This window comes from Glycine soja, chromosome 18 (assembly GCF_004193775.1).
Source record: "Glycine soja cultivar W05 chromosome 18, ASM419377v2, whole genome shotgun sequence".
In the NCBI taxonomy this organism is placed as follows: domain Eukaryota; kingdom Viridiplantae; phylum Streptophyta; class Magnoliopsida; order Fabales; family Fabaceae; genus Glycine; species Glycine soja.
In genome coordinates this window covers 20,253,654-20,325,742 of record NC_041019.1, presented here as the reverse complement: position 1 = coordinate 20,325,742, position 72,089 = coordinate 20,253,654, and the positions used below count along the sequence as shown (strand labels likewise).

General features: G+C 34.1%; 4 protein-coding genes across 7 annotated transcripts; 3 read left to right on the top strand and 1 right to left on the bottom strand.

Annotated features, from left to right (window-relative positions):
• Positions 1-12,746: 12,746 nt before the first annotated feature.
• LOC114397070 lies at positions 12,747-13,154 on the top strand. Its single transcript, XM_028359196.1, has one exon. It carries the CDS (start codon positions 12,747-12,749, stop codon positions 13,152-13,154), a length of 408 nt encoding a protein of 135 aa, XP_028214997.1.
• A 40,877-nt stretch (positions 13,155-54,031) lies between these two features.
• LOC114394732 (polygalacturonase 1 beta-like protein 3) lies at positions 54,032-56,425 on the top strand. The gene is made up of 2 exons (XM_028356410.1): positions 54,032-54,245; positions 54,369-56,425. The coding sequence occupies exons 1-2, from the start codon at positions 54,192-54,194 to the stop codon at positions 56,181-56,183; spliced, it is 1,869 nt and encodes a 622-aa protein (XP_028212211.1). The 5' UTR covers positions 54,032-54,191; the 3' UTR covers positions 56,184-56,425.
• Positions 56,426-57,029: 604 nt separating this feature from the next.
• On the bottom strand, positions 57,030-63,982 carry LOC114395907 (dual-specificity RNA methyltransferase RlmN-like). 4 transcript variants are annotated; one of them, XR_003663145.1, is made up of 5 exons: positions 63,865-63,981; positions 63,553-63,683; positions 63,351-63,459; positions 61,985-62,168; positions 57,030-57,583 (listed from the first exon to the last, which is right to left on the bottom strand). XR_003663145.1 is itself a non-coding variant. In XM_028357777.1 (4 exons), the coding sequence occupies exons 1-4, from the start codon at positions 63,937-63,939 to the stop codon at positions 62,091-62,093; spliced, it is 393 nt and encodes a 130-aa protein (XP_028213578.1). In that variant the 5' UTR covers positions 63,940-63,982; the 3' UTR covers positions 61,682-62,090. The 4 variants fall into 4 exon arrangements, 1 of the variants encoding a protein (XP_028213578.1); XR_003663146.1 differs by lacking the exon at positions 57,030-57,583 and adding an exon at positions 61,682-61,930 and having other exon boundaries at positions 63,865-63,982; XR_003663147.1 differs by lacking the exon at positions 57,030-57,583 and adding an exon at positions 61,682-61,915 and having other exon boundaries at positions 63,865-63,982.
• On the top strand, positions 59,366-61,136 carry LOC114397069. Its single transcript, XM_028359194.1, has 4 exons — positions 59,366-59,494; positions 59,601-59,733; positions 59,812-60,543; positions 61,093-61,136. The coding sequence occupies exons 1-4, from the start codon at positions 59,366-59,368 to the stop codon at positions 61,134-61,136; spliced, it is 1,038 nt and encodes a 345-aa protein (XP_028214995.1).
• Positions 63,983-72,089: the final 8,107 nt, after the last annotated feature.

Here is a 72,089-nt window from a genome sequence, read left to right as displayed (position 1 = left end):
CACAAACAAAATTTGCAAGTGAAGATGTGTAAGATCCTTCTCCTGCATTGGTTTTCTTGGCCCTCGTAGTTGCAAGTTTCTTTGTAGCCATCTGCAACAAACTCACATCCAAACTTAAATTAGCATAAAAATCATTTTTCACTAAACACAAATGCATTCACTTTCAGTTTTCCCAATTATAGCAACCAATAAGTCAATTTTTGCGTGTTTTTCATTAATAATTATAGCTCAAAACACAACACATAAATCAGAAACTCAGTTTCCATTATTCTGAAATAAAAAAATCAACATTCAAAGAGCAATTCATGTGCAATGTACCCACCCTAGTACAACAGTTTAGTCCAAATAAGCTACCCTAATTCAGTCCAAATAAGCTACCCCAATTCAGTCCAAACATATTAAGCTTTCAAAGAACAACTCATGTGCTTGCATCCAAGGAAATTTGACAATTCAAAATTAGCTCACACTCTTGGCATTCAAGTTAAGAAAAACTAAGTTGGCCTAACACCTAGAATAATGTCTGAACATGTTTAGAGATTAGCATTCGTTCATAATTCAAAATAAAACATAAACTAGACATTGTGACATTTTATCAAACAGTTGGTGTGCACATGTAAAAGTATGTATAAATGAAGGATAATGTGCAAGCATAATATGCAAACATGTAGAGAGCAAACATTAGGACTAGAACATTATGCAAACATGTAGAGAGCAAACATTAGGACTAGAACTATTCAAAACAACCACAAATTTGAGCATTTGATCAATTTGTGCATAAAAAACACCTATCTTAGAATTCATTTAAAAACAACAAAAAAACACAAACAAAACAAAGAACATTGCAAGAAAAAATGATGGAAATGTGAAACTTACTTGAATGAGATAGAGTGATGTGTGTGAGAAGAATATTTTTGTGAATAGAAGATGCCCTGGCGCGAGTTTTGGGAGAAGTAGGGTGAGGGTTTTCAAATTTTTAGAGAATAAGTGTGAATTGAAGTGGGGTGAATTCAGATTTCACCCCTCTATTCTATTTTTAAAACTGACGTCCCCTCACCAAGCGAGTTTAAAGCAAATTGTTTTTTTAGTAGAAAATTAGTTGACCACTTCTTCCCAAAATCTCACCCTTAATGCTTCCATTCATGTTAAAATCCAATTACAATTGTTTCAACAACACACAACTTACTCAAGATTACAACTCTACATTTTTTTATATAAAAACACTTAAGTTTCACCAAAACCAATTTATACATCAACATACAAAATTACAAACATATTTAAAGAAATAGACAACATGTACAAACATGACACAAACACTAGAATATTTAAAACACAGTTTCACACTAAACATAGACATATTTAAAACTATAACTCAACCTACAAATTGAAACATGTACACTCAAAAACATAATTTTCCAATAAAAACTTAAAAGTCATGTTCAGAAAATACAAGACATAAAATTCAGATAACACAAATTAAAACAAAGTTTAGAAATATGGGGTTGCCTCCCAGGAGCGCTTCTTTAATGTCTTTTAAGTTGGATGCCCTTCTTGTGGCTCAGACTTCCTGCAATTAGACAACAGTGGTGAGCCTCTCAACATCACCACCCAAGTACTGTTTGATTGTGCTGCCATTCACAGTCCATGTCCTCTTAATGGCTGGATCCTTTAATATCATAGCTCCATGTGGAATAAGTTCATTGATGATGAATGGTCTAGACCACTTAGATTTTAGCTTCCCTAGACACAATATCAATCTAGAATTAAATAACAAAACCTATTGACCAGGCTGAAAATTCCTTTTCAAAAGCTTTTTAACATGATAAACTTTACCGCTTTGCTTATAAAGCTTGGAATTCTCATAAGCTTCAAATCTCAATTCCTGAAATTCATGAAGTTGGAGCTTCCTGTGTTCCCTAGCTGCATTGAGATCAAAATTTAGAAACTTCAATGCCCAGTAAGCTTTGTGCTCCAACTCAACAGGTAAGTGACAAGATTTTCCATAGACCAATTGGAAGGGAGTGAGTCCTATAGGAGCTCTGTATGCTATTTCATATGCCCACAGAGCTCCATCTAATGACTGAGCAACTGTTTTCTCTAGGATCTTCTTGACTTCCTTGTTAGAAACTTCAACTTGCCCATTGGTCTGGGAATGGTAAGGTGAGGCTATCATGCGTCTGACACTATAGTGTTGGAGAACTTTCTTGAGTTGGACATTACAGAAATGAGATCCTTCGTCATTTATCAGTACCCTTGGTGTGCCAAACATTGAAAATATGTTTTCTTTGGGAAGCGAAGAATGATCCTTACATCTGCATGTAGAACAACTATTTCTTTCATCCATTTGTTTACATAGTCCATAACCAATAGAATGTATTCATTTGAGTAAGATGATGGGAATGGACCCATGAAATCTACTCCCTAGCAGTTAAAAGCTTCAACCTCCAGAATGCTTTGTAGTGGCATTTCATGCCTTCTAGAGATTCCACCTGTTCTTTGATAGTTATCACACCTCTAAGCATATTCATAAGCATCCTTGCACAATGTAGGCCAATAGAAACCAAATTGAAGGACCTTGGTAGTAATCCTCTCTCCATTGTAATGGCCTCCATAAGGTGAACTATGGCAATGGCATAGTATGCTTCTTGCTTCCCCCTGAGTTACACTTCTCCTCAGGAGATTATCTGTTCCAATCTTAAAAAGATAAGGATCATTCCACACAAAGTATTTAGAGTCCCTGAGAAACTTCTTTTTTTGGTGTCAAGTGAGATCATCAGGAAGTGCACCAACTGCTTTGAAATTTGCTATCTCAGCAAACCATGGCCTTTCTGCAATGTTGAACAACTTTTCATTAGGAAACTCTTCATGAATTTTAGGACCTTCTGTGGTCACCTCATCAATGATAAGTGTAGAAAGATGATCAACTACATGATTCTACTCCCCTTTTTATCCTTGATTTCCAAATCAAATTCTTTCAAAAGTAGAATCCAACGGATAAGTTTTGGTTTAGAATCAACTTTGACCAATAGATATTTTATAGCAACATGATCAGTAAAAACCACAACCTTAGATCCTATCAAATAAGATCTAAAATTTTCCAAAGCATACATTACCACAAGCAATTCTTTCTCACTTGTTGCATAATTAATTTGAGCTTCATTTAACATCTTGCTTGCATAATGTATGACATGGAAAAATTTGTTTTTCCTTTGACCCAAAACTACTCCTACAGCATAATCACTAGCATCACACATTATATCAAAATCGAGTGTCCAGTTTGGGGCAGTGATTACGCATGCAGAAATCAGTTTTTGTTTCAAAGTATCAAAAGCTTCTAAACACAATTCATCAAAATGAAATGAAACTTCTTGTTCTAGAGATTGCTCAAAGGCTTGGCAATCTTAGAAAAATCCTTGATGAAACACCTGTAAAACCCAACATGTCCTAGAAAGTTTTTGATGCCTTTGACATTTGTTGGCAGAGGCAATTTTTCAATGACTTCCACCTTGGCTTCGTCAACATCAATGCCATGAAAAAAGATTTTGTGGCCTAATACAATACCTTTAGTTACTATAAAGTGGCATTTTTCCTAATTGAGCTCAAAATTTTTTCCAACACGCTGCTTCAGTACAGTGTCAAGATTAGAAATTCATAAATCAAAAGAAGAGCCAAAGACAGAGAATTCATCCATGAACACTTCAATACTCTTCTCCACGGGACCAGAGAAAATAGCAAGCATAAAACGTTGAAATGTAGCAGGAGCATTACAGAGGGCGAAAGGAATCTTTCTTTAAGAAAAAACACTGAAGGGACAGGTAAAAGCTATATTCTCTTGATCTTCAGGATTAATAGTAATTTGATTATATAGTGAGTACCCATCAAGGAAACAATAGAATTGTTGACCTGCTAGTCTCTCTAGCATCTGGTCCATGAATGACAATGGAAAATGATCCTTTCCGGTGGCTTTATTGAGCTTCTTGTAATCAATACACATTCTCAAGCCCATAACAGTATGAGTTGGAATAAGTTCATTTTTCTCATTCTTTACAACAGTCATACCATCTTTCTTTGGAACTACCTGTACAAGGATTACCTAGCTATCTAAAATAGGATATATCATTCTAGCCTCCAATAGCTTGACTACCTCTTTTCTGACAACTTCCTTCATGGTTGGATTGAGGCATCTTTGTGGCTGAGCTACAAGTTTATAATGTTCTTCCATTAAAATTCTATGCATACAATAAGAAGGACTGATACATGTGTGGTTTGATAAGGTCCAACCAATGGCTTCTATTTTCTCCTACAAAATTTTCACTAGTCTCTGTTCTTCTTCTTCAGAAAGACTTGAATTAATGATAACTGGTTTCTGTGAATCACCTGTAAGAAAAACATATTTCAAATGTGGAGGTAATGCTTTCAGCTCCATCTTTGATTCTTTATTCTGTTTCTCTTCCTTTAATTCTTCAAAGAGAGATTGGTGGTAAGGAATTTCCTTAAAAGAATCTAGTTGTTGGAGACAATTTGAACTCTCATTTTATTCACATTCACTCATCTCCTCAAATGCTCTAGTCAATGCTTTTTCTAAACCATCTTTTCTTTGAATGAACCTCTTGGATTCATAAATCACTTCATCCAAGACATCCACTCTAAAGCACTCCCTTTTATCTTTAGGGTGCTTCATGGCTTCAAATACATTAAACTACACTTCATCATCTTGCACCCTAACAGTGAGTTTTCCATCATCAACATCAATAAAAAATTTAGCAGTCCTCATGAAAGGTTTGCCAAGAATCAATGAAACTTCACTATCTTCATCCATATCCATCACTACAAAGTCGACTTTTACCAATACATCTTCAACAATGCCATAAGGATGCTTGATGGTTCTATCAGCTAACTATAAAGCCATCCTTATTGGTTTGATTTCTACTTCTCTTATCCGCTTGATCATGGACAAGGGCATAAGGTTGATACTTGCACCTAAATCAAGAAGTGTCTTTCCCATTGATAATCTCCCAATAGTCATAAGAATTGTGAAACTACCAGGATCTCTAGATTTCTCTAGAATGGATTTTTGAATGATTACACTGCAACCTGCCTCCAGCTCCACTGTTTCATCATCCATAATTCTTCTCTTCTTTGTAAGAAAATCCTTCATGAATTTCATATGCTGGCATCTTCTCCAATGCCTCAGAAAAAAGAATGTTAATCTGCAGTCGTTTGAAAATGTCTAAGAAATGTTTGTACTACCTTTTTCATCTTTCTCTGATGGAGCATGTGAATAAGGAAGATGTTGAACTGGTTGATGGTTTAGTACAGCTTTTCCTTTTTCAGTTGCTTGTTTCTTTGATTTATGCTTCTCCTTTTCACTTACCACATGAATGCGGATAATGATTTATGCTTTCCCTAATTTCGTCCAGGGACAATTGTTTGTTGACATGCGGATTTTTTCCGATCACGTTGAGCTGCTTAAAGCCAATTACCCCGTGATCCGTAAGATTTCACGACATTTCGAAAGGAAATGAGCCAAAAAGACTCAAAATGGGGGTGAAAAGATCAATTTAGGGGGTGTTCTTTAGCACTGGGCCCATCTAGGCCCATCAAGAAGCTTCAACATGAAGCAACCAGCTTGCTTGGGCGAGCATGTTGCTTTTGCACTAAGCCACCAGCTCGCTTGGGCAAGCTAGGCGGTAAGCTCCTCCCCTATTTTGGCTATAAAAGGGCATGGGAGGCTAAGGGGAAGGGGTTTAGCCCCTTTGGCAATCAGATTTCACTTAAAAGAAGATGAAAGAAGGAGAAAATCCAAGCCGAGGCACTTCCGTAACACTTCTATGACGTTTCTGTGATCGATTCCGCTAACGTTCTTCGTCGTTCTTCGTTCATTCTTCATCGTTCGTCGATCTTCGACCAGTTAGTTTTCAATTTCGAAGCTTTGAATTTATTCTTGTTGTTGGATCAAGTGGCCTCGAAATAATTAAGAAGGGGGGTTGAATTAATTATTAATGTGTCTTGACTAATTAAAAATTTATCCTTCTTAATGTTACTAGATTCAATGAGGCTTTTACTACTAAGTTAAGAAAGTAAAGAACAGAAACAATAACTTAACCAAAAGTAAAAACGGCAATTAAAAGTACACAGCGGAAATTAAAGAGTGTAGGGAAAAAGAGACAAACACAAGATTTATACTGGTTCGGCCATAATCCGTGCCTACATCCAGTCCCCAAACAACCAACGGTTCTTGAGATTTCTTTCAACCTTGTAAAATCCTTAACAAGCCAAAGATCCACAAAGGATGTACCCTCCCTTGTTCTCTTTGAACAACCAAGTGGATGTACCCTCCACTTGAACTGATTCATAAGAGATGTATCCTCTCTTGTTCTCAGTATAACAATCAAAGTAGATGTACCATCTACTTGTACCACAAAGGATGTACCCTCCAATGTGTTAGGACAAAGAATTATCAAGTGGTTAGTCCTTTGAATCTTTGTAAGGGGAAACAAAAGATATCTCAGGCAGTTAGTCCTTTAAAATCTTTTGTTTAAGGGGAAGGGAAGAATCAAAATAATTCTCAGGCGGTTAGTCCTTTGAATTCTCTTAGAAGAGGGAGAAGGGAGACACAAAAGAACACAGGCGGTTAGTCTTTCGATTCTTTTGGCAAGAGGGAGAAGTGAATGAAGAAGAAGAAGAGTAGCACAAGTTTTTGGTCAATGAACTTTTCTTGAAAGAGAAAGTATTGAACAAAAAAATTTTAGAAAGATGAAGTGAAATGAATCAGAAAGTTCTGTAAAAAAAAAATTATGGAAATTCATGCCATGGTCACCTATTTATAATCATTTGATGACTCAAGTTAAAGTTTGTGACTCTCGGCAATTTCTTTAAAAATAGTCACCTTTTAAAAATTGTAACTCTTTAGAAAACTAGTCATTTAAAAAGTTGTGACTTTTGAAAAAATCTTCAGAAACAAGTCACTTAAAGAATTGTGACTTTTGGAAAATTATTTTTCAAAATCAGTCACTGGTAATCGATTACCATCAAGGTGAAATCGATTACACATCAATAGATGTGACTCTTCTTGTTTAAATTTGAAAATCAAAATGTTTAGAAACTCTGGTAATCGATTACAAGTATTGTGTAATCGATTACACAAGTTTGAAATGATTTGAAAATGTTTTATCACAAGTTGTGACTCTTGAAATTTGAAATCTAACATTTTAAAACATTGGTAATCGATTACATGCTCATGATAATCGATTACAGCTTTGTAAATCAGTTTTGAAAACAATGCTGGCTACTGGTAATCGATTACTACCTTCTGGTAATCGATTACTAGAGAGTAAAACTCTTTGGTAAAAGATTTTGTGGAAAATTCTTGTGCTACTCAATGTTTTGAAAAACTTTTTTAGTACTTATCTTGATTGAGTCTTCTCTTGATTCTTGAATCTTGAGTCTTGAATCTTGATCTAGATTATTCTTGGATCTTGATTCTTGAAACCTTATTGAATCTTGAAACTTGATTATTCTTGAATCTTGATTCTTTGAAACTTGATTCTTGAAGCTTTTTGATTCCTGATTCTTTGGAACTTGCTTAACTCTTGATTCTTTGGCATCATCAAAATAATCTTGGAAATCATTGCTTCCACACTTGCTTTGTATGTTTTCATCTTCATCTCATCTACTTTCGGTATTCTTTTTCTTTGTTTTAAGATTGTTTTGACCGATCGTTTAAGTCGTAACTTCACTTAATCAATGTCAAAATGAATTTCAACCGATCGTTTGTGTTGTAATCTCATTTTATCGCCTTTAAAATAAAATTCAACCGATCATTTATGTTGTAACCTCGGTTAATCATCAAAAAGGCAAGTTCCAACTGGACATTTACTTTGAAAGTTCTCTCTAAATGAGTTGAGAAATAACCAAGTGAAACTAAGGCTAAAATCAACTCACAAATCAAGCTTTTGCCCTCAAAAAGGTCATTTGAAACCGTTTCAAGGTCCAACGCCTTAATGGTCCTTTTTTACTTTTATCGGTTAAAACGAACCGTTTAAAAGTCTAAAATCAACACCCCGCATAACTTTCTTGCTTTCTAAAGAACTACGTAGGTCTGACTTCCTCATTGCAATTGAGGATACGTAGGAGCAAAAGCCCTGCTTTTGTCAACCCCAAAAGATGAAAAACATAAAAAGGGAAAATAAAATAAGTTAAAGTCATGATTTTGCACATTTTATTAAAGGCTGTGGTCCTTTGTGACGGGCGCGTGGGGTGCTAATACCTTCCTCGTGTGTAAAAACAACTCCCGAACCTTTTTATTCTCAAAGTTTGTAGACCCGCTTTTTGGTTTTTCTGACATTTTTCCTCAAATAAACGTTGGTGGCGACTCCACACATTTTTCTTCCTTGGAAGACGCACCCATGAGCCTCGCGTCGCCCTCCCGCCGAAGGGTTGGTTGCGACAAAGGGTTAGTAGGACCAGGATATGCATTATTATTTTGTTGCCTCCAGGCATAAGGTTGATTTGAACCTGAGCCACCTCTGTAGCCTTAGTAATTTCCTTGAAAGTTTTATTGAGGTCTGGTTTGATTCTGCAAATAATGGGCCTCCTCTTCTTGTTGGCAATCATCAGGTGTTGAATAGTGGCCACTCTAATGGTCACTTCCAAAGAAATCACATCTCAGAACTTGTTGAACTTGATGAGCTTGGTTCATTTTTTATAATCCACCTTGTTAAAATTGTTGATGAAGTTGGCCTATTTATTCTATTAAGGCCTCTATTTGTTGAGTCAATGTTGGATCAAGTGGCCTCGGAATAATTAAGAAGGGGGGGTTGAATTAATTATTAGTGAACCTTTACTAATTAAAAAAAAACTTATCCTTCTTAATGTTACTAGATTCAATTAGGCTTTTACTACAAAGTTAAGAAAGTAAAGGACGGAAATAGAAACTTAACCAAAAGTAAAAGCGATAATTAAAGTGCATAGCAGAAATTAAGGAGTGTAGGGAAGAAGAAGACAAACACAAGAATTTATACTGGTTCGGCAACAACCCGTGCCTACATCCAGTCCCCAAGCGACCCGCGGTCCTTGATATTTCTTTTCAACCTTATAAAAGCTTTTGCAAGCAAAGATCCACAAGGGATGTACCCTCCCTTGTTCTCAGTTACAACAACCCAAGTAGATGTACCCTCTACTTGTACCACAAAGGATGTACCATCCAATGTGTTAAGACAAAGTTCTCAGGCGGTTAGTCCTTTGAAACTTTGTGAAAGGGAAACAAAAGATATCTCAGGTGGTTAGTCCTTTGAAATCTTTTGTTTAAGGGAAAGGGAAGAATCAAAAGAATTCTCAGACTGTGTCGTTTTGAATTCTTTGAAAAGGGAGAAGGGAGACACAAAAGAATTTAGGCGGTTTGTCCTTTTTTCTTTTGGAAAAGGGAGAAGAGACACACAAAAAGAATTCAGGCGGTTAGTCCTTGTTGAATTCTTTTTGGCCAAGGGAGAAGAGAATGAAAAAGATGAATTGCACACTTTTGTTTTCTGTGAAAGAACAAGGTTTAGAAACCAAAAAACTTAGAAAGCTTTTGGCAAAAGAAGAAGAAGAAGAAGCTCAAGAAGATGTTCAAAAAGTTATGTAAAAAGATATATCAAGCTTTTAAAATGCAAGTCAAGGTCTTGCTTTTATAGACTCTTCATGTCTGGTCAAGAAAACCATTGGAAGAGTTATAACCTTGAGAAAATCTTGAGAAAACCATTGGAAGAGTTACATCTCTTGATTTTTATTCAAAACTTGTCACTGCTAATCGATTACCAAAACCATGTAATCGATTACACAAAACATTTTATGAAAAGATGTGACTCTTCACAATTGAATTTGAATTTCAACGTTCAGATACACTGGTAATCGATTACCAATATATTGTAATCGATTACACCATTTAAAAAACAATTGAACGTTGCAAATTCAGTTAAATGCTTTTTAAATCAAACTTTGTCATTGGTAATCGATTACAGGAAACTGGTAATCGATTACCAGAGAGTAAAAACTCTGGTAACTTCCCTTGAGGTAAAAACTCTGGTAGCTTTTGAGAAAAACTCTTTTGAAAAACAAAATTGTGCTATGTTTGTTTTTTGAAAAATCTTTTCAATTCTTCCCTTGTGAAGTCTTCTTGATTTCTTCTCTTGAATCTTGAATTCATCTTCTCTTGAATCTTGAAATCAAACTTCTCTTGATTCTTGAATCTTCTTGATTTCTTCTCATGAAACTTGAAATTAATCTTGATCTTGAACTTGTTGACTCAATCTTGAAATCATTCTTTGGGTTTTTTTTCATCATCTTTGTCATCATCAAAACTACTTGAATCAACTTGATTCATCATCATGAAGCTTGCTTCTACAGTCAAGAGTTTATTCTGAGCTAGAATTGCATTTTGAGTATCTAGCTCCACTATACCTTTCCTTTGAACTGGAGCCCTATCATGGTGACTCTGATAATCACTGGTTGCTATGGAGTCAATGATTACAACTGCTTCCTTAGGGCTCTTTGACAGCATAGTACCTCCAGTTGAGGCATCAAGAATCATCTTTGTTTATGGTCTCAAACCACTATAGAAAATATGTAGTTGCACAAACTATGGTTTGGGCACCTCTGCAGTAAAGATTTGAGTATCTCTCATGCCTCACAGAGAGGTTCATCAGACCCTTAGGAAAAACTAGCAATGACTGATTTTGCACTAATGAATCTGGATGGAGGAAAAAAATCTTGCAATGAACTTTTCTTCCACTTCTTCCCAAGTGTTGAGACTTTTGTTTGGATGTGATTGGAGACATGTCTTTGCTTTACCTGTCCAAGAGAATAGGAAAGCTCTAGGGTAGACAGCTTCAGCATCTTCGTCAGAAGCTCCCATGGTACTGCATAGCTCCATGAAGGTAGAAAATGTGTGTATGGATCCTCATGATCCATTCCAGGAAAAGGGTGTGAACCAATCAGACTGAGCAATTCTGGCTTCAACACCATAACCTTGTTGGTTAAAGGAGAAATGGCTATCCTGTTGTAATGCTTTGGTCCTTGTTGATAAGCATAGTCACCAAGAGTACTTCTTGGTGGTCTATTTCCTTCTCCTCATCTATCAGCCATAATATCAATTTACAAGTGGCTTTTCTAGTGAAGGATAATCAATAGAAAAAGATTCACCCGGTGGCTTAGTGGTTGCTTGTTTTTTTTCTTCTTGTTCTTCCTCTTAGTTTGGCAATTTCCGGATCAAATAGCAATTTATCTACAAAAAATTTACCTTGCATAAAGGAAAAAGAACAAACTACAATAAATCGTAAGCACCAAGGTTAGCAAGAATAAAATATAACAAGAGAGAATTTATACAAAATCAACATAAAATAAATAACTAAAGTAAGGAAAATGGCCTATTAAACTGAAAAATTAAATCTGAAAGAATTGACTGAGCGACTCAAGTCCCCAGCTATGATGCCAGAAACTTGTTAGACTATTAGCAAGTGTACCAATGTCATCGCAGGTTACAAATTTTATAAAAGAGATTGTCTTCACAGGGACTTGAGTTAGTCAGTTTCTCCATATAAAAGTAAATAGTTCAATAGTTAGGTACAACAAATTTAATCGAAATCTCATGAGTTTAACAGAAATAATGGAAACAACAAAAGTAGCGAAAATAACATAAATAATGGAATTAGTGCATTAGAAATACGTAAAATTATGAAAACAAGAAAATGGATTTAATTAATTCAAAAGAAACGTAAGATTGGATTTCATCGTTCATACCCTCAGTATCCAAATAAGATTAATACATATGAATCATTTTCTAACATCACTGATGCACATATTAAATCACCCCGAATTGATCCCTCACATTCAAGAATCCTAAGAATATTTACCAAATATTGATTCCATGCGTATGAAATAAATATCCCAGCATTACAATCATGATCTTGTGCTATTTGCAATCAAAACATTATGCTCTATTCCTAGCAACGTAACGTAAAGAGTAAATTCATTCAGTTCAAATTCTAAGAGTACTTTTCAGTCAAACTTTAAATCCAATTTCATGAAACTAGTGATCAAATAGAATCAAGCATTATGAATAAAATGAAATCACCAGTAATAAGTAGAAAAGATTTATATATATATATATATATATATATATATATATATATATATATATATATCAAAAGAGATACATAAGGACACGAAGATTACATCCAATCCTTCGGAGAAACTAGTTGATCATCACATAGAGCATAAGATCAACATAAGAAATGATGAAGGATTCAATCCACTGTCACTTCTCTACAACTCTAGCTTCACTTTTCTCTCTTCTATCTCCTAACTTTGTGTTTCTTTCTCTAGTTTTTGCATTGCCCCTCTGGTTTGTGATTTTGCATGGCTTTCAAATGAAATGGTCCAGGAGGTGCCAGACCAACTCGCCCAAACAAGTTGGTTCCTTCAAGCTGAAGTAATCTCACTAACCTAGGCGAGTTAATTACTAGCTTGGGCGAGTGGCACTCTGAAATTCTTCAAAAATGACCCTTTCGCTCTTCATCCTGGCTTGGTTTCTAGATCCAACAAACAACCATCAAAACATAAGAAATGCAAGGATGAATCTTTCATATTTAAACAAAAACATTTATAAATGTACAATATATAAAAAAAACTAGAATTAAGGGAAGTTTATAAGAAAACTATTAAAATCAAAAGATAAGTGTTAACATTCTAATCCCAAAAATAACTAAAATATGGCACTTATCGGGAACCTGTCAAGTGAGTTAACCAATAAGAAATTTGATTGGTCTCGACCAATTCGTGATCATGTGACAGAAATGGCTAATCTGGTAGCAAAGTTGAATTCCATGGGAATGCAAATGAGTGAGTCCTTTCTAGTACAATTTATTTTGAACTCTCTTCCTACTGAATTTGGCCAGTTTCAAGTGAACTATAACGCTCTTAAGGAAAAATGGAATTTTCAAGAAATTAAGGCCATGTTAAATCAAGAGAAATGGAGATTAAAGAAAATGAAGGAGAACTCAATTCATCTCATGACTCATGATGGAGCCAGTACCAGTAAGAGTAAATCGGGTAAAAAGGACAAGGAAATAAAGGTCAAAGAGGGAGGAGTCCATAAAGAGAAGAAGTGCTACTTCTAAAAGTAGAGTGACCAATTCAAGAAGGATTGTCCGAAAAGAAAGAGATGGTTTGAAAAGAAAGGTATATTTTATATATCTGTAAATTTCGAATCGAGATACCTAATAATACATGGTGGCTTGATTTTGGAGCAACTACTCATGTGTCACATATTATGCAGGGATTCGTTTTGATCCAAACCATAAGAGGAACTAAAAAGTTTCACTGCATTGGAAACAAAATGAAGGCAAGAATAAAGGGCATTGGGACTTACAGATTAATCGTGGACACTAGGTGTCATGTAGTTTTGGAAGGATGCCTCTATGTACTTGGATATGCCAGGAATTTAGTTTCTGTTGCAAAGATGGATGAATTAGGTTTTAGTTTTAAGATTGGAAACAATGTATTCTCTTTGTTTAAGGATATGTATTATTATGGATTTGGTACTTTAAAAGATGGTTTGTATTGTTTCAATCTTGATGTAAAGTTTATGGAATCCTTATTTAATGTTGAATGTGATGATGGTAGTAAGCAAAATGTGCATGATGATAATTCTTCATATTTATGGCATCAAAGATTAGGTCATATATCAAAAGAAAGGATAATGAGATTAGTGACAATGAAATTTTGCCTCAATTGGATTTCAGTGACTGGGATATATGTTTGGATTGCATTAAAGGAAAGAAAACCAAACAAATATCAAAGAATTTTGCTACAAGTAATGAACTTCTAAGATTGATACACATTGATATTTGTGGATCTTTTGACATTCCATCTTGGGACAGTGAAAAGTATTTTAATACCTTTATTGATGAATTTTCTCATTATTGTTATCTGTATCTTCTGCATGAAAAATCTCAATTAGTGGATGCCTTAAAAGTGTTCATTGATGAGGTAGAAAGACAGATGGACAAAAAAGTGACAGTTGTAAGGTTTGATATAGGTGGTGAATTTTATGGAAAATACAATGAAAGTGAACAATGTCCAGATCAATTTACAAAGTTCCTTGAAAGTAGAGGCATATATGCACAATATACTATGCCTAACAAACTGCAACAAAATGGTGTGGCTGAAAGGTGGAATCGTACTCTAATGAATATGGTTAGTGTAACGCCCTGAAATTTCACTAAAATGGTGTAGGACACCCCTATGTTGGCTAGAGCCTGGAGAGAACCTCACCTTTGTTGGATCAAGTGGCCTCATAATAATTAAGAAGGGGGAGTTGAATTAATTATTCTTAAATCTTTACTAATTTTGGATCCAGAGGAAATAGAGGAAGGAATCGGCGTTTCATGTGACTCGGAATGTCGTTGACTCCGACTCGAAGTTCCCTTTCGCTTCTTTGATGGTTTCGCCATTTGAAGAGATTATTCAAAATTTTAATCGGTTCAAATGAAAGAGAATGAAAAAAGATGAAGTTTGGGCTTTGTGGGGAGTGATTTGGACAAGAAATGAGTGAGATATGGCTGAAGCAAGATTTGGGGACGAGGGTTTTCGAGAGAGAGGAGAATTGCAGATTTCAGAATTTGAAATTTGAATATATAGGTGCAGGGACGTGTGGTAATCAATTACTAGAGAGCAACATAGCCAGAAATAACTGCATGTAATCGATTACACTAATATGGTAATCGATTACCAAAGGTTATTTTAGCCAGAAAATAAAAGCTGATTAACTTTTTAGAGGAGAAGGAATTTGAATGAGTATCAAAATACTTTATAATAAAAAAATATATTAAAAATACTTTATGAATGAATCTTAATCAAGTAATTCACATATTATATCATGCAAAAACATTAAAACATGTAGATATTCAATTATATCAAAGCAATCAAACACAAGTATTGAAGAATAATGATTATAGATATTATCAAAATATTTGAATGAAGATTTCATGCAAAGAAGATAAACTCAATCAAGAACACATACTCATAATTTCAAACAATCAAAACAACCAAATAATGAAAAATTGTTAGTCATCATAATCAAATAAATTGAAGGAAAATTTCAACTAGAAATATTTTAACAATAGAATGGTTTTGATATTACCTTTTTCATGATTAAGATGTCTAGATCTTCAAAGATGAAAGTCATACTTTTTCTCTTTGTTTAACCTTCTTGAGATATGTTTTCATCACTCTCATAATCCTTGGTTAGAAGATTGATCTCCTTTTCTGAACCATCGGATGAATCATTGTCATCCCATGCAATGTAGGCCTTCTTGGTTCTTCTTTCATCATATCTTTTCTTATCACTTTTCTCAGGTCATTCTTCATTTGAAGGACAATTAGCTTTGATGTGACCAAGTTGATTGCATTTGTAACATCTAAGAACTTGAGAGTCTTCTTGTGATCTTCTTCCATTGTTAAAGTTCTGACGCCTTTCTATTTTTCTTCTCTTGACAAATTTCTGAAACTTCTTCACAAAGAGTGAGAAGTCTTCTTCATCATCTGAATCTTCTTCTTCATTTGCTTCTTGCATTGATGATGAGGCTTTAAGGGCTATACTTCTCTTCTTTTTGTCGGTTTCTTCATTTTGATTAAGACGTTGGAGTTCCATCTCATGTTCCTACAATTTTCCAAATAAAGTAGCAAGAGACATAGAAGAGAGATCTTTACTTTTAGAAATAGCAGTTACCTTGGGCTGCCATTCCCTACTTAAGCATCTTAAAACTTTATTAATCAAATCTTCATTAGGAAAGATTTTTCCTAAAGAGGCAAGATGGTTAACTATATGTGTAAATCTTTTCTGCATGCTATGGATGTTTTCATTAGGGTTCATCCTAAACAATTCATACTCATGTGTAAGGGTATTGACTCTAGATCTTTTTACATCAGAGGTTCCTTCATGTGTAAGTTGGAGAGCGTCCCACATCTCCTTGGCATTTGTACAATTTGACACTCTAAAATACTCATCTATCCCTAGGGCTGAAGTAATAATATTTTTGGCTTTAAGATCATATTGGATTCTTCTTCTATCTTCTTCTGTCCACTTATCTCTAGGTTTTTGTGTTGTGGTGCTTGTGTTTACATCTACTACAATGGGTATGTATGGTTCTATTTCTATTGCTTCCCAAATGTTTAAATCTATGGCTTCAATGAAGATCTGCATACGGGTTTTCCAATAATGGTAACCCTCACCATTGAAAATGGGTGGTCTATGAATGGAATTTCCTTCTGGAAATAAAGGATTTGAAGAGGCCATGAATCTTGAAGTGGTTAAACTTTCTACAAGATACCTGCTCTGATACCACTTGTTGGATCAAGTGGCCTCAGAATAATTAAGAAGGGGGGTTGAATTAATTATTCCTAAACCTTTACTAATTAAAAATTTACTCTTCTAAGGCTTTTACTATGTTGTTAAGTAAATGAAGGATAGAAAAGAAACTTAACCAAAAGTAAAAGCGGGAATTAAAGTGCACATCGGAAATTAAAAGAGTAGGGAAGAAGGAGACAAACACACAAGAGTTTTTATACCGGTTCGGCAACAACCCATGCCTACATCCAGTCCCCAAGCCACATGCGGTCCTTGAGATTTCTTTTCAACCTTGTAAAAATCCTTTTACAAGCAAAGATCCACAAGGGATGTACCCTCCCTTGTTCTCTTTGAACAACTTAGTGGATGCACCCTCCACTAGAACTGATCCACAAGAGATGTACCCTCTCTTGTTCTCAGTCAACAACCCAAGTAGATGAACCCTCTACTTGTACCACAAAGGATGTACCCTCCAATGTGTTAAGACAAAGTTCTCAGGCGGTTAAACCTTTGAAACTTTGTGAATGGGGATAGAAAAGAATTCTCAGGCGGTTAGTCCTTTGAAATCTTTTGTATATGGGAAAGGGAAGAATCGAAAGAATTCTCAGACTGTGTCGTTTTGAATTCTTTGACAAGGGAGAAGGGAGACACAAAAGAATTCAGGCAGTTAGTCCTTCGTTCTTTTGGAAAATGGAGAAGAGAGACACAAAAAGAATTCAGGCAGTTAGTCCTTGGCGAATTCTTTTTGGCAAAGGGAGAAGGGAATGAAAAAGATGAATAGCATAAGTTTTTGAACAGCAAATGTGACTCTTCAATTTGAATTTTGAAAATATTAATGTTTTAAAACCACTAGTAATCGATTACTATAATCTGGTAATCGATTACCAGAGAGTAAAACTCTTTGGTAATGATTTTGTGAAAACTTCTTGTGCTACTCAATGTTTTGAAAAACTTTTTAATACTTATCTTGATTAAGTCTTCTCTTGATTCTTGAATTTTTGAGTCTTGATTCTTGATCTTGATTATTCTTGAATCTTGAATCTTGATTCTTGAAATCAAATTTCCTCTTGATCTTTGAAGTGTTCTTGACTCAATCTTGAACTCATTCTTGAATTTATTCTTGAATGTCATCATCTTTGTTATCATGAAGTGATCTTGACTTTTGAGCTTTTTGTCATCATCTTTGCTATCATCAAAACTCCTTGAATCAATCTTGATTCATCATGAAGCTTGCTTCTACAATCTCCCCCTTTTTGATGATGACAACTTCTGAAATCAAGAAACATACACACACATCTTTTCCTAGTCGATCACTCACATAAATTTCCATTCTCCCCCTTTGTTTTTAAATTTATGCTTCACTTAAAATTAATTTTATTACTCATGTGAGTTCTTGATTTAATCCCTATTTCTCTCCCCCTTTGGCATCAACAAAAAGACAAAGTGTGTAACAAGTATGAACCATACAAATACAACTAATTATTCATACAACAATCATGGAAAAATATAAACTAATCATGAAGCAAGAAACATGACTAGATCAAATATATAGAAAAATCACATAGTCATATAACATAATTCATAATTGTTCAAACACACCATGCAAAGAAAGAAATACTAAATTTTTCAAATGTCATAATAATATAGCCAAATACACGGCTGGAAATCAAAGTACTAGTAATATTAAAATAAGAGAAAAACTAAAATGATGGTGGCGGCGGTGGTGGTAGATCAAAGCTTGAACGAATATAAGAGACATCTTCTTTGACCTTGGTGATTCTTGACTCCATCTCATTGAAGCGCATGTCCACTTGTAACTCTAAAGTATGAAACCTTTCACCAACAAAGGTTTGAAGACCATCGAACCTGTCCAAAATCTTTGAAAGAAGAGATGAATCTTCTCCATCACGTCCTTCCTCACCAACATGTTGAGCACCCTTTTTCACCCAAGAGCCATCATGCTCTTTTTGATAACCAAAGGATGCAATGACTAAAGCGCCTATTAGAAAGGATCTCTTGATTGGAACATAGGGTTCAGAATCAAAAGGGATGTTAAAGTGTTGAAGGAAGAGGGTGACTAGATGTGGATATGGCAATGTAGAATTCAATCGCAATGCCTTATGCATGCGATATCTAACAAGATGTGCCCAATCAATTTGTAAGCCTTTATGAAAAGCCCACATAACAATAAGATCTTCTTCAGAAACCTGTGCAAGGTTTGAAGATCTTGGGAGCAAGATGCGAGCAATAAGATAATGAAGGATGCGGCTTTCAAAAGCCAATGAACCGGCAAGAAGCCTTCCGGTCATATCCACTTGGTTGGTGCAAACCAACCGGCAGGCATCATGCACAGAAAAATTAAACTTCCAATCATCAATTAGTGTACCTTCAAATGGTACACCTTCACTTGGCAATTGGGTTAAATCATAGAATAGGGATTGGTCAATGACCATCTTAATCCCATAAACTTTAGAAATTAAAGTGCCTTCTTGGATTTCTAGGTTTGAATAGAAGGCTTTGACTAAATCAGAATAAATAGACAATTTTAAAGACATGAAAGGAATAAGATTGGAGTTTTCAAATGCTTGAATGCATTCAAAACTCTCATTTGAAAAGAAATCCATATCAATGAATTTTGGATCGATGATGGAACGAGATGAAAAGAGATTTGTGTACCGTATCCGCTGTTCCTCAGATAGAAATAGAGGAAGTTCAAGCGGTTAGTCCTTCGTTCTTTTGGAAAAGGGAGAAAAGAAACATAAAAAGAATTCAGGCGATTAGTCATTGGCGAATTCTTTTTGGCAAAGGGAGAAGGGAATGAAAAAGATGAATAACACAAGTTTTTGAACAAAGAACTTTTCTTGGAAGAGAAAGTTTTGAACAAAAACTTTTAGAAAGATGAAGAGAAGATGAAACAGAAAAACTGTTGAAAGAGATGAAAGAAAATATTGAAAGATGATTGAAAGAGATGATTCAGATCAATGAAAATAATTACAATGTTTCATGCCAAGGTCACATATTTATAGTTTCTTGATGACTCAAGTCAAAACTTGTAACTCTTGGCAATTCCTTTAAAAACTAATCACTTAAAAAGATATGACTTTTGAAAGAATCTTCAGAAACAAGTCACTTGAAGAGATGTGACTTTTGGAAATGAATTTTTCGAAAAACAGTCACTAGTAATCGATTACCATAAAGGTGTAATCGATTACACATCAATAGATGTGACTCTTCATTTTGAATTTTGAAAATCTTAACGTTTTAAAACCACTGGTAATCGATTACTATAATCTGGTAATCGATTACCAGAGAGTAAAACTCTTTGGTAATGATTTTGTGAAAACTTCTTGTGCTACTCAATGTTTTGAAAAACTTTTTAATACTTATCTTGATTAAGTCTTCTCTTGATTCCTGAATCTTTGAGTCTTGATTCTTGATCTTGATTATTCTTGAATCTTGAATCTTGAATCTTGATTCTTGATTCTTGAAATCAAATTTCCTCTTGATCTTTGAAGTGTTCTTGACTCAATCTTGAACTCATTCTTGAATTTATTCTTGAATGTCATCATCTTTGTTATCATGAAGTGATCTTGACTTTTGAGCTTTTTGTCATCATCTTTGCTATCATCAAAACTCCTTGAATCAATCTTGATTCATCATAAAGCTTGCTTCTACAACCTTAGGACCTGAAGTGGCACAACAAACCACTGTGAAGGTCAAGTTGATCCAAGAGAGGATGAGGACTGCTCAGAGTAGGTAGAAAAGCTATCAGGACAAGAGGAGGAAATACCTGGAGTTCGAGGTGGGTGATCATGTATTCTTGAGAGTCACTCTGTGGACTGAGGTTGGTTGAGCATTGAAATCCCGAAAACTCACACCTTGTTTTATTGGTCCTTTCCAAATTCTCAAAAGAGTCAGTCCTGTGGCATACCAAATTGCATTACCCTCATTTCTTTCTAATCTTCACAATGTCTTTCATGTGTCTCAACTCCGTAAGTATATCCGTGATCCATCTCATGTGATTGAATTGGATGACGTACAAGTGAAGGAGAACTTGACATATGAAACATTGCCTTTGAGGATCGAGGATAGGCGAACAAAACACCTAAGAGGGAACGAAATTCCATTGGTCAAGGTGATTTTGGGAGGTGCAACAGGAGAAGATGTCACGTGGGAACTAGAGAGTCAGATGCGAGAAGCCTATCCAGGCTTGCTTGAGTTAGGTAAATTTTGGGGACAAAATTTCTAAAAGGGTGAGAGAGTTGTAACGCCCTGAAATTTTGCTAACTATAAATTGATGTTTAAATGTATTTATCATGTTATTTGATTATATGATTGACTTGAATGACTTGAGGAATGGTGTGAATTAGTCATGTGTGATTTGCTTGATGTGCAGGTTGAGTTGTGTGGAGTATTATTGACCTAAGTTGAAATTATGAAATTTCAAATATTACCTAAACCTATTCCGGTAAAACTATAATCTTGGATTCGCTAATCGTTGGATCATCTTTAAGTTTTGATTGTCAGCTCCTAACATATATCCCCACAGTTTGACCATTGAGATTTCAAAATAACAATTTTGGACCTCTCGCTTAGCGCAAGAAGCATGCTAAGCGCAATTCCAACCCGAGAGGGAATTGCAATGAGCATGAATTGTCACGCTTAGCGCAAGAGGAATTGGGCTCATCGCGTATTGTCATGCTCAGCGCAAATCCCAACCTGAGAGGAATTGTGCTAAGCGTGAAAAGTTACGCTTAGCACCAAAAGTGGACTCCTGCTTAGCGAGACAATCTCGCTAAGTGAGATGTACAAATTATAAATACATTCTTCAGCGTGAAAAACATGATTTTTCACTCTTTTTCTCTCCAAACGCCCCCCCAATCCCTAATACCTCCTCTTCCATCACCCACGACCACTGGTGGCCACCACGAGCCACCGTTGCTTGCCGCCAAACCACCACACCGAGAGGAATGTTTTAACTAAAGCAGAATCCTCAGAATCCACCTCAAGGATTTGGTGGAGAACAATCCCTCAAATCCTTTCTTTCATAGCTTCTCTTAGGTAATCTTGACTTCTCTTAGTGTCTCTTATGTTTTGGGTATTGTAACATGGTGTTTTTACACTTCCTTTGAAAAACCCTTGAAAATGAGACATTGTAAAAATTATATTTTTATAAAATTGATGTTATTTACATGACTTTCATTGAACCCCAGTCACATGAGCGTGATCAGAATTTCAAAATAACGTCTCATCTTAGTAGAATCCTAAACACCCCTTAGCCTTTTATGTTTTGATAGGGGTAATTGACCCCGAAAGTTGTTATTAATATTGTTTTTCAAATCTATACTAAATTTCCTTCAATTTGGTATATAGAACCATGCGTTTGGACTAACGAACGTGAACGAGAGAGGTCTCTGAGTGACACAAAAAGGAACTAACAGAGAGCTCACAATAAATGAGGGGAGTTTATTATAATTTATTGCTTTTGATACCATAGTTGGGGTTAGGGAACCTAACTATGGGGATGTATGCCTGTCCCTGTTGCATGATGGTTTTCAAGAAAAACAATGTTTTTGACTAATGGGATGCGATACGTTTGTTATTGATAAATGACATTATTGTTTTTATTAAACTTGTATTGTTTGAAAACCTGGGAGTGTGAATCTCAGGCATGAACTATATATGTGTGTATATGCAAAATGTGATTTATTGATGATATTGTTATTGATGATATTAATTTATATGAGGTGACATTGATGTTTATGATAATGTTGATAGAGAATGATGTTGTTATTGAAGATGACTTTGATAATAATTGAATACGAGACGATGTTGGTGTTTATGATAATATTGATATGAGATGATGTTGTTATTGATGACTGTGTTGATATGAGATGATGTTGTTATCAATGATTATGTTGATATGAGAAGATGTTGTTATTGATGATTATGTTGATATGAGATTATGTTGTTATTGATGATTATGTTGATATGAGATTATGTTGTTGTTGTTGATGATGTCATTGAGATGAGATGATGTTGATGTTGATGTTGAGAATGACAATGAGATGAGATGAGGTTGATGTTGATAATGACATTGAGATGAGATGTTGTTAATGTTGTGATGCAATCCTCCCTAGGAAGGGACCAATCACTAGAACCATGAGCAAGAGGCTCCAAGAAGATTGGGCTAGAGCTGCTGAAGAAGGCCCTAGGGTTCTCATGAACCTTAGGGTAGATTTCTGAGCCCATGGGCCAAGGTTGGGTCCAATTATCTTTGTACATATTAGACTAGGATGTCATTATATTTGGTCCTTGTATATAGGGCTCCATATTGTAGGTAGGGTACCCTAGAAATATAGGATTTTTCAGCCCTTGTATTTTTGGGCACCTAGACTAGTTTTTGTATTAGGGGTAGTTTTGTAATTTCACATGTACTAAGTGGATATTTGATGTGTGTGGCTGGAAATAAATTTAATTGAATTGGTAGAAGCCCAATCCAATTAAATTTTAGAGGGGGAGGTGAGAATTTGCTTACTACACCCCATTGCCACATCATATAGTCACACTTTGTGCATGTCCTTCATGCTTTTCATGCCTCATGACACCTAAGCACACTTAGTGGAGAATCTTGGAATTGATCTTGGATTAGTGGGCTGAACCATAACTAAAATTCACTAATCATAATTAGTGAAATTTTGGCTCCAAAGTTTGGCTCCACAAATTCAATTTCAAATTCAAGTGAAATTTGAATTTCCCTCCAATTTTGTGTGACACTTAGGCTATAAATAGAGGTCATGTGTGTGTATTTTTTTTGGAACTTTGATGATTTGAATATTAAACTTCAGATTTCAAAGCTCATTTAGAGCACAAAATTTCGTGCTCTTCTCTCCCTCTCCCTTCATTCATCTCCTTCTTCCTCCAAGCTCTTATCCATGGCCTCCTATGGTGGTGAGCTTCTTCTAGACTCATCTTCTCCTTGAAGTGGCGTCTCCTCTCTCTCTTTCTTCTCCATTCCGCTGTCATTCATCTTCCAAGAAGCAAAGGAATCCATTGATGAAGAAGATCCTAGGCCTACAAACTCCAATGGAGCTTGCATCATGTGGTATCAAGAGCATCTTCATCTAGGTGATGTTCTTTTGCTTCCTCTATCTTTTTGTTCGGTGAATTCTCTTTAATTCCTTGTTCTTCATCTTATTCTCCATGTATATCCTCCATTGTCTTGTGGTTTGGTGCTGTTTAGAGTAGATTCAAAAAAAAATAAACCGATTAAATCTTAGATCTACACTTGTTCTTGCATTTCTATGGTTCAAATTTTGTAGATCTACTCTTGAATCTTGTTTTTGTGTTGATTTTAGGTTCTATCAATTTTCATTCATAATATTCTTGTGCTGAACCTTTAGATCTAAATTTTGTTCCAAAATATTGATTAGAAAAAAAAAACACAAAAATCTAAGTGTAAATCACTTAATCCATGTTGTCTTAGAGTCATGTTTAGTCATAGTAATTGTCACATTATGCTCTAAGTTTGTGTTGAATTTTTATTTTACTTTTTGAATTCTAGATACATTTGTTCATGTATTCTTGTCATTCTTAGCCTATCTTTTCAATTTTGAGTCTAATTCATGCATGTTATTTAGTTCATAACATGTTCTAAATCAATTCCTAGAAGTAGTCTTGTTGTTGAACTCTTTTTTTGTTTTCTAAGATTCCTACATGATGCCTATGATGAAGTTGAGATGTGGTGCTGAGTTGTGGCTGGATTTGTGAATCAAATAAGTCTTAAGCTCTCTTGAATTGTGTTATTCAAGATAATTGAGCATAAGCAAACACAAATTGTAACTATCCAAGCCTTAAGCAACATAAACACTACTCTTGATTTCTAGGTTGAAATCGCTGGTGCAGGCAGCTTGAACATACAAAAGTGTATAAATTACTGGGAATTGGTCACTACGATTTTTGAGCTGAAACTTTTACCGAATTTTCTAGACATCTGGACCAAAATTATAAAAAAAGAACCAAGCGATTTGGATTAAAGGAAAAAATAAGAAAAATCTCACAAGTTGGCAGAAAAATCAGTGTCCAGGAAAAAAAAAAAGAAAAGTGAAAGGAAAGTGTGCTTGTTGTTTTGGCTCAAAATTTGTTCTATAATTGGTGCATATTTTATACCAATCCTAGTTCTGAAATTTCAATTGAAAATTATTGTGAAAACAAGTGCCAAAACTAGAGGTTTCTTGAGTCTTTTTTTTTTTTTTTAGTTTTTCTACTCTACTCTAGAGCCATTCTAGGTTTCTCTTTGAGTCCTAGCTTGCTTTTTTGTGCTTTCCATTGCTTTAATTGTTGAATAATCCTTGGAAATTTGTCTTGTTAAAACTCTATTGGTTTAGCTTTCATTTCATTTTTTTTTTTTTGTCTTTGGTTATTGCTTGTCTCTTTGTTTCCTTGCTTGTGAGTTGCCATATAGGGAATTGGAAAGGAGGATTGGTGCCATATCTTGAAGAATTTGAGTCAAGAAGCAAGGGGCCAACCACCTTAAGAGCTATTGGACTAAGAAGCACTCCAAATTGAGTGAAACACTAAAGAGAGAATAGCCACCACAATTGAGGACTTTTTTCTTTGTAATTTTGTAATTGGCAATTTGCTTTGCTTTCAAATTTTGTAACAAAAAGGCCTTTCATTGGAAGTAAGTTGGGAGCCTCCGCTAGGTCACCCTACTTCCATTTGTGTGTAATAATTTTAGGCAATTTTCCCTTAGGATAGTGAGTGTTTTGTTGGGAACCTTAAATGAGGTCATCCAAACACTCTTAGGATCCGCCTAGTTTGCATTTCTTGCACTTTAATTTCTTGCTTACTTTCATAGCTTATTTCCTTTACCCTCCATTGTCAAACCGCCTAGATAGCTTTCCCTTTTACCAATTAGTTTTTACCTTATCTTTCACACCTTTTTTAGTGTTTATTTTGGCTAGTTTCAACCATAGTTTCTTTTACCTTTTTTTCAAACCCCCAACAAGAAAGAACCATAACTTAGGAACCAACATGAGTCTTCATTCTTCATCTAGTGTTAATGGTGAGGGTTCTACTCCTAAGGACCCCTTGTATAAGATATTAGATGAGTTGAGATCCCTTAAGTTGTGGAAAGAAAAACAAGAGAGAAAAGAAAAAGGTAAAAAAAGAGTGGAAGAAATAAGTCAAGATGAAAGAGAGAAAATAAGAGAGGAAGAAAGAAGAAAAATAATGAAAGAAATGAAAAGAGAAAAACATGCCTCCTATAGTAGTCATGACTCTTGCAAGAGTTTAAGTGAAGAACTTAGCGACTATTATAGAGGGCGTCATAGTTCACATACTAAACATCACTCCCAAAGAAGAGAAAAGGATAGAAGGCCTCAAGAGGTTAACATTAGCCTCCCATATTTCCACGGAAAAGATAATGTTGAGGCCTACTTAGATTGGGAAATGAAGGTTGAACAACTCTTTGCTTGCCATCATATTAGTGAAGAGAGAAAAGTTCCATTGGCTACCCTTAGCTTTCAAGGGTATGCCCTCTATTGGTGGACTTCCCTTGTTAAAGAACGAAGGATTCATGAGGATCCTCCAGTAGAGTATTGGAATGATCTTAAGAGTGCCCTTAGGAAGAGGCACATTCCCTCCTACTATGAAAGGGAGCTTATGGACAAGCTCCAAAGGCTTAGACAAGGGAGTATGAGTGTTGAAGAATATAGACAACAAATGGAACTACTCCTTTTAAGAGCTGGACTTAGGGAGGAGGAAAGAACAAGCATAGCTAGGTTCCTTAGTGGGCTCAATATGGAAGTGAGGGACAAGGTTGAACTCCTTCCATATAGGGACCTAGATGAGCTAGTCCAACTTTGTATAAGAGTGGAGCAACAACTTAAAAGAAAGCCTTCTTCAAAATCTTATGGCTCTCACTCTTATCCAAGGAAGGACCAAGCCCATGGAATTTTAGGGGCTGCACCTTCAAAACCCAAGGAAGATAAGGGTAAGACCATAGAGAAATGCACCCCTAAGACTAGTTCCCAAGAAAGGACTAGCAACATTAAATGCTTCAAATGTCTTGGGAGAGGTCACATTGCCTCTCAATGCCCCACAAAGAAAACCATGATCATGAGGGGTCAAGACATTTATAGTAGTCAAGAGGAGACTACTTCTTGCCCTTCCTCTAGTGGAAGTGAAGATGAAGTAAGGGGTGAAGAGTCTAGTGAGGAAGTCTACCCTCATGAAGAAGGTGACCTCTTAATGGTTAGAAGGCTCCTTGGAGGTCAATCTTGTGATCTATCTCAATCCCAAAGAGAGAACATCTTTCATACAAGATGCAAAATTTTAGATAAAACTTGTTCTCTCATTGTGGATAGTGGATCTTGTTGCAATTGTTGTAGCACAAGATTAGTTTCCAAGTTGAACCTCACTATCATTCCCCACCCAAAACCTTATAAACTTCAATGGCTCAATGAGCAAGGGGAAATGATAGTTAACCAACAAGTGAAGGTACCTTTCTCCATTGGGACATATAAGGATGAAGTTAATTGTGATATAGTTCCCATGGAGGCAGGACATATTCTTTTAGGAAGGCCGTGGCAATTTGATAGGAAGATCATTTATAATGGCCTAACTAATGAGATTAGCCTCACCCATCTTGGCACTAAATTTGTGTTGCATCCTCAAACACCTTCACAGGTGGCCAAAGATCAACTAACTATGAAAGATAAGAGGGATGAGGAAGAAAAATTAGAAAAACAAAAGAAAAAGAAGGATAGTAAGGTCTTGTCTTCAAAGGCCAGGGGGAAGGAAAAAGAGGGAAAGGATTCCTCCAAGAAGATTGTTAAGAAGGAAAATCATTTTGCAACAAAAGGTGATATTAAAAGAGCACTCCTTCTTAAACAATCTTTCTACCTTCTCCTATCAAGGGAAACATCCCTTAGCACTGCCACAATTCCTACATTTGAGACCTTACCCCCAAAGGTCCAAGAACTCTTACATGAATTTGGTGATATATTTCCCAAAGAGATACCCCCTGGGCTACCTCCTTTAAGGGGAATAGAACACCAAATAGATTTAGTCCCAGGAGCAAGCCTTCCTAATAGGCCAGCCTATAGGACTAACCCTCAGGAGACTAAGGAGATAGAGTCTCAGGTTAAAGAATTGTTGGAGAAGGGCTGGGTCCAAGAGAGCCTAAGCCCATGTGCTGTGCCAGTGTTGTTGGTGCCCAAAAAGGATGGTACGTGGAGAATGTGTACAGATTGCAGGGCCATCAACAACATCACTGTAAAGTATAGGCACCCCATTCCTAGACTTGATGATTTGCTTGATGAGTTGCATGGTGCCAATATCTTTTCAAAAATTGATCTTAAAAGTGGTTATCACCAAATCAGGATGAAAAAGGGTGATGAGTGGAAAACTGCTTTCAAGACCAAGTTTGGTTTGTATGAATGGCTAGTGATGCCTTTTGGGCTCACTAATGCACCAAGCACCTTTATAAGGCTTATGCATCATGTCTTAAGGGATTTCATAGGTAGATTTGTAGTTGTTTATTTTGATGATATTTTAGTGTATAATAGGAGGCTAGATGATCACTTAGGACATCTCAGACAAGTTCTTTCAGTCCTTAGGAAAAACACCCTCTATGCAAATATAGAGAAGTGTACCTTTTGTGTAGATAATATAGTTTTCTTAGGTTTTGTAGTTGGTAGAAATGGGGTCCAAGTGGACCCTGAGAAAATCAAGGCCATCCAAGAATGGCCCACCCCAAAAAGTGTGGGAGATATTAGGAGCTTCCATGGGTTAGCAAGCTTCTATAGAAGGTTCGTTCCTAATTTCTCTACAATTGCATCACCTCTCAATGAGCTGGTGAAGAAGAATGTGGCATTTACCTGGGGTGAAAAACAAGAGCAAGCCTTTGCTTTGCTCAAAGAAAAGCTTACTAAGGCACCTGTTCTAGCTCTTCCTGACTTTTCTAAAACTTTTGAGCTAGAATGTGATGCCTCTGGAGTGGGAGTTGGAGCTGTATTGTTACAAGGTGGGCACCCTATTGCTTATTTTAGTGAAAAACTTCATAGTGCCACCCTCAACTACCCCACCTATGATAAAGAGCTTTATGCCTTAATAAGAGCCCTCCAAACTTGGGAACATTACCTTGTTTCCAAGGAATTTGTCATTCATAGTGATCATCAATCACTTAAGTACATTAGAGGGCAAAGCAAGTTAAACAAGAGGCATGCAAAATGGGTAGAGTACCTAGAGCAATTTCCATATGTTATCAAATACAAAAAGGGAAAAACAAATGTGGTAGCTGATGCCCTCTCTAGGAGACACACATTGTTTTGCTCCCTAGGAGCTCAAATTTTAGGATTTGATAATATTAGGGACTTGTATGCTTTAGATGAACATTTCTCTCCCATTTATGAGAGTTGTGGGAAAAAGGCCCAAGATGGATTCTATTTGGCTGAAGGGTATTTGTTCAAAGAGGGAAAGCTTTGCATACCCCAAGGATCCATTAGGAAATTACTTGTGAAAGAGAGCCATGAGGGTGGGCTCATGGGCCACTTTGGGATAGACAAGACCCTTGTCTTCCTCAAAGAAAAGTTTTATTGGCCCCATATGAAGAAAGATGTCCATAAGCATTGCACTAGGTGTGTGGCTTGTTTACAAGCCAAGTCTAGGGTGATGCCTCATGGGCTATACACACCCTTACCCATCCCATCTGCACCTTGGGTAGACATTAGTATGGACTTTGTCCTTGGGCTTCCTAGAACCCAAAGAGGTGTAGACTCTATCTTTGTGGTGGTGGATAGGTTTAGCAAGATGGCACACTTTATACCATGCCACAAGGTGGATGATGCTTCCCACATCTCAAAACTGTTTTTCAAGGAAGTTGTGAGACTCCATGGTTTGCCTAGGACCATTGTGTCAGATAGAGATGCTAAGTTCCTTAGCCACTTCTGGAAAACCTTATGGGCTAAGTTAGGAACTAAACTTCTTTTCTCTACCACTTGTCATCCACAAACTGATGGGCAAACAGAGGTAGTGAATAGGTCTTTATCCACCCTTTTAAGGGCTCTTCTAAAAGGCAACCATAAGTCTTGGGATGAGTATCTTCCTCATGTAGAATTTGCCTACAACAGGGGGGTTCATAGAACCACCAAGCAGTCCCCTTTTGAGGTTGTCTATGGGTTCAATCCCCTAACACCGTTAGACCTCATTCCCCTCCCACTGGACACTTCTTTTATACATAAAGAAGGGGAATCTAGGTCAGAATTTGTAAAGAAGATGCATGAGAGGGTTAAGAACCAAATAGAGAACCAAACAAAGGTGTATTCAACTAAAGGCAATAGAGGAAGAAAAGAGCTAGTTCTTAATGAGGGTGACTGGGTTTGGCTCCATCTTAGGAAGGATAGATTCCCTACTAAAAGGAAATCCAAGCTTAGCGCTAGAGGGGATGGACCTTTTCAGGTTTTGGAGAGGATCAATAACAATGCCTATAGGTTGGACCTCCCAGAAGAGTATGGAGTCAGCACCACTTTTAACATTTCTGATTTAACTCCTTTTGCAGGTGGAGCTGATATTGAGGAGGAGGAACTAACAGATTTGAGGTCAAATCCTCTTCAAGGGGAAGGGGACATGATGCAAGATCCATTGGAGTTTGTAGGCCTAGGATCTTCTTCATCAATGGATTCCTTTGCTTCTTGGAAGATGAATGACAGCGGAATGGAGAAGAAAGAGAGAGAGGAGACGCCACTTCAAGGAGAAGATGAGTCTAGAAGAAGCTCACCACCATAGGAGGCCATGGATAAGAGCTTGGAGGAAGAAGGAGATGAATGAAGGGAGAGGGAGAGAAGAGCACGAAATTTTGTGCTCTAAATGAGCTTTGAAATCTGAAGTTTAATATTCAAATCATCAAAGTTCCAAAAAAAATACACACACATGACCTCTATTTATAGCCTAAGTGTCACACAAAATTGGAGGGAAATTCAAATTTCACTTGAATTTGAAATTGAATTTGTGGAGCCAAACTTTGGAGCCAAAATTTCACTAATTATGATTAGTGAATTTTAGTTATGGTTCAGCCCACTAATCCAAGATCAATTCCAAGATTCTCCACTAAGTGTGCTTAGGTGTCATGAGGCATGAAAAGCATGAAGGACATGCACAAAGTGTGACTATATGATGTGGCAATGGGGTGTAGTAAGCAAATGCTCACCTCCCCCTCTAAAATTTAATTGGATTGGGCTTCTACCAATTCAATTAAATTTATTTCCAGCCACACACATCAAATATCCACTTAGTGCATGTGAAATTACAAAACTACCCCTAATACAAAAACTAGTCTAGGTGCCCAAAAATACAAGGGCTGAAAAATCCTATATTTCTAGGGTACCCTACCTACAATATGGAGCCCTATATACAAGGACCAAATATAATGACATCCTAGTCTAATATGTACAAAGATAATTGGACCCAACCTTGGCCCATGGGCTCAGAAATCTACCCTAAGGTTCATGAGAACCCTAGGGCCTTCTTCAGCAGCTCTAGCCCAATCTTCTTGGAGCCTCTTGCTCATGGTTCTAGTGATTGGTCCCTTCCTAGGGAGGATTGCATCATGTTGAAAATTTCATTCTGATGATGTGTGATGTGTATGTACATGGGGGATGCAGTGATCATGTTGGATATCCCTGGTGGGGGGAATAGAGTGGTTAAAGAGTTTTGAGCATCTCTGGAGGGGGATGACTTAGAATCTTTAATTATCCACGGTCAGTGCGTTCATGGTACCCATGTTTTATACTTCATATTGCATGGAAATAGTATAAACTTTGTCAGTAAGTACTTGAAGTTTCTCATGAGGGGAATACTTGTACTTGGGGCATGTCACTCGATTTGGAACTCCCTTGAGACTCAGGCTAATCACCATGGGGGGAGTTGCCTGTGCACGAAAGGGTGACCTCGACACTTGTTGCCTAGTTTTCCTAAGTGAAAGTGTCATGTGGACACGCTTATGCTATTTCCTTGATGAATGGTATCACATTGCATTTAGGAGTTGAGGTCAGGTGCATGCATCATACTGAGCATGATTGATTGGAATTATGGACGGATGGTGACCACTTGTTGAGTGTATGTTGGACTAATGGATGTTTGTATATGATTATGGTATTTGTTAATGTTTGCTTAGTAATTATGGCTATTTGATTTTTGTGTTAATTTCTTTTATAATAAACCCACCCTTGCAATTTTTGTACTGTGTGGTTGGTACCTATGATGATCGCGAACCTTTGTTCATGGGAGCAGAAGGACAACAGTAAAGTACATGAAGTGAGATTCTTTTGTGGAGCCGCCAAGCCGACGTAATGACATTGGGATTATTTTGGGAGAGAGTTGTGTTTTGTTAATCAACTCCTCTATAGTTGGTTCTATAATTCTTTTTTTGAATTAAGGATGTAAATCACATATTTAATTATATGTATGAACTAATTTATTTTCCATTATGTGAATGATGTGTATCGAGTTACTATGTTACTATATATATATATATATATATATATATTCATTTAAGTAATTGTGCGTTGTTTGGTGAATGTATATCACGAAAAATTTACTTTTATTTTTCATAAGCAAATTAACAGAGTTCATTTAAAAATTGAAATTTTTGTGATTTAGAGTTGTGATACCGTAGCGACGAGGCGGGTCGTTACAGTTAGGTCTATGTTGAATTATAGTATTTTACCTTTATCTTTGTGGATGCACGAATTAAAGACCATTGCATATCTACTTAATAGGGTTCCAAGTAAGACAATTCCTAAGACTCCTTATGAATTGTGAACGGGAACAAAACCCAATTCAGGGGGTTCCGGTAGAAGTAAAGGTGTATAATCCACATGAAAAGAATGTTGATGCAAGAACCATTAGTGGTTTCTTCATATGCTATCCTAAAAAGTCCAAAGGCTGTAGATTCTATTGTCCTAACCATAGTACGGGAATAGTTGAGTCTGGTAATGCTCAGTTCATTGAAAATGGTCAATTAGTGGGAGTGGGAAATCACAAAAGGTGGATATTGTAGAGACTCATGGTGAATCTTCTTCACCTAAATTCCCTCATTAAGATTTTGTTCCTCTAGTTTTATTATAGTCAATCAACACCCAGAGACAACATAATATTCAAATCACACGGGATGATGAACCAGCAGACAATGTGCAAGTCATAAATGAAGAAGTGATAGAAGTGGTGCAAGAAATAGCACCAAGAAGGTCTGAAAGGCATAGAAGGCCAGCTATTTCAAGCGATTATGTTGTGTATTCACTTGAACATGAATGTGACTTGAGCATTGATGAAGATCCAGTCTCTTTTAGACAAGCCATGGAAAGTGAAATTCTGAAAAGTTACTCAATGTTATGAAAAAAGAATTGAAATCGATGGATGTGAATAAAATTTGGCATCTAGTTGAGTTTCCTAAAGGTTCAAAACGAGTTGGTTGTAAATGGGTCTATAGAAACAAATGTGGCTCGAAGGGAAATATTGAAAGGTACAAAGCTAGACTTGTTGCCAAAGTTTTCACCCTAAAGAATGGCAATGACTACAAAGAAATCTTCTCTCTTGTTTCTAAGAATGACTCTTTGAGGATTGTATTAGTTTTGGTGGCTCGTTATGATTTAGATCTTCACCAAATGAATGTAAAGATCGCCTTTCTAAATGGTGACTTAGAGGAAGAAGTTTATATGAATAAACCTGAATGGTTTGTTTCTACAAGAAAGGAACATCTAGTGTGTAAATTAAAGAAGTCAATATATGGACTAAAACAAGGTTCTAGACAATGGTATCTTAAATTCACCATCACGCCGTATGGTTTTGTAGAAAACACCATTGATCGGTTTATCTACATGAAGGTCAGTGGGAGAATATTTGTGATTTTAATCTTGTATGTTGGTGACATTTTTCTTGTTGCTAATGATGTTGCTATGTTACATAATGTAAAGAAGTATCTCTCTAATAACTTTGAAATGAAAGATATGGGCAAGGCATCCTATGTGATAGGAATAGAAATATTTTGTGAAAAGTCACAAGGATTGTTCGGATTGTCTCAGAAAGGATAAATCAATAAAGTATTAAAGAGATTTAGAATGGAAAAAGTGTTTTGCAAGGATTGTTCCAATTCAGAAAGGAGACAAGTTTAGTCAAATGCAATTTCCTATAAATGATTTGGCATGAAAGGAAATAGAGTCTATCCCCTATGCATCAATGGTTGGGAGCTTGATGTATGCCCAGACATGTACACGACTAAATATTAGTTTTGCTGTAGGAATGTTGGGCTAGTATCAAAGAAATACTGAAATAGAATACTGGAAAGCTGCAATGAAAGTTCTTAAGTATTTACAAGGCACCAAGGATTACATACTCACACATAGGATTTCAAATCACCTTGAAGTGATTGGCTACTCATATTCAAACTATGATGGATGCAAGGACTCGAGGAAGTCTACATTTGGGTACATCTTTCTGTTGGCTGGAGGAGGAGTATCATTGAAAAGTGCAAAACAATTTGTGATGGCCACTTCTACCATGGAGGATGAGTTTGTAGCATGCTTTGAGGCCACAGTTCAAGCATTGTGTTTGCAAAACTTTACTTTAGGGTTTGGGATTGTTGACAACACGACCAAACTATTGAGGATTTATTGTGATAACTTCGCAACTGTCTTCTTCTCTAATAATGATAAATACTCAAAAGAAGTAAAACACATGGATTTGAAGTATTTGTCAGTTAAATAAGAAGTTCAAAAACATAAAGTGTCAGTTGAGCATATTGGTACAAATTTAATGATAGCAAATCCAACTAAAGGTTTACCACCCAATTGGCCATGTTCAAAGGATGGGTATTATGGATAAGTCCTTGTTAACAATGTAATGTGGTGTATATATACATTATAGTTGTAATGCTCGTATTGTTGACACTTATGAATTCAATTATAGTTGTGTTTCTATTTGTTATGTCATTCACATTATGGTATACATTATAGTTTTTGTGAGATGACAAAATATGTCTTAGAAAGGATATTAAAGACACACTACAATATTAATTAAGGTTGAGTTGAATTGAATGGTTTGTGATACATGGAAGAGACCAAGTTGTTTGGATAACTTGCAATTGCCATGATTCAATCATTTTAATTCAATTAAGGATGATGACTTCTAATTTCAACGTATGTTGCACACTTAAAGTTTAATGTTGAATCTTCAAGTCATCACATGAGCTAAGTGGGAGAATGTTAGATTATTTAATCTAATATTGCCTTATGTAATTATGGAATGACTATAATAAAAAGATGTCTAATGTGATGGTTGTTAAACTTGGAATTATATTAAAGTCATTGGGGGTTATTTTTAAGTTATTAAAATAACTCCATTTCTTCTCACTTCATTAAGGTTAATTTTGGCATTAAAGAAAAAGGAATTTGAAAAAGAAGGTTATGGAAGTTATCAAAAAAGAAATAAAAGATAACTTCTTTCTCTCTTAACTCATTCTTAAACATTTATTTTCTCACATAAAGAAAAGTGAAGAACACGAAAAAGGCCAGAGACGTGTTCAAACGGTTTCTATACCATTAGAGAGACCAAGTAAAGGAAGTTAGAGAAGGGAGAAACACTAGTAATAATTTCTTAACAATATTATAGTAAACTTTCTCATAGAAATTATAGAGTATAATAGATGTGAGAATTATGTTATCAAAGATCTTGTAGTGTAATTTCTTGTATGATGAACCCTAGGAAATTACACATGAGAGTAAAATTATGCTTACACTAAAATCCAAGTTTAAGAATGAGTTTTATTTGAAAACCTTCTATATACAAAACCCTACAATCAATTTTACAAATCGTTTACAAATGGAGGAGAAATTGAGAAAGAAAAGAAATGTGTTTTGCGAACAACCCTAGAACTGTTTTTCACAAAATTTTCTTAAATCAGTGAACGAAAATTTGTTATCTTCAATGAGCTTTTTATCAAAATCCATGGCTCTACAAAACCCTCAATCAATGTTGAAAAAAGATTATCCATATGAGAGTAATTGGATTTGAAAGTTTAGGGCTCTATAAATTTCGCAAGAACATAAAAACCTTCAATTCTCTAGAATTTGTTCACAAAATTTATGTGAAATTTTGATATGTTATTCTAGATGCAACTAGGAACAAAAACCCTCAAACAATTTCAAATTTCATGCATAAAAGATAAGTGTTTTCTAATAAATAAATTTGAAGGGAAAATGGGCTGAAAATGTTTTATCCCATACTAAATATTAATAATTAAATTAATAGAACCACTTATTTTAATTTTGTGAATAAGAACGAAGAAATTAAAATTATAGGATTCACACAATTCATGACTATAAAATGTATCTAAATTGACTTTGATACTAATTGATGAAAAATTATGAAACAATCTATAGATACAAATTAATAGCATGTGAGTATAGCAAAAAAAACATAAAATTACTGCAGACTAACTCGAATTCGCATTAATATTCATGAGCCTTGACCATAGAAATCTTAATTGTTCTTGAGAGTCTCTACCCACTTTTTAGGGGATTGTTTAAGATAAATGTGAGTGAGAGAGACAGCCAAGATTAATTTGCTCAATGACATAGAAAATTTGTTATCCCCTAGTAATAAGTATAGATCTCTCAATCGACTATTTATTAAATGATTAACCTGACCCATTATAGTATTAATCTTATTTGTAATCTCATCCACAACAATTCATCATCTATATATAATATTTATCATATCTTTAATTATTGATAGATGATATTAAAAGATAATATAATAATTATTGATTGATGGTAATTCATAATAAATATTTTAACATTAACTACATGAACACAATCCTTACTTAAAAGATTAGTCCAGTAAGAAAGTTTCCTGACTTTAATCCTCACACCCTATAAATTGACACTTTTTATTAATTTAATTTATACATATATAAAAAAAATCATGATTTATATTAACAATAAGAAGCATGCAAATCGTGCAAGAAATTAATGAAGAATTAATATTCGTTGGCCAATTATAGGAAATAATGACAAAACCATGATTTTGTTTTTTTATTTTTAATATTAAACTAATAAAACCGTATATCATTCTCTGAAAAATGAACAGCATTTTTCATTCATTAGGATGAGCATATTTAGCTGAACATGAACAGTTTTTAGCTATTGTTTAAATCAACTTTATTTTTCTTTTTCTTTTCTTACAAAAGGAGACTTAAAAGCCTCTCGGAAAAGAGATACAAGCAGAATTTGCTGTTAAAGCATTAGAAAACACCCATAACTTTTTTAATGCTTATTAAATGTTTACTTAACTGCGTAAAAGTTTGGTAACCATAGGCATTTTCTTATATTTATACTCCCACCGTTCCTTTGTATGTGCTTTGTTATGGGATTTTTTTGACATCCTTTTTATGTGCGTTGTTATGGGATTTTTTTTTTTTTCAAATAGTCAAGAAATCAAGTTGGAGTTTCCTTTTTACTCCTTTCTCTTCTCACTCCACAATAAATGTACATACAAAATTATTGAATGTTAGAAAACAAATAAAAATATAATTAATAAAAGAATAATTAATGAGATCTTAAACTTTGCTACTGATAGATAAATAAAATCAATTTTTTTTCAAAAATTCAACACTTCTAAAAAATAGAGAGAGTAACCGAATGAAGTTTGTATAGAATGATTTGAATACTACTTTATTATTGAGTAATATGATACTTTTTTAGGGTCTTTTTAATTAGTGTCTTTAGAGTATTAGTTAAAGAAGGTAAAAAGAGAAAATATTTGTTACGAAAATTATGTGAGTGTAAATTTGAATGAAAACTAAAGGCACTAGACATACTAGAATGTCATCAATTGCTTGGTTTGAATGAAGGTAGACTTCCATATATTAATGTTACGTACCTTTTGTAGGTAGTCTGTTGATATTGTCACAACCCATAATTCATTATGATACATTCCTAGTGGAATTCAAGTTTTCAACAACCAAAACCAGCGCACGACAATAAAAATGTGAGGTCCACAACGCAAACGAAATACATAGCACATGCCTTCTTCATATTTATGGCTTTATTTATGTTAGCGATGGTGGAGGCTGTCGGTCTCCATTATAACTTGCTTTCAACTCTTTGAATGCAAAATCACACCCCTCTTTTACGTACATTATTTTGCACAGATAAAACATAGTAAACAATTGCAACAACCACTTAATTACACTCAAGGGCTATTATAGATGGAATTTGTTAGAGATATTAGTAAAATAATTCATGAATTAAAAACTTAATGTTTTTTTCAAAATTGTTAGTTCATGGTAGAATATCATATCTTCTCACTACTGCAAAAGAGGTATTCTACGTAAATTGTATCTATAATTCTAGATTGACTGTAAAATCAATGTAAATTCACTAACGTGAGTAGGACGCTTTCTACGTCGATTACGTATAATCAATGTAAAAATTTCTACATTTAATCAATGTAGAAAAATTGCAAACCTCATCTACCAACACCTCAACCCATCTCCAGATGTTGCCCAGAAAAGGAAAAGCAAAAGAAAACAAAAGCATCCCCATCAGACACATCTTTAGATCTCTCCATCAAAACTTGAACACGACTCAACTTGTCGTTGAATTAATCTGGCACTGCTTTCACAGGTCAAGATTAATCGACCTTCACGTACACATATACTTCACTCTTAAGGACCAAAGAAAGGAAAAGATATTAATTAATATCACAAGTCCATGTAGAAATCATAACTCAATTGCACCATACTTTCTACCATGAGTGGCTTAGTAGTATTTGTACATGACAACAAACAATCTCAAATCACTGGAATATGGTGTGCATATAGGGCGGCTATAAGGATGGACCATGCATACCACCATCTAATGTCTTTGTTTTCAGTAAGATGTGAAGCTCCATAATCATGTCCCTTTTTAGGTGTGAACCAAGAGGTATCCTCGGTAGAAAATCAATGACTAATCTTCTAAGATATTAAGATTCGTGTAAAAGTTTGATCTCTCTTTACATATGTTTTTCCATATGCACAAACTAAATATCAAATCCAATACCAATTTACCACATGCTTGAGGGACATGATAAGGAGGTCACCCACATGACTTGTGAAGAAAATTAGTAAAAGAAAAAAAAAACGGGAAGAAATAAAAAATAAACTTTTGACTAAGAGCACTAATAGCAATGGATGAAAAAAAGAGAATAGGAAGCCACAAGGTCCAAAGATTACGATTGATCAACGTCATGACTCTTGAGAGTTATATATAATGTTAAAAGCTGTAAATATATTTTTGTTCTTTAAAGTATGTAAGTTTTGTTTTGATCTTGTAAAAAATGTAGTTTCTTTTCTTTATTAATTGTAATATTAATCATTACTTATTTTGATTGTCACCACGAATAGATACTAAATAGAAATTATTGTATTTTATAGGGATAATAACTAGGAATAAAAATAAAAATATTATAATTATAAGGCCTAATTAAAAGTAATTTCATATTGCTATAGTTTGTAAAGTTATAAAAAAAAATAGACTTAAATATATTTTTCATCATTATAAACTCATTTTCTTAATGTTAGTTCTTATAAGTTGATATTTTTTCATGTATAATTTCTGTAAAATATTTCATTCATTTTTAATTCATATAAGTTTACATTTTTTTAAATTTTGGTTCCTATAAAATTTTAATTTTTTTTATTTATAGTCCTCGTAAGTTCATGTTTATAGGAATCAAAATTGAAAAAACTTATACTTACCAGAACTAAAAATAAGTAAAATATTTTACAGAAATCAAAATTAAAAAAACAGAAATTTACAAAAATTGAAATTAAAAAAATTAACTTAAAGAGATAAAAAATGAAAAAACATTAATTTACAGTATTAAAAACATATTTAAACTAAAAAAATATTATATATTTTACAATGTAGCAAGTGTTGCTAACAATAAGTTTAAAGTGATCGAAAACAGAAACATATAACAAGTTGTAGAGGTCAAAATTCTAAAAACAAATTACAGAAACTAAAATTAAAAACTATTATATCTATATATATATATATATATATATATATATATATATATAAGGCATATACTAAAAATAGAAATTAAATTCGGTGAGAAATTAGAAGCCAAATTGTTTAAAATATGCACGTTCGTATAATTTTGATTGTTGACAAATCAGAGAGCAGGATAAAACAATATTATCTAATAGGGTTGATTATTTATGGCTGGCATGAGATTTAGGGAGATTTTAGCATTGAAAAATAATGAAAAAACTTTTAAATGACATTTTTTTCATGAAAAGACTTTAATACTAAAAAAACTTGCAAATGGATTTTTTTTATTCTTCATCTTGATTTTGAATTTCTTTCGTTGTTACAGTAAAATGTCTATTAATTTTGTTAATTATTAATTATTATAAAAAAATCTGATTTTTGGATGAATTTTGGATATCTCTTGGTTGAGAATGAAGAATTGATTCATCAAGATACCAAAATTTATTTAAAGAGTTTATTTCTTTCAACATATATTTTATTATCTCAAAGTACATATTTAAAGTATAAGATTATCTGTCAATCATATTGATCAGAAAATCTTATTAATAATTATTAATAAAATCTCTCATCTAAATAATATTTTTAGTCTAAGGTTCAAACTCAAGACATGAATTTGAATATAATTTAAGGTAATTATTATTTTTTATCTTGTTTATGATAATGATAACAACACTATATATAAAGAGAATTATTAACAAAATATTCTTTATTTTAAATAATTTTTTTGTTATTAATTAGAATTTTATTAAAAATTATAATATCTTATGAAGTTTCTTCTTACTTAATAAGTTTTATTTATAAGTTTCAACAAAATTTATCTTATAGCAAAAAATATATTTAAAAAGTATATTGCAGTGTGTTAAACGCCCTCGTAATGTAAAAGTTTTGCGAAACAAAATAGGACTTCGTAAAATACATTTTTAAGCCTCAGTTATATATCAAAGTAAATTAACTATTTAATTGCATAAATAGTTAACAAAAAAATTCATTGAACTAGTTATCGAATTGATATATACTGCTTACACTGAACTTGTGCAATATCTTTATTCAAATAACGTAAACATTATTTTATATCACATCATTCTTGATATATGAGTCGTTCTAATGTTCTAATTTGATGTTTCTTCTAACAAATGTTATGGTTATTTTAGGTAAAATATTTCAGTCAGTTTTTAATTTTTAACTTTTTTTACCAGTTGAAAATTTTATTTAATTATTCGATAAATAAGTTTTTTAATAATTTCTAATATTTTTTAAAATATTAATTTCTAACTTTTTATATTTTCTTCCATTTTTATTATCAATATATTTATCTAATTTTTTAATTACTTTTTTTAAATAAATCATAATTTTATTATTTTTTTTTATATTTTTCAACCACTTCAACAAAGCTAATTTTCTAGCTTTCCAACATAACTATTTTAAAAATAAGTTAATATCTTACCGAACATAACCAAATAAAATGCACATAATGCTTAATATTTTCATTACATACTTGTAAATATTAAAATGCACATGCGTTTTACAACTAAATTATATATGAAATTAATTTTTATTTAATGTCTGTATAAAAAAATATATTATCAATTAATTAAAAGTCATTCCATAAAGTAAATAATTATAATAATTACCAATATTATGATACACGACCATCTAAATAAATATCAATATAAAAAACTTTTACAATATTAACACAATTTAGTTTTTTTTTTTTACAGAGTTAAACTCATTATATATTATCTCCTGGTGTCGGGATATAGTTAGCAAGGAGCAAAGAACCCCTCTCGCTTCAATGTACTTTTTTTCTTCTTTTTTCTTTTTCTTTACCTTTTTTCTTTTTGAAACGGTCACTCATCAATTATGTTTCTCGTGCCCGAATTAGTACCCGCGAGATCATAGTGCACGTACTTTATGTGTGTGGTGGATGAAATTTTCTTTTGTTTTCATCATTATATATCGTTGTAAATGTTGGACTGCCATGATCTGCGGATAAAAAGACAGCAGACAGTAAAGTTTCAAATTACGTGGCTGATAACTTCAAACATTTATTAAGTTTATAAATATATCTTGTCAAAATAAAAGTAAAAATGATCTTCCCTTTGTTTGGTTGTCGTGAAATGGTGGAAAATAGGGAGGAGGTAGAAGAATTCGGACAAAAATTGAAAATATGGTATATTTAGTATAGAAGAAATGGTAGGTGAAAAGAAATTTAAAAAAAAAATGTGAAGATCATCTGAAACCTTTTTATTTTTTGCTAAGCTAAACACTTTTTTCCCTTCTTAACAAACACAAAGGAGCTTAATTAATTATTTAGCTAATTTAATTCATGATTGCAGAATCACAACAACAGCTATACATTGTCAGAACCTTCTTTTGGCTCTTCGTAGTGCAAATACTGTAGCTCGCACACTTGCACAGATAGCTTCTTTTTTTAAAAAATTTGTTAGATGAAAAAGTTTGGATTGAGGAGCACCAGCATGAAATTTTTGCATTGCTTTTAGCATATGCACAGCGTGCTAATTCTTCTCACTTTCTGTCATTAACTTGGGGAACTATGCTGCATTAATTGCTGTTATAGAAAATATGAATATCAGGGTTCTTTTTTCTTATATTCTGTTAGTATAAATTTTTGTACATGATAACTCATTTATTTCCCCTTTTATTCAGTTAGCATATTTTAGCAATCTACATCAAATAGATCAAAATTCCAACTTCTTTTGTGACAATAAATTTATTTAGAAATAGTAGGGTAATTAATTTAATATTTATATTTTTAAAACTTTGATCAAGCCCTTATATTTCAACACCCTTAAATATCAAACCTTCATTCAACACTCCTAATTTTTCTTTATTTCTTTCTTCCTATTACATCTTATCATCTATCATATCAATATTTTTTTCTTTTGTCTCTCTTCCAAGATGTATATTAATCTTAGGTGTGAGAGATTTTTCCTTTATAATCTTTCCCACTCATTCTCTCTACACCCTTTTTATATATATATATATATAACTAAAATTTTATTAACATAATATATAACTTAAATATCATGCAAAATTTTATATATATATATATATATATATATATATATATATAACTAAAATTTTATTAACATAATATATAACTTAAGTATCATGCAAAATTTTACAGAAAACTTATTCAAGTTATTAAATATTTAATATTACTACGGAGAACTCCATTATTTATAATATAGTGCATATTTGATTTATCATTAGGACACCCTAAGAAATTTTTACTTTTCACAAAATGTGCATGAAAATGTGTGTTCATTCAACCAAAGACATTCAAAGAATTGATTACTGCAAAGAATGAGAAAAAAAAGTAGATAACTCTTTAGTATGTGGTGGTATGTCAATGTGAATAGTGAGAAATAATATCATATTTAAGAATGGGTCTTTTTTTTTTCCTTTAAGCAAGGTATTTCTATAGTTGAAAGTCATGAGACAACCCTCGAGGCATAGAGATTCCTAAAGTGAGTTATGTTTCTCCTAACAAATGTTATGGTTATGTTCGATAAGACATTTCAGCTAGTTTCTAGCTTTTTTACAAGCTGAAAAGCTTGTTTAATTGTTCGGTAAATAAGTTTTTTAGTAACTTCTAGCATTTTTTAAAATGTTAGCTTCTAACTTTTTATATTTTCTTCCATTTTTATCATCAATATATTTATCCAATTTCTTAGTTACCCTTTTTAAATAAATCATGATTTTATTATTTTTCTGTTATTTTACATTTTTCAGTCACTTCAACAACTAGTTTTACGAACACTTATAATTTAATAAGTTAATTTTTAACTTCCAGTCTTCAGCTACAAGCTAACTTTCCAGCTTCCGATTAACATAAGCTATGTTTGGTATAACTAGCTGAAAAGCTAGGTAGAAGTTGAAAAGCTAGTTGGTAGCTGAAAAACTAACTTATTAAATTATAAGTGTTCAGTAAAACTAGCTGTTGAAGTAACTGAAAAGTGTAAAATGACTGGAAAATAATAAAATTATGATTTATTTAAAAATGACAACTAGAAAATAGTGTGGTTATGTAATGCTGTAGGTTTTGATAATGTCAAAAAGAAAACGACGAAAAGGAGAATGCAAAATAACATAAAGAATCTTGAACACGAACAAGTCAAGCAATTAGGAGATTCAAGACTTAGATTAAATTGTTAAAAGATTTTTCCAATAAGCATATTTGGGCATTTGATTAATTTAAATCAGGTCTTCAAGTTTCTTTTAAAAGTGTTAAAATTGTTTTTCAAGTTCTGGAATCAATGTAATCGATTACCACATCATGTAATCAATTACCTGAAGCAACGATATAAAAGTTTTTTTTGAAATTTGAAATTGCACCAAAAAGTGTGTTTTGAAAAGTTACATCTTTTGGGAAATGACCCCTAACAGTTTACACGAATTTTGCCTGATAAATATTTATCATTTTAATACATTTATATACATGAAAAACTTTTGAAAATATCTTGCTAACAATCATTCTCAATCATCAAGTTCTTGATCAAAAACTTGGCCAAATACACTTATTTTTGAGAAACCTTCTAGGGCTTCAATTTGTAACATTTCCTCTAAATCAGAGAGTGAATTCTTATATTCTTTGTCTAAACTTTTGAAAAGGGTGGGACATCCCTTATAAGAACAAGAGTGTGGTATCTCTTGATTCTTGAAAGACTCAAACACAAAGGATGGGGAATCCCAAGGTGTAAGAGAGCTATGTTGTTGTAAAGGATTTGAAAGATAGTGAAAACTCTCAAGTGAATTGTTTGGGGACTAGATATAGGTACAAGAATTCACTAAACCAATATAAATCGAGTTTACAATTCTCTTTTCCCTTATCTATTTAATTTTATTGTAAATTTATTGTATTCATTTATATTGGTAGAGATATTAATTACTTGTTTTTTCTCCTTTTAATCAGGATTTTGATACATTATCATATTTATCATATAAAAATAAATTAGAGTGTACTAACAAAGAAAAAGTTTATGAACTCAATTGACCCCCCCCCCCCCTCTTGAGTTCATTGATGTCACTTGGATAACAAATTTGATAAATATATTGAAGATAAAAATAGAAGGAAATTTAAAAAGTTAGAAGCTAGAGTTTTAAATAATGCTACTTCAACTAGCATTTCAAAAATACTAAAAGCTACTAAGAAGCTATTAAAAAAACTTGTTTATTGAACCGTCAAACAAGCTTTTCAACTAGTAAAAATTGCTAGAAGGTAGCTTAAATGACTTATTGAAAATAGCCAAAGTCTTTTCCATACACACGATTAGGGAATCAAACCCGACCCCTATCAGCATGTTTGAGGAACTCAGTCATCTACCAACTGTACTAGACCAATGGGTCTTTTCATTATTTAGTTGATGATGATTTCATAAAGATGAGATCTTGACTAGCCTTGGTTTCATCAAGGAAGCACACACTTTATATAAAGGATCTCGTTGTGTTAAGACTGAGAAATTACAAGTTCATAACGGGTAGAAGATGATCAAAAAGAAGGAAAAGATAGCATACAAATTGTTTTTCACTGTTATAGACGAATGAAGTATCTAATATACGATGAATGGGTTTCAAACCCTTGTACAACCCTTCTAACTAAATCCCTCTTATAGGAGTAGGAAACTAACTAAAAAAACAAAAAATAGTTACAACAGAACTTGTTGGCTAAATCAACTAACTAAATAAATGGATTGGAAAAACCACCCTTAGATGCAATTGGATGCTCCACCAACATATTGACTGGATGATAATACAACAACCAGATTGGACAATCCTAACAGTGTCGTCCAGCCACCTCTTTTGTCCAACAATCTCCACTTTGGTTTAGTAACAATTCCAAATCAAATGTTAAGAGTTATTGCTAGCATCTACATTGAGTAGATTCAGACAGTGCATAAATTTACTTCTAGGAACAGACTTTGTGAACATAGTTAGAGTCTGAATATCCAACAAGAGCACAAGTTGTGTCACCTTGGTAGATAAGTCCAATATCAATTGTATCCTTAAGTTACCTAAATATTCATTTAACAACTTGTCAATGTTCCTTCCCCGGTTTACCCATATACCTACTCACCACACTAACAGCTTGTGCTAGATTTTTCCTTGTGCATACCATGACATACATAAGACTTCTAATTGCACAAGCACAAGGAACAAGAGACATATTTTTTTTTTCTGAATTTGATTGAGTAACATTGAGTTCAAAGAGACAAATGGTTGTTGTAAAAGGAGTACACATTGGTTTTGTTGTTGTCATCCTAAAACAATTCAACACTTTCTAAATGTATTTCTTCGGACATAAGAAAAGCTTATTCTGAGCAGGATCCATTCTAATTTCCATGCCCAAACACTTTTTAGCTGCTCACATATCTTTCATCTTAGATTCACTACTAAGCAGTGACTTCGGTTTCTGAATTTCAGATTTGTCTCGAGATGCTATAAGCATATCATCCACATAGAGGAACAAATAGATGTATGAACCATCCTCCACCTTACTATGATAGATATATGAATCATAAGGACTTCTGTTGTACCCACGAGAAACAATGAATTGGATGAATCTATTGTACCACTGCCTTGGAGATTATTTTAGCCCATAGAGAGATCTTTTCAACCTACAAACAAAATTTTTATTTCCTTGCATCTCAAAACCTTCTGGTTGTTTCATCATAATGTCTTCCTCCAACTTTCCATGGAGAAAGGTTATTTTCACATCAAGTTGTTCTAGCTCCCAAAAGTTGCTACAAGAGCAAGTAAAACACGTATTGAAGTGTGTCTTACAATTGGAGAGAAGATATTGTTGTAGTCCACACCTTTTTTACTATAGCCTTTAGCTACAAGTCGTACTTTGTACCTGATGACATCAATACTTGACAGTCCAAATTTCTTCTTAAATATCCATTTTCACCCAACAACTCTTTTGCCTTTAGGTTACTCAACCAAACCCCAAGTCTGATTTTTCTTATAGGATTATATATCTTCATTCATAGCCACAGTCCATTGATAAGATTCAACACAAGTGATTACTTCATGATAAGTGGTTGGTTTGAATAAGTCAACTTCTTCTACTACCTGGAGAGCACATAACATATATCATCAAAACCATATCTTTTAGGTGTTTTGATTTGTCTTTGAGACTTTCTAGGTAAGATAGTTTTAGCCTGCCTCAGAAGTTTTTGACTCATTTGGTCAAACTCCTCAACGATTTGTGAGTGATGTTGTTAGGGTTGCATCTAAAGATTCTGATCAGTCTCATTAAAAGCTTCAAACATTTACTAATCACTAAAATTTTGCATTGTGGAGCTTTCAAACTCCACCTGCTTAGTGACATCCTTTGTCTTAGTTGAATCTTTTACAGATTAAGTGCAATATAAAGAGTTCATAAAAAATGATATCTCTACTTAGAATGAACTTTCATTCTGAAGGAGACTGATTTAAAGTTTAATTTAAAATTAAAGATAAAAAATGATAGACTAAAAGACATAAACAATTACGAGGATTAAGTATATATAGGTAATGAAGAAAATAATAATAATAATAATGTAAAATAATTAAGAGAAAACATACCAGCTAAACTATTAAAGTACTAATTACAGGATTAGTATGTGTTTTGGGTTATTAGTGTCTTCATATGTGTTATGAGTTATTTGTTGGTAACACATGACAATTAATGTGTTACCTGACACATATATTGTCATAACTTAATTAAACTTTTAGTCCTTGAGGTGCAATTTTATATATGTCAAGCATATGTGATAGTCTTAAAAGCAGTAGTGACTACCACATCATCATCTAGTGTAATGCAAAAAAAAAAAAAAAGTTAAATATATAATGTAAGGTTATTGAAGATATCAAAATTGCACAATTACGGTGTCTTGAGGATCCAATTTGCAAAATTGAAAAATTAGGAGACCATAATTGCTCAATTATGATACTTCTAGCCCAAAAGTGAAATTAATTCTTATAATTAATTATAATAATAGTTGTGACTTTACACAAGTATTCGATTTTAAAGAATCATGTAACCTTGAGTTTTTTATTACACCAGAAGATTAGTAAGAGTGAGAATTAAATGATCAAGTCAAAATTAATTTTTATAATTTAATTTTCTCTTCTAAATATATTTATTAATTCATTTAAATTAATTTATTTTTATTTTTAGAATAAGAAAATAAATAATTTAAATGTACACTAATTTTACACATAAATTCCAATGAGTTGATCGAGTGAAGCAAGTTAGAATTTCCCATCTAGCATGTTATTAGTTAATATAAATATTTTTGTAAGTGTTTTTTAATCTAAAGATATATATTATCTGCCTTAAAAGAGGGCATCATCATCTACTCCTAAATTTGTTTAACCTAAAAAAGTTTATATATTTAATAAGAGATAATCATCTTTATTATAACATGTAATTAAATATAATTTAGAAGACTTTTTTTCAACAAAACAAAATCCAATATTTTTCTCAAATAAACTTTAATATAACTCTATATTTTTTCCGTCATCTTGTCAAAACCCCATATGCCATCGACACTTGTATTTAACAAAGTGATACCTACAACAGAATAATACATGAGATAAAGAATTTTACACTAGCAATGTAAAATTATTTTATGCAATCATACAATCACAATCCATTATGAATGATAAGTTTATTAACTTTTACAATAATTATCTTAAAAGTCATATAAATGGTGATTTGTGATTAGATGATCATGTAAAATTATTTTACATTATCATTGCATAAGCATTAAACTCATAATACATTGATTAAAGATTTTTATCAGGATATTAGTATGAAATAACTTCCACCAAAAACAACGACTAATTTTCGTGAGAGACTGTGAGTACACACAAGAAGATTCTCTTTCCAACCATAGGTTAATATTCAAACCTTGGATCACTTGATAAAATTTGTTTTACTAAAATCTTCATTTGTTAGCAAATAGCAAACACTCTTTAAAGAGTATCCATTTTTGTTTCCCCTGATAAGTCATACTTTATGGAACTTATAAAGTTATCGGTCGCGGCCACAAATGGTGCAGCCAAAAGCCATTTGGTATCGTGATTCTCTAAAATCACTAAAAGCCCTAAAATAATGCGCAATGTTATGATCAAACAAAAGTTCTCTTTCGACGTGGGGTTTTCTATCATGTCGAATGGAGCGGGGGGAGAAAGAGACATATTATGGATGTTTTCAATTTAGACATGGATCAGGTAAGTTGTATAAACGTTGGCCTATTGTTTTAAGTGGGAAAATGATAAAAGGGTGTTCCATATATTGTAAAGACACAAAGATATATGAAAATCGTGGAATCAATAATACGAAATGAAGATCGTGCATTATTGTGGCCACAGAAACATGCATCGATATGATAACCATTAACCAGGTCCACCCTCCACACAAGGTTACCTAATTTAATTTGTGCACTCGAGAACAATGCATCGTTTATGGAGGAGCAAATCCACGTTAATGACGTGCATATAAAAGCTGCAAAGAACTTATCCAACTTAATTATCCCTTTAGAAAGCAAAACATGGAAGATTGATCTGTTCCTTATTGTTTGATTAAAGCAAATTATTATTCTGAATGCATTGCCATATAATGAAAATGTGCATGATTGAAGAGAGAGCAGGACTGCAGGAGCAGGAAATGCTAAGCTATATATAAAATATAGTTAATATCATTATCAGATGATTATTAGGTAGAACATTATCAAGCGTAGCCTCAATTCCAATCACCTACTCACATTAACTAAGGTTGCTTTAAGATAACTGGGACCTTGCATTTATTTAATGAATTTCAATCATTAAGATGATCCGGATATTCATTTTGTTTATTATTAGGAATATTGTATTTTATTTTATTTGGTACATAGATTGTTGTTTTCTGTTATAAGCTAACTGGGGACCTTGCATTATCATGACTTGCTTTCAATGAACTTTAATTATTATGATACGGCTATTTATTGTGTTTCACTGTTGAATATCCTTCGATATTATTAATTTGCTTCATCGCCTAGGAAGAATTTCTAGAACGAAAAGTATCAGCGTGGCTTTGTTTAAATGGTTAGCAATAGAATTTAATTAAAATGTACATAATAAAATATTTCTATATTATAAACTGATATATATATATATATATATATATATATATATATATATATATATATATTTGTTAGATATTTGATGGAAACCAGGCTTAATTACTACTAAGAGTGGTTTTCGTCACTAATACTCAATTCTCTTTTATTCCTTCATAATCTCTCAAGAGAATACTAGATGATACTATATGTGGACATTTGTGTGGGTGAGAATTCGAATTATGATTTGTTATATCTTGTGGACAAGTAACGTCTATTAAACTTAACTGTTGATATATTCACGGATTGATGAATTCAATTTTTGGTCTTTGATTATGGCATGAGGCTAACTAATAAGTAATGTCTTGCTAAATGTTCTTCAAACAAATGTCTATTTTATGATTCTTTTTAATTACTGTATGATTCACATCCTTCTTAATAATAATAATAATAATAATAATAATAATAATAATAATAATAATAAGTGATGCAAAGTAAATTATCTCCATTAATAAGTGATGCAAAGTAAATTATCTCCATTAAAGGCTCAATCATAACCATGGCTTTAATTATAAATTTTTGGAGACTTCTTAATACTTATTAATTGTGCTCAGCTATTGCTGTCTTGTGGTAGTTATTGGATTCTCAAGATTAACTAACTACAACGTTAACGGAGTGTTCAGTTCTCCTTATTGAATTAAGCATTGCAATGAATTGCTGGTTACATTAGCTAGTCATCGTCTCTACTTGGAATCCCAGGAGGGACCTGCTTTTATTTGGTTGCAGAACTAAATTTATAACCTGGCCATAAATAATAAAAAAATTAAGATTAGCCGACAAACTTCTTACAATAAAAAAGTGAATATTTTATGAAAAGGAATTATTCTCCTTGTTTCCATTGCATAAAAGAATTGAGCATGACTAAAGCGGGAATTATTTGTTATGGTAAAGCAGATAGAGTCATAAAAGAAAGATAAGGAAAGCACAGATTCTCCAAGCCAACCTTTTTCTTATAGAGGAGCACAGTAGATTTGTTCATGCCTGGTCTTTAGGATCTTGTGTACTCAATATATTGCTAGTGGCCACTCGTGAATAATCAATTAATTGAACTCAACCAACAAAAATTAAAAGCTGTCCTAATCAAATATGTGTAATTTTTTTTACTTCGTGTCATCTTCACCAAAGCTGTAGCCTTTCTCGTAATAGAAACAAAGATGATGTGTCCTTCCCCCAAAGAGATCTATCCCTTCCTTGGTTCCTATAATAGCCGCATTTTATTAAATACTAGAAATAATTTCATACTTAATTATTTGCAAGACTATTACAGTTTTTGTAGGTTGGTGGCCGACACGCAAAAAGCCTGCATTTCGATCTCATGAGTTTGAATCTTAATTAAGTTATTGAGATCCATTCCTCTTTACACTAGTATTTTAGTTTGTATATATATGATAAATATTTTTTCTGTAATTAAAATTTATAATAAATATTTTAAGTAAATAAATTATGTTTTTTAGTGAATATTTTAAACTGTTATATAAGGCAATTTTTATTTATTGAAAGACTATTTGAAAGATATTATTGAAATTCAATTTTGAGATAGTTTGGCATGGTTGAGATAAAATAAAAAAATTAAAAAGTTGCCTGGTTAATTAATATGTGAAATGCATCTTCAAAGAAGATACGAGAGATAATATTGAGATTGTCTAATTAAAGATGTGAGAGGAATATTTTAATTTATAATATAGGACTATGTAAAACAAGTTATGATAACTAAAACTAACCCCAGATGTAAAGTAAATTGTCTCTTTATCAGTAAAGTGTGGTCCTTCTTTTTATTTTTAATTTTTTGGACTGCACTTCTTTTTATTTTAAGATCGTGAATTTTACAAATTAATGCATGTAAACATTCATTCTACGTTATAATTAAGTGACTAGCTTAGATATGATATGAATCAAATGATATTGAACTCTAGCTAGGACGGTTTATTACAAAAGGGTTCCTTCAATTGTGTCATTCAATTCCATTGCTTCTAGGATACCAACTAGCCTGGCGAATTACAAAAGGGATCAAATTCCATTAATTCAATTGAATTCAATTTGTGTCATTCAATTGTAAGATTTGTTGGAGGGTGCATTCATGTTGAAGTGATGACCTTCCATGGAGCTTGAAATATAGGTTGAATCCAAGACAATAACTACATGCCATTTTTATTTAGTGTCTTCCATTTTGTTTTTAACTCGAGCTGTCTCACCTCAAATGCTGAATTGTACTTGGCCATGTTTGGTTGGTTACAAGGCCTTGTTTGGGTGTAAGAGTTATTGGCCTGTCAGCAAGTTTAGGTGCTGTTGGTGGGTGTTAATTTTGTAAGTTCCATATATATTATGATATTTATGCACTCTTGTAACTAAACTACATACGGCACGGCACCTTGTGCTAAGTTTGGTCCACAATTAATAATACATTTATTTTGCTTAGTAAAAAAAAAAAAGTGTTGAACTCTTATTTCATGTATTGTGACATAGGGAAAGATGAATTTTGTGTGAAAAGTCAATGTTGAGTTTAGTTTTAACTTTTAAACATTGATTTTGATGGTTATAATCATTATTTAATTTATATTTTAACTACACGTATCAGCCACTTAATTGTTACATTGAATCAATGCTTACTCTCGTGTGAAATTCATGATCATATATAAAAGTTGAAAAATAAATTCACTTTTGACATGTAAAAAAACCATCACCAAGTTTCTCGTTTTAGAAATTTATATATTTACTTTTTTTTATAATTTGTTTAATTTATCAAAGATTCATCTAAACATTGACGAAAATAGAAAAAAATGAACCTTTTATGGAAGTTGGTTCGCAAAAGCATACTTATACCGTTATACGGACTTGAAAATAATATAGAGTACTTATATTTCAACACCTTAAATAACAAACACCTTATTATCATCCTTAATTTCTCTTTATCTATCTCTATTTCTATCACAATATTTCATCATTTATTATTTTAATTTCTATCATATTTCATCATTTATTATATTATTATTATCTCTCCGTCTTTCTCGTATCAATTAATTTTGAACGTTTGAAGACTTTTTGAGTTTTTCCCTCATAGGTCTGTCTAAAAAAGAAAGTTTAAACGGGTTAGCTTGTTTATTATGAATTTACGCTGGACGGGTTAATTGTTTTGCACATATAAATAGTCGAATTCTAATTATTTCTTAGATGATATCTTTTATTTTTTTTATATCACATGATATCATCTATTATTATTTTTAATTTATTATATTTATTTTTCTCAAATACTTTTCTCGTCAACATATTATAAATGAAAACTAGCTAAATAACTCGTGTCTTGTTATTAAGTTTTGCGATTCATAATATTTTATTATTTTATATTAGACTTAAATATGTTTTAGTCTTTTAAATTTGAATGATTAATTTTTATTCCTTAAAAAAATAACTTACTTTGATTAGTATCTCAAATTTTTGAAAAATTATTTTTAATCCTTCTTTATTCAATGTGTTTATAGTTTCATAATTTAAAATTTATAATGATTTTTAACCATCAAATTTACTTTTTGGAAAATAATTTTTGACTATCTTAAAGTGTCAGATATTTGACTCATGGTTTGGTAACCCTTTTTTTTTAAATACTCTAATGATTTTAAAGAAGAAAAATAAATAGATTTAGAATTATGGGAATGTTTTGGCATATTTTGGTTGTTTTAAATCACCATGAATCATTTTTAAAGAAATTAAATTGAATTAAAAATATTTTTAGAGGTAACAAATCGTGACAAATTACAACATCATTCATGCAGAAAATGAGAGGGACTAAAAGTAATTTTTCAAAAATTTGAGGAATTAATAAATAAATTCTTTTTTAAAGACTTAAAAAATAATTACCCAAATTTAAAAAACTAAAAACATATTTAAGCTTTATATTATTATAACTTTTTAATATACTTATGTATTATATTATAATTTAACAAAAAATATGTGTCAGCAGATATATGATTTATATATTATATAGTATATAAAAATACATTACTAATTACAAATAACGTGATATATATATATATATATATATATATATATATATATATATATATATATATATATTCAAAAACTCTTACAAATTCCAACTAATTAACTAATTACGGAATGTAATTTAAGAAATTAGAAGAATCATATATACATTAGAATAAGTAATAATAAAGTGTCACGCCAATTTGTATGTGCTTCATGCAAATTAAATAAGATTATTTCTTTATATATAGCAGCAAACAAGATTTGGACTATATATCCAACATTCTCCTAATTTAATGTTATTTTTCTATTATTTCACAATTTAGTGTTATTATATATTGATTATCTATTTATTGTTCATATTTTGCACGCTGAACATAAATATAATATTGATTGCTCACTACTCTAATGTTAGTAGCTCCGAACTACAATAAATTTCAGCAAGAACCCACCAACATTCTCAACCCTCCCGTTCTTCTTTCTCTCCTCTCGATCTCTCAAGAACCAGAGAGATCATAGTTAGTTCACTTCAAATAGAGAAAAGAAAGTAAAGATTAATATAACATGCACAACATGAGCACTCTCGTTTTCTTTATCCTTCTTTCAACGCTACTAAGTGTAAGCACAGTTACCCTTCTTCACTGTCACTGCTTCAACGCTCCCTTTTCTCATTTCATCATCTTCACGTCTAAGACTAACATATCATGATAACTATATGTGTATGTCTGTTTATCAATGCAGGTTTGTTACGGTGGTCGCGACTTAGTAGATAAAAACCCGTTCACCGAGCAGGCTTACGTGGCACGCTACTGGGACAAACATGTTGGCAACAACTTGCCAAAGCCATCGTTTCTTCTCTCCAAAGCCTCTCCAATGAGCGCTTCCGATACGGCGTCGTTCGCGAACCTCGCCGCCACCAACTCCCTCTCCACGCGGCTGCCGGAGTTCTGCTCCGCGGCGCACCTCCTCTGCTTCCCGGAGGTCCGGCCCAGCCTCGAGAAACACACCGGAGACTCCGATTTCCAGACCTACAACGACGGCCAGAACTTCACCAACTACGGCACCGACTTCGCCGGCGGCCTCGACACCTTCAAGAACTACTCCAACGACCTCTTCAGCACTCCGGTGAACGACTTCCGCCGCTACAGCCGCGGCGCCGCCGGCCACGAGGAAAGATTTTCCGCCTACGCCGGCGACACCAACGTCGCCGACCAGAGCTTCAGCACCTACGGCACCAACGCCGCCGGCGGCTCCGGCGAGTTCAAAAACTACTCCAGCAACTCCAACGTCCCCGACCTACGCTTCACCACCTACTCCGACAGCACCGGCGGGAGAACGCAATCTTTCTCCAGCTACAGCGAAGACGGCAACGCCGGCGGCCAGACCTTCCAATCCTACGGAAAGAACTCCGCCGGCGCGGCGAACGGCTTCGCCGCCTACGGCACAGACTCCAACGTCGCCTCTTCAGATTTCACGAACTACGGAAAGGGAGGTGCGGGCCCCAACGACACGTTCACGAATTACGGCGTTAACATGAACAACCCTACGGAGACGTTTCAGAGCTACGCAGACGGAACCGTTGGTGGAACGCAGAGTTTTTCCAACTACAGAGACCAAGCTAACGTAGGTGCTGACTCGTTCCAATCCTACGCTAAGAACACGTTAGGGTCCGAAGCGGATTTTAAAAACTACGGGAATTCGTTCAACCCTGGTTCGGACACTTTCAAAGGCTACGCTAAAGGCGCAGAAGATAACAAGGTTGGCTTCACAACCTACAGCGCTAACACAAACGCTACCTTTAAAGATTACGCCAAACACGGCGTTTCCTTTGCTAGTTACAACGTCTCTTCGGAATCTAAAACAGTCAGTAGCAGTGTGGTAAAAAGGTGGGTTGAACCGGGTAAGTTTTTTCGCGAGACCATGCTTAAGGAAGGCACTGTTATGCCCATGCCCGATATAAGGGATAAGATGCCAAAAAGGTCGTTTTTGCCCCGCGCTATTTTAACCAAATTGCCCTTCTCGTCTGCGAAGGTTGACGAGTTGAAGCGTGTGTTTAAGGTGTCTGAGAACTCATCAATGGACAAAATGATCATGGACTCGTTGGGAGAGTGCGAGAGGGAACCCAGCGTGGGTGAGACCAAACGCTGTGTGGGTTCCGTGGAGGACATGATTGACTTTTCAACCTCCGTTTTGGGCCGCAATGTGGCAGTTTGGACCACAGAGAATGTAAAAGGGTCCAATAAGAATGTGATGGTGGGTCGGGTTAAAGGGATGAATGGTGGGAAGGTGACAAAATCGGTGTCGTGCCACCAGAGCTTGTTCCCTTATTTGCTTTACTACTGCCACTCCGTTCCTAAGGTTCGGGTCTACGAAGCGGATCTTTTGGACCCCGAATCTAAGGCCAAGATTAACCACGGTGTTGCTATCTGCCACTTGGACACAACTGCGTGGAGCCCCACCCACGGTGCATTCTTGGCACTCGGGTCGGGTCCGGGTAGAATTGAAGTGTGTCACTGGATCTTCGAGAATGACTTGACATGGACTATTGCTGACTGATTTAGGAAATTGGAGTTGGTTTGCGACTCCGGTGGCTAATGGAAATTGAAAGCAGGCTCAACCCAGTGTCAATGGGTTTTTCATTTAAGTCACTTTTTTTTTTTTAGAAATAAATGTTTTCGACTTTTGGAAGTCTTTATTTAATAATTACTGATAATGAGCCTGTGTTTGAAAGTGTGAATTATGTATTTATATGGCTTTCCCATTTAGTGGAAGCGAATGAATGAATGCATCTTGCCATATGTTAGTGTTCTTCTCTTTGGTAGTCATATGCTTTTTTGGTGTAGTCATATGTAAAGTGTTCAATATTAAGAGGAAGTTTTATTATTTATAATAATCTTGATATGTATTAAAATAAAGGAAAAAAGAATGACATCTTCAGTCTTGTTAAAAATTACACATGGAAAAGATCAGCATTAGTTTAACTTAAAAGAAAACATTGTATAAATTAAATTATTTAAAAATAGTTATACTCGCTTATTACTATTCAACTAAATTTGACACATGCCCTTTGTGTCAATCAAGTAAAATTTGAATTTGTATTCATGGAAAAAATAGTTTTTCGTTTCTTAACTATCTGTGAAAACCCACATTCACATACATAGACTTAAGATTAAACGTAAATTGAATAAAATATAAAACAAATAATGGTTTTACTAACATGAGTGTTATGGTAAAACATATATTTTAGTCTCTTTAAATTTCAATAAAAATATTGTTACGATAGTTGCACATTGTGCATCAAAGTTGCCAAAAATCAGCTAAGAAGAACTTAAAAAGGCATTTTATAAATGAGAGATTAAAAAATGCAAATTTTAATTTGGGAAACTAAAAAATACAGACTTCGACTAAAAATATATTTAAATCATTTTTATTTCTTATTTCTTAGCCAGTAAGTAATCTGGATCCTTCACATTAATAAAAAAATATATATCAATTAACTGTAAAATGGAAAAGTACAATATGAAAACAGACAGACATCCCCCTAATTTAGCTCTTGGTCTTGCATTCTCAGCATGAACTCATCCCTAGCTACCCCCACCACAAGTGTCCTATATAATTCTTCGTTAATAACTGTAAGATCAATTTGCAACAGAACCTCCACAAAGAATCAAGTTGAACTTCCAATTGCCATTTGGAATTGCTCTGGTACACGAAGCAATGGAGCTTGAATGGTGCCAGGCTTACCCAATTGACCACAGGCAGCCAATTGATCATCACCTCTACTAAGTCTTAAAAAGACTATCAATCCTGCCCCAGCCAATGTATTTCGGAATTCAATCATCCTTTCATATTTGGTTGGTTTGAAGAATGATCCACTGTGCGGATTGAATGAGATTAGATTAATCTTGCAAGAAATTCCCTTCACAAGCTCGATAAGCCTCTCTACATCCTCATCACTGCCATAAAAAAATGTACAAGTTAGGCAAAAAAATCACTTCTATGCATATAATAAAGGTATATGCAATGAGAACAACCACGACCAAGTCTTATTCAATTATATGGGGAAAAGCAGAAAAGTTAAATTTGAACCGAGACTTTAACAATAGTAGTTTATCTTCATGGTTCATAACGAAAATGAACAGCTACAGAGAAAAGGAATAAGGACATGGAACATGTCAAAGATTTGAAGCATAAATTGGAAAAAGGGGCAAGAGGGAGACAAGGGCATCAATGAAGATTAATAAATGCATGAAACGTGATAGTTTGATTGATAACATTACATATGCCTGATGCCCAGGTTAAGTAAGCATCAAGAGTGACAAGAGAAAGGGCTTGATTAGGGCAGTGACTAGAGAAGGTCAAACGTGACCCTGAATATGAAAAATACAAATTTAACACTTCATTGGAAAAAGCTACCAATATAGTACAAAACAACATGCAATCCAAAATTCATTACATCATTTAAACTCAAACTCCTATTATAGTTATAAAATATGTGCATGTGACAAGATAAATTGCTAATATACTAAGTCATTTATAAAGTTGTTAAATTGTGGTTATGGTGGTGCCATGACGGTATGACATTGCGGGTTTTTGGAAAAATGCCACCAAATAGCGATGGCATTGCGGGTTTCATATGGCGGCGCCATTACGGCCGCCATAGCCTTAACGATCGTGGCGGAATGGCGATAATGGCGGAAGATAACTTTTTTTTTTGTTGAAATTTTCGTAACACAGATTAGGTCGTGTTGGGCTGACCCGACCCGACCCAAACTCGATTTTCGCATACAAAAGGGGATTAGCAGCGCAAGCATGAACAACAACACGCAAACTCCAGCGCGACCAGCGGCACCACAAGAACTCCAGCGCGACGACGATGACGACGAACTCCAATGCGACGACAACACCAACACCACGCACCAGTGACGTGGCACCTCGCACCAGCACACCATGCATGCGAGCACCACACACCACGCACACGACGAATGGACGGCAACGACTACAGTTTTCGACGGTAACGTGGTTCTATTTTTTTTTTTGTTCTTTTTTTGTTGTTGTTTTTGTTTTTTTTTCTGTTTGACACCCATTTTATTTTTGGTTCTACTTTTTTTTCTTTCTGTTCAGCCCTCTTTTAAATGGCTGAACCATCATCTAATGCTACAACTGCAACAAGGAAAAATAAGACAAACTCTAGTTGGAAGTATTGTCATCCACTTGTGGAAGGAGATACAAACACCATTGTTTGTAATTACTGTGGAAAAATCACAAAGGGAGGAATAACCAGAGCCAAAGAACACTTGATTGGGAAGTCGGGTAACGTTGCATCTTACAAGAAAACTCCACCAAATATAGTCGAAGAGCTGAAGGAATATATGGCTAACAAAAAAAGTAGGACCACTTACAATAGTTTTGGCAGTGGTAATGTGACAAATATAAGAGATTATGAATTTGGTGAACCAATTGGATGTGATGGAAGTGATGAAGAGTTTGCGGACTCTTGTAATGCTACTGCTTTAGCCGCAAAGACAAAGTGTGGGACTAAAAAAGGACCAATGGACAAATTTTGTAAGAATCCAGAAAATGCAATCAATCAGAGAAAAATGGAGATGTTGAGGCAAATGAACATAAAAGAGTCAATGGATAAGAATGAAGTATTGAAGGTGCATCAATATATTGCTCGCTTTTGATACCAAGCAGGGGTGTCGTTCAACCTCATTAAATTGAAAAGCTTTGAGAATATGGTTGCAACCATTGGTCAATATGGGCCACATTTGCCCATTCCAAGCTATCATGACATTAGAGTTCCACTCCTGAAGAAGGAAGTTGAATACACTGAAAATTTGATGAAAGGCCACGGGGAGCAATGGGTCAAGTATGGTTGTACTATTATGTTCGATGCATGGACTGATCGGAAAAAAAGATGCATCATTAATTTTTTTTATTAACTCTTAAGCTGGTACCATGTTTTTGAAGTCTGTTGATGGTTCTGATTTTGTAAAGACAGCTGAAAAGTTTTTTGAGTTGCTTGATGTTATTGTGGAGGAAGTTGGAGAAGAGAATGTTGTTCAAGTTGTAACTGATAATGGGAGCAACTATGTTTTAGCGGGTAAGTTGTTGGAGGATAAAAGAAAACATATTTATTGGACTCCTTGTGCAGCTCATTGTATTGATTTGATGCTTGAAGACATTGGGAAGCTTCCATTGATAAGGAAGACAATTAGAAGGGCAATTAATCTAGTTGGGTTTATCTATGCCCATTCTAGTACCTTAAGCTTGTTGAGAAATTGTACAAACAAGAGGGAATTGGTGAGACGTGCTATTACTAGATTTGCCACTTCTTATCTAACCTTGGAAAGGCTCCACAAAGAGAAAGCCAATATTAGAAAGATGTTTATTTCTAATGAATGGATCTTAAACAAGTTATCTAAGGAGCCTACGGGAAAAGAAGCTACAAAGGTAGAGCTCATGTCTTCTTTTTGGAATAGTGTGGTTTACACTCTTAAAGTCATGGCTCCACTTGTCAAAGTGCTTCGTCTTGTGGATGGTGAAAGGAAACCAGCCATGGGCTATATTTATGAAGCAATGGACAAGGCAAAAGAAACAATTATCAAGTCTTTCAACAACAATGAAAACAAGTACAAAGATGTGTTTGCAATTATTGATAAAAGATGGAATTGTCAGCTTCATAGGCCATTGCATGCAGCTGCCCACTTCTTAAATCCAGAGTTCTTTTATGACAACACTGATTTGGAGTTTGATTTTGAGGTCACCAATGGATTGTTTGATTGCATTAAGAAGTTGGTTCCACAATTTGATGTGCAACAGAAAATTTTAACTGAGTTGCATCTTTACAAGATTGGTCCTAAACACTTTGGTTCTTACTTTGCAATGGCTCAAAGAAAAACCCATTCTCCTAGTAAGAAACTTTTACCAAATGACAAATACAAATACTATACTATTTTTTTTATGTATTAATGTTATAATTCAGAATTCTAAGTTATGCTCTTGGTTGATATTGCAACATATTGGTGGCAAATGTTTGGGTCACAAACTCCAAATTTGCAGAAGCTAGCTATTAAAATTTTGAGTTTGACTTGCGGTGCTTCAGGATGTGAAAGAAATTGGAGTGTATTTGAGCAAGTAATTGTGACAAAACTCTAACTATGCTTTTTAATTTTTATTTAATTTTGATGGTCAAGTTTTATTTGAAGTGTATTTGAGATTGAGATCAACATTTATTTGTTATGTTGTAGATTCATTCCAAAAAAAAAAATAGGCTTGAGCACAAGAGGTTGCATGATTTGGTGTTTGTCAAATACAACCAACAATAGAAGCAAAGATATAATGCAAAAGATGAAATTGATCCAATTTCTCTTTAATGACAATGATGTGTGCAATGAATGGCTCGTGGGAGAGATGGATGAAGATGATGATAATGATACCAAAAATGATTTGGTATTTGAAGATGATGATGCACTAAATTGGGCAACTGTGTATTGGAGAGTGTAAGATGTATACTAGGCGGAATAAAAGGGAAAGAAAGCAACCAACAAGTGCTGCTATTAGTCCTACTGCTGCTGCCCACACTTCTAAAAAACAGGCAATGGTTGTTGGATCTTCATCAAGGAAGCAAAAGGCAGTCCAAGAAAATGATGAGGATCTAGAGTTTGAGGAGGATATTAAACTTGAATTTGAAGAAGAAGAAATCATGGTTAATTTTGAGGCGTTTGATGGAGATAAGGGAAAGGGAGATACTCCACTACCTTATGATAACAACGAAGATGATTATGTTGGGATTGGAGAAGATGATTAGAGCCTCAACCTTTACTTTGCACTTTGCATTATGCTTTTATCCTTTTGTTATTTTGAACTCTTGAATGAGTTTATTTGAATGCAATCCATTGTTTTGTTAATATATATATGGTCCGCCATTTGCCGCTATGCCATCCGCCATTAACAACATTGGTCATTTATGCACAGTTAGTCAGTTACACGTATGCATATGATCCAGCTCACCACAAAAGTCGAAATGAAAATAGACACAAGGAAAAGATAAAAAAATCTATATATATAACACAAGCAATATACAAAGTAAAGTTTAGCCATCCTATCATTAATTCCTTCAAGCATCACATGCTCAAATAGAACTTTGTAGTTCTTTTTGAAGCAAAGCTCCTCTCGAAGTGTCTGAAGAAGCAAGTCTAGCTTGTACTTCGATTTGTAGGCATGATCCAGTTTCTTACCTGACATTAGATTCAAATATGAGCAATCCTCCCTCTCTTCCCATCCTTGCATGTCCATGTCTAATTTTAAGGGTGATATACCAGCCAATAACAGTAAAGTAATAAGAAATTTACCTCATCAATTCAAACTAACAGCTAATGCACAGTTCGATTCATGGAGGAAACGTTTGAGCTGTGGAACAAGCCCACTAGTTGAAATGGTGACCTTGCAGGGGTTGAACTAAAGCCCTTGCTCATCCACCATTATATATGCAGCTTTAATGACATTATCAGTGTTATGAAGTGGTTCCCCCATGCCCTAAAATAAATGAATAGCAGTTATTAGCATCCAACCAATAAGAAGACAACAAATCAGTAGTTCTATTTATCATTGTCTTCCCCTGAATATTTCTAGCACACAAAATATTTGAAGCATTAACAGAATTGATAGGAGGTACTAGAAGAAGCAGATATCCATAATGAGACATCATTGAAAAAGAAAAGGTGTTTTTATCGTAATGCTAAATAGATACGAGAAGCAGAGAGCTTTGCCTTCACATTTATCTGAAATAGCAAGACTGAGGGATAATTGTTAAGTTATTCTAGAAGAAATATTAGACAGTTACATCGGTCAGTAAGGTAGTTAGGAGTTAGTTTGCTATAAATAATAGAGTAGATACTGCAGAGAATGCTTCTGGAAGCTCATTGTAGTGGAGAATGCTGAAACTTTTAAAATCTCAATAAGTCAATACAGAATAGTAGTTTCTTTCTCTCCCTCCACCTCTCTGTGCACTGTGTGCACAAATTCTGTTTCTTTTCTGGGTACCAATTGCATTAATTTGTATTAGAGCTTTCCATCAATGTCTCTCAGCTGTAAACAAGCAGCATCAGGTAGTGATGAGCATTGCAGTGTTCACTTGAGACTGGTCAAAGGACTAGTACACTGGGATCTTAAGATCCAATTGCAACATATGGGACTTGGGTCTCAGTCTCTGATTGAAACTACGGGATCCCAGTGCGGGGTTCATAAGTCTGGTTATCAGGTCAAACCCCAATGAAACAAACTGTTCTCCATTTCATGCTTTGGGATGTGTCATGTGTGAACATTCATTTGCAGTGACGCAAACAGGATCACAAACATACTCTCAATTTCAGACACATAAGAAACCATACACAGAAATACTTATTTGGAAAAGTGGAGGCATTACTCTTAACATCATCATGGAAAAAAAAGAAGAAGAAAGGAGCACATTGGCATGCACAAAAAAATGAATAAGTATGAAAAGTCCACTAGAGCATTGAAATAAAAACATCCTTTAGTTTCCAGGATACAAGATATATCTATCATTATATTGGCATGTCAGCATGTCAATGAACAAAATGCACATTAAACTCAATCAAAGATCTGACAGACAGAAGTGGAATAAAGTAGGAAGTTTGATCTACACAGATTGTTGATAAACAGTAAGCATTAGAATTATCAATGCAATTGTAGACCTACCATAAAGACAACACTTGTAAAGGAACCAACTTCATCTGTGAACAGCCGTCTGGCAAAAACAGCCTGCTCTACTATTTCTGCAGCAGTAAGATGTCTCCGAAGACCCATTCTGCAAAATAATCATACATAATAAACTTGCAGGAAATGTAGAACATAGTGTAACCACCAAATAGATATCAACAGGAAAAAAAATAAGGCTTGCCTTCCAGTGTAGCAAAATTTACAATTCATGGCACATCCAACTTGACTTGAAACACACACAGTAGTCCTACCTCTGTCACAAAGTATGACAACTGTTTCTATGACCAGCCCATCATCCAATGTGAATAAAATCTGCAATATCCTGTGAGTTTAAAAGTCAACAAGAATACTCTCCACTCTAGAAACACAACTAAATATAAGCAAGCCATGCAAGTAATTATGAAGCTATAAACCTAAATATAAGTAATCTCCAGGTTACGTCTTGCTAGATGAATTAAATGATGAAAAATGTGAAGAGAAAGATCAATTTAACCTTTCTTATTCCATCAGATGCTGTGCGAATTTCTTTTAGAGCAAGCGCTTTGAACTCAGCATTTTCATTCAACATTTTCTTGAAATATTTATTCAAACCTAAATCATAAGATTGACATAAAAATTACTAGTCAATTCAAATTGTTTAGCTCAAAGATCATAAGCAAATCTTCATTATTTCACCGGGAGGATTGAAAGAAATATGTTCACTAACACGATTGCTTGAAGAACTAAGTACCAACATTATAAAACAATTGTTTTTGCCCCCCTCTCAAATACATGCAATGTTGAAATGAAGAAGAAATAACCATTTTCACATCATTCACGTACTCAATAATCAAAACACAATATCACAAAATTTCATTGAGAAACTTCTTTGAGAAGTTTCCTTGAGAAGCTAGAGCTTAATTACACACCCCTATAATAACTAAGTTCACCTCCTTGAGAAGCTTCCTTGAGAAACTTTCTTGAGAAGATTTCTTGAGAAGATTCCTAGAGAAGCTAGAGCTTAGCTACACACACCCCTCTAATAGCTAAGCTCACCTCCTTGAGATGAGAAGTTAGAGCTTAGCTACACACACCCTCTATAATAGCTAAGCTCACCCCTATGCCAAAATACATGAAAATACAAAAAAGTCTCTACTACAAAGACTACTCAAAATGCCTTGAAATACAAGGCTAAAACCCTATACTACTAGAATGATCAAAATACAAGGCCCAAAAGAAGGAAAAACCTATTCTAATATTTACAAAGAAGAATAGACCTAACCTTGGTCCATAGGCTCAGAAATCTACCTCGAGGTTCATGAAAACCCCAGGGCCTTCTTTAGTAGCTATAGCCCAATCCTCTTGGAGTATTCTATCCAATACCCTTGGGGGGTAGGATTGCATCATAATATTTATCTCGCTAATCATATAACTATCATCGCTAATCCTTTAAGTCACCTACCTTAAACAAGAACACTCACTCTTGAACCCTTCCATGCTTAGCAATTAACACCCTACTAACTACCTTACACTCTTCTTAAGGTTTCACACTAAACCTCTTAACTATTCTTCACAACTTTTCCAACTACTCTATATTCTTAAACAACTCTATATCAAACATCTCTAAGAACTACGGTTACAAGTTTCTATCGGTACTCCACCTATAAGATTCGCAATCTCGCACTTAGGTGGTAACTGAGCACATCCTCAAGGAACACAGGTACATGACTTACTAAGTTTGACTTTCATCTACAGGTAATAAGGATCATGCCTACTCAAGTATTTCCTCTCAAAACACCTTAACATGATTGGCAAGGGCAAAGTCTCTCTCTATTCGTAACAGAAGTAACAACATGACAGGTTATCAAGCAATTTAACAAGACATGATTGGAAGATGAGCAGCTCATAACAAGATGAACACTCGATTGATTAGGAGACAATAAATTTAAATCAAGAAGAATCACTCATTCAGAATCAACAACAGATATTCCAAATGAATTCTAGAAACGAAAACATGACCACAATGTACACCCATATGGAGACGTTAACAATTGCTTGATTATGATAGAAACATCAGTAATAAAAAACTATTTGACATAGGCTCACAACACAAAGAATGAATTATACTAGGGCTTGCAAGTATAATCGAGTTACTTGACTTCAGCATGTAACACAAGAAAATGGGTTGTACTAGAACTGGAAGGTACTGTCAAAGGAGTATTCCTTATGAAATATATCTTGATATAGGTCATCAAACTATAAGGCATTAGCATTACTACAAACAAGGAATCGCAAACAACCATACTATCTATGCAATTAAGGCAGAACACCATACTACAAGCATACATAGAATTATAAGGTTCCTATAACAAGTATATAGCGTACATATAAGAAGTAAGAACTAAACGGTCACTAAGGATGTATTAAGAAATCACAAGTTTCAACAATCATGTTTATGATCACACATAAAGAAAAGAAGGGATTAGCCAGCACATGTTAACACATTGATTACACACACTCATTCACAAAACACCTGCAAGTTCAAGGTTCTTGACGGTATTAATACACACATCAAGTTTTCAAGACCATTTGTATCACCTAACCGCTTGCCATGATATCCTACCGCACTTCACGAATTACAGAGATGGCTAGTCTCATAACTCACGACTCAACAATAGAATTATGGTATAGCAAACATTAAGGATGCAAGGCACGTCACAAGCATTATTAAGTCTCATTTAACCATGTAGAATAAAATACAAATAATAATTCAAGCATGCTAAAAAAAAGTACTCATAAGTAACCACACAAAGTGCACACCAGAATATGGTAAGCACATAACACACCGGCCAAATGGTTTGACCTCCTCTGATACCACTAAATGTGACACCCTCTACCCAGATATACATATGTATATAATAACATACATGAAAATACAGAACTACATAAAATGAGATTTTATTCAATGAACATAATAGAGTTCACGTGGCTAAAAGATTCACATTCACTTCACTGTTACAAATAAAACTTGTTAGAAATATTTTTGGCTCAAAACATCATGCATTTAAAACAAAAGCTCATGCCCCAATATCGCATCCTAGTAGAGCATTGTGTTCCATCATCCTCTAGCATGAGGTTCTCCATAGCTATGCACCTAACCACCTGCTCCCACAAACACAAGGTTCGATATTATCAGAAGATCCAAACACAAACATCACACAGGGAGTGAGTTATCACATTCCTAACTAATAGAGAGAAACATAACAACATAGATATACATATCACATAAATGAAATGCAACTTACCTAAACACAACTCATGTCATTCCACCACTTATCGCGTGGCATCACATCTCAACACTACTTGTTTCACCCATTTTCACATCATTCACGTAGTCAAGAATCAAAACACAATATCACTCAACCAATCAATATCGATCAATACACAGGCATTATGCAACAAATGTACTAAGACTCAATCCTATATGCAATGTGGTACCATGTCAATGAAAAACCTCATCGGGCGCCTAGGAGTACATGACAAGACAGACCACACACTTGTAAATCAGGTCACTCTCACTAGGTAAAATCATAGGGAGACCAGTGAGGGTCACGCTATTTTGCGAGAATGTTCCAACCATGTGGGATAGGCACAGGCTTAAAGGAGCACTCAAACTTGGTGTATTTACCCCCAAGGCCTAGACTCTGAAGAGTCCGTCAGGGCCTCTCCCTCTTGATTCAGGTCCAACCTATAAAATATTTTAGCACACAAACTCTATTTATGAACTATACAAAACACACGACTCTTCAATTGTTCTCAAAATAATTTTATCTCATCGCACTTGTGATTAAACTTGTCGGGTCCCCACAGTGGTTCCCATCAAAATACTCATCGTGCATTAACTCGTCACCCTTAAAGGGTCTTATAGTCGTGTGATTGTACAATTCATAGCTCTCAACTCAATGCACACAATATCTCAATGCACATATATATTACAAGTTAATACATACTCAATTTATCACATACACTCGGTCTCAATCACAATAGTATAATCCCAAAGTAACATGTTATTACACCTCATGGATCATATACACTTTACCTATGAACTATGCAATACACACAACTACTCAATTGTTTTCAAAATCATTTTAACTTGTCGCGCCTCAAAGTGATTCAACTTGTCGGGTTCCCACCGTGGATCTCATCACAATACTCGTCACCCTTAAGGGTCTTACAATTGTGTGATTGCATAATTCATAGCTCACAACTCAATACACACAGCATCTCAATACATATGTATTTCACCATTCATCATAGGTTCAATCTGTCACTTACTCAGAATTTGAATCACAACTTCATAATCTCAATATAACAATTTATCATGTCAATCTAGCAAATCTTGTCTTATACAAAAATGCTTCTCACATGGGAAGTAAAACCCCTCAAACAATTTCACACAATCATATCAAAATCAATGAATCAAAATCATAGGTCAAAAACACGAAAATACCAAGAGCACTCAATTTTATCAACCAATTCGCATCAGGACATCAATTGGTTCATCAAAAACAACAATATCGTATTTATAATCATAAAGGAAAAATTACAATTTAATAAACATCCCAATATAAACCCAGTTTAATCAAACCCAATTGCGATAAACTCATCCCGTACCTCTAAGCGGGCTCATGTGGGTAGTCCGACAGTGATAGTGGCGTCTCTAACAGTTCCTTAAAATTCCTTAAGTTTTCCCTCTGTTTGCTCTATTAAGGTTTCAACCCGTTAGAGAGAAGGGGAAGAGATTGTAGCATCTATTTTACTATCAATGTGTGAGACTAATTTCTCTCTTCAAAAACATTATTTTGTAACTCTTTACGGTGAGAATGTATGAAAATTGGTTCCGAAGGTGGTGTCCAAATTTCATGACGACCTAACTGTTGATGAGTTCGGGATCATAATTTTGCTTAGACAGGTTTTGGGTGTATGCAGGAAAAGAAAAAGCTCAATGTGAGGGACATTTTTTCTACTGCAGATGTTATCTCGTAAATCCCAACGGTTTATGTGTGAGAAGATAAGATCCAAACGACTTGTTCAAATTTTACGAGGATCCAACGGTTGATGAATTCGGGATCATCATTTTACTGAGATAGGTTTGAGTGTATGCGAGAAAAAGAAAGGGTTTTAGGAAAGGAAGAAGGGAAAACAGATTTAAAGGAAGAGAGAGGAGAGACGTGTTGTAAATGTAAAGAGTGACCTATTACATCTCTATTTATAACTAGGATACTCCTTGCCTTTTATTTACTCTATTTTTCTTTACTTATTTATTTTATAAAAAAGAATTCTATTTTATTTCCTATCAAATGAATAAATAAAATATCCTTTTTATTTTCCTTCAAACCATTATTTTAATTAATAAAGTTATTTCTCCTTTTTTATTTAGTTATAAAAAACCTCATCATTTTTCTGATAATATATTTATTCTTAAATAAAAAATCCTTTTTAATTTATTTATGAAAAATGGGATGCTACAGAACTGGTGCACGATATATTTTTTTTTCTTTGGCGTTTAAACTACAGAAAAAGTGTGTCATGGATATTAGTAATGTGTTGAACATAATTTTAAAAAATGCATAACATAGCCACTTAAGCATTGTTTCAAGGGTCCAAAATCATAGTTTTTTTTATTTTGTTACCCTAATCTGAGGTCGTTGTCCATGGAATTGGTGCACAATATTTTTTTGATTCTTTGACGTTTAAACTACGGAAAAAATGTGTCACGAATATTAGTAATGTATTTGACATAATTTTTTTTAAAAAAAGCATAACATGGCTACTTAAGCATTGTTTCAAGGGTTCAAATCATAGTTTTTTATTTATTTTCTTCTCCTAATTTGAGATCATTGTCCATGGAACTGGTGCACGATATATATATATATATATATATATATATATATATATATATATATATATATATATATATATATATATATATATATATATATATATATTGGATTCTTTGACTTTTAAACTAAGGAAAATATGTGTCATGGATATTAATAATGTATTGGACATAATTAAAAAAAAATGCATAACATGACCACTTAAGCATTGTTTGAAGGGTCCAAATCATAGTTTTTTTTTATTTTGTCTTCCTAATTTGTGGTCATTGTCCATGGAACTGGAGCACGATATATATTTTTTTGAATTCTTTGATGTTTAAACTATAGAAAAAATATGTCACGAATATGAGTAATGTATTGGATATAATTTTAAAAAAATGCATAACACGACACTTAAGCACTGTTTCAAGGGTGCAAATCATAATTAATTGGGATTTTGTCTGTTGCGTGTAGGCATTCATTGTTCAATCACATGCAGTGATAATGTGCGGAGACCCGCATTAATAAAAAACATCGTTAATCAATCACATAGGGTTCGTCGGTTGTGTGCAGTTGTTCACTATGTGGTCACATGCAATGATACTTGGCATACGAGGTTGTCTTGTACATGACTTTTGTCTGAATGAGAGGCCTCGATATTCCAAAGGCCATTAAAAAAAACCATATTACTATCATGCCTCGTGATTCCAATTGCTATTAAAATGGCAGCCTTACTATAATGCCTCGAGATTCCAAAACCCTTCATGCCTCTAGCTTCCAAAGCACACCTATCTCTATATTTAATTGCATGATATCACCATATACTTTGCATAGTTACATCAAAGTGTCAATGAGCCAAAAAAGAATAGTGCAAAAAAAAAAAGAGTTCAGTCCCAATTTGTGTGTTTGTTTATGTCAATGGTGAGATCACCCGCAATTCAACTAGAAACACAATTTTCACTAGTGATAACACAAGATCGATGTTGTTGTATCTAATGATAACGCTTGCTGACATAACCAGTGTAACACAATCATCAATTATAGATTCTAATGTTTTGTCTGTAATTACTTCAATTTGGTATCGTTGTCCTATACACAAAATGAATGGACATGTTGAGTATATAGCATGTCCAATTACCGATGAAGATGTTTGGTGCATGTTTAATATATTCGCAAACATGCCAAGTGTAATATGTACAGAACTTAGAGTTGAAGTTTATATTTCACCATCATTGTGTCACGCTAATGACCTAATTTGGATGGAGATGGCGCAGAAGTTGAATAGTTCCATGAAATTAGAATAAACTATTTAACATATGTTGTTGTATTTCTTTTAATTACTTGTTAGTTTTTATTATGTATTTGGCGTTTGTTTGATGTGTTTGTGCGATGTTGTTCAATTGTCATTTTCGTTTGTCATGAGGGTACTTAAATAAATTGTACAATTAAAGGAGCATGAAGATAATGTAAGTCGAAAAGTTCAACATAAGTTAATTGGAGAATGATATTTTCATCATACAACAAATTTGACTACTTTTCCCCGTATTGGTGTCTTGTTCCACATGGAGGGCATCTCCTATTACGTCCTGGATTTCAACATGGGCGTTGATCTGGTATATCATGCAATGATGGATTATTCTCTTCAACATCTTGGCTAAACATCAAATTGAAACTTGGTTCCACTTTGTTCTGTAGGCTATGCATGTATTCACGAGTTGATGTTGGTGTGCCACAATCAATTCCAAAATCATTGCTCAGGAAATCATCTAGTTGGACAATTAGTGGAGTGTAGTCCATGTTTGAAGGACTCGGAAAAATGTAATCCGTCATGGGGGGATTGGTGTGTATGTGGGTGGAACGTAATCTGTCATGGAGGGAAATGGTATGTATGTAGGATTACATTCTGGTTGCACCATGTTTGTTGCCCTTGACGATTGATCAGTTTTGAAATTCATTGACGATCCACTTGACGGTTGCATATTTAAAAAAATAATAGTATTACTTTGATACCACGCCATGTATTCCTGAGAATTCTTTGCATGCCCTATAATCGATTGTCCCTGTAAAACCAATGATTGACGTTGTTACCAATACCTTGTCCACTTTGCATGTTTTTCATCCCAATTTGTGTCAATTTAACCTCGCATGTCGATTTTGTGAAGTTTGTCCATGTTTCTTGGGGGATCTGATATGTCTTGGCGAAGGTGGAATTGAAGTTTAACTCTATCTGCTTGGTGTCATTCTACTATCGAGAAACAAATTACAGGGGTGCAGGCTGTCCATATTGAGGAGTCTACGAAAGTTGTCAACTCCAAAGCATCCAAAAAGTGGAGATATGGATTCCACAAAAACTGAAATGATACAAAAGGAATAATTAATTAATTATTAAAAACACAAAACTTAACATTATTTTTATGTAACCCATAGTTTATTTATTACCTGTTCAGCTGTCATGTGGTCTAATCTTATTTTATAACCGATGACATCTCCATGTGGTGTACCAGTAAAGCTTAATCCACCGCCACTCCATCTAATAAATGAAAAATTATTAATTTAATACATACTATGCTAATCATATAACAGTGAATTTGAGATTCACATTACCTCGTAACCAACAGTTACGATGGTCTCCGATTAACTCTTGTTGCAATGAAGGGCATGTGATACCATGCCCAAGATTGCAACAATGACGTACAACCGCCCATGGTTTTGGCATCAGGGTCAGTGGTCCTACACATTTCCCTGTACACCGTTGCTAGACAAGTAGAGCCCCAACTATACCGCCTGACTCGTTCAAGACCAGCCAGCACAGTGAGGTACACCAAATGAACCTGATTTCCCATCTTGTCTGGCATTAAAA

Bases quoted from the DNA above. Each gene is read 5' to 3' on its own strand.
- LOC114397070 (XM_028359196.1), top strand. From the start codon at position 12,747: ATGGCACTTATCGGGAACCTGTCAAGTGAGTTAACCAATAAGAAATTT.
- LOC114394732 (XM_028356410.1), top strand. From the start codon at position 54,192: ATGCACAACATGAGCACTCTCGTTTTCTTTATCCTTCTTTCAACGCTA. The intron at 54,246-54,368 runs GTAAGCACAGTT...TTATCAATGCAG, and splicing joins TTCTTTCAACGCTACTAAGT to GTTTGTTACGGTGGTCGCGA.
- LOC114397069 (XM_028359194.1), top strand. From the start codon at position 59,366: ATGGTTGCAACCATTGGTCAATATGGGCCACATTTGCCCATTCCAAGC. The intron at 59,495-59,600 runs GTCAAGTATGGT...ATGTTTTTGAAG, and splicing joins AAGGCCACGGGGAGCAATGG to TCTGTTGATGGTTCTGATTT. The intron at 60,544-61,092 runs GTAAGAAACTTT...TGGTATTTGAAG, and splicing joins AAGAAAAACCCATTCTCCTA to ATGATGATGCACTAAATTGG.
- LOC114395907 (XM_028357777.1), bottom strand. From the start codon at position 63,939: ATGTTGAATGAAAATGCTGAGTTCAAAGCGCTTGCTCTAAAAGAAATT. The intron at 63,684-63,864 runs GTTAAATTGATC...AGGATATTGCAG, and splicing joins CATCTGATGGAATAAGAAAG to ATTTTATTCACATTGGATGA. The intron at 63,460-63,552 runs GCAAGCCTTATT...ATTATTTTGCAG, and splicing joins AAATTTTGCTACACTGGAAG to AATGGGTCTTCGGAGACATC.